This window comes from Camellia sinensis, chromosome 3 (genome assembly GCF_055761805.1).
Source record: "Camellia sinensis isolate YWXY chromosome 3, ASM5576180v1, whole genome shotgun sequence".
Classification (NCBI taxonomy): Eukaryota; Viridiplantae; Streptophyta; class Magnoliopsida; order Ericales; family Theaceae; genus Camellia; species Camellia sinensis.
Genome location: NC_138963.1, coordinates 183451570 through 183523658, shown reverse-complemented (window position 1 = coordinate 183523658; position 72089 = coordinate 183451570). Strand labels below are relative to the sequence as shown.

The window sequence follows — 72089 nt, the reverse complement described above, 5'->3', positions numbered from 1 at the left end:
AAATACCTTATATAAATGTGAATACTATTATAGAGTTAAGGAATGTTGTGTTTTTTGAACATATCTTTCCTTACAAAAAAGGACAGGAATTAAGTTCACAGAAAAGAACTTATGATTGTACACAAAGTCAACAGACTAATGACAATCAAACACAAGAGACTAGTAATGGTCTCGACCAACAAGATTTAACTGATGATGAACCAAGACGAAGTAAGAGAGCAAGAACATCAAAATCCTTTGGTCCAGATTTTCTGACATACCTGTTAGAAAATAAACCTCAAAGCTTTAAAGAAGCAATGACAGGTTATGAAGCATCTTTGTGGAAAGAGGCTGTTAATAATGAAATTAAATCCGTTATGCAAAATCATACTTAGGAATTGGTGGATCTTCCACCTGGTTCTAAACCTCTTGGATATAAGTGGATATTCAAGAGAAAAATGAAAGCAGATGATTCAATAGACAAGTATAAAGCAAGACTTGTAGTAAAAGGTTACAGACAAAAGGAAGGTCTGGACTATTTTGACACATAATAACGTTCTGTGTACAATAAATAAATTGAAACTAAATCAAACAAATAAAATAAATAATGTACCGAAATTATTTTACCAAACTGAATGAATAATAAAAGATCAAGTCAAGTGTGTGACACTCTATCCTTAAGACAGATTCGTCCCGCTACGGTACTTATGGTTAAGTGGCGTCTATCTCCCAAGATACAATGATCTTCACAAATTTGTAGTAGCACTCCAAACAAATTTGTCCGGTGAACTAGAACCTTGTGTTCTATACTCTCTATAAAAATTCCTAAAAACTAATATGAAGTATATATGCAATTGTGCAAAAAAATAGGACAGCAAAAAATGAATTTTGCAGTACCCAAAGACTACTGGAAAATGTCTGTATTTATAGGCAAAATGTGGCTAATAGATCTGTCCAGAAAAATCCGAACAGGTGTGAAGTCTGCCAATAGATACAGATTTGAAACTCAACAGATATGGTAATTGTAACAGTTAATAAACTGCCCAAAATCGCTGGAAATTTATTCTGATCTAGTAGAATATTTTGAACTTGTTGACCCTATTCAAATATACCTGGACAGATTTAAATCTGTTTGAAATAACAGATTCTGTCCGAAATTCAACAGATTTGAAGAAAACTATTTTGGACAGTTTTGAATCTATCCGACAGTGTAAAAAACCTGTTTAACAGTTGGAAATTAGTGGAATTCAAAGGCATAATTTTTGGATACAAAATTTGAATTCAAATTTAATTTGAAATACAAATAATTCCTTGTAAGAATTTTTTAGAAAAATTCAAATAAATTTTGTCCAAAAAATTAATGCTAGAACCGACCCGACCTGACCCACACCCGTGCCCAACACGGCTCGACTGGACGGACGGACGGCGGCGCACGCGCGTGTGTGGTGGTTTTAGCCAAGGTTCTATTTGTCCATAACTCTTCCCTTCTACAAACTTGGGGTGCCCCTTGGGGCCCAACCCAAGTTAGTACACCAAGTGCTTATAAACATCCATAAGCTCTCTTAAAGTTTCAATGTGGGACAGCCCATTTCAAAGAAACCCATATTTACTTCTTTAATTGTCCATCCCACGAACCCGAAAACGACGTCCACTTCCTATTCACTCATAAATGGTTTTGATGAACCGTTTTCACCGTGTGACTTACCATGTGGCAAGGAACATGTCATCTCTTTGGACCCACTCCAAAAGACGTTTGGGGCCCACTCAATTTTGGGTTCAAAGTTGACCCAAAATAAGCCTATATAAAACTAATTTGAAGAGACCATCACTCATGTATCCCTTACCAACATACATACCACTCTTTGTTAATACAAATTTTTCAGACTAAAAAACAAGCCTAAAACCATTTTTACTTAACAAATAACCAGAAACTAAATTCTTCTGGATGTCTGGTACATGCAGTACGTTGTTGAGGGTCAGTTCCTTCCCTGATGTCATCTTCAACATCACATTTCCTTGTCCAGCCACAGTAAAAGTAGAAGAATTTTTCATGAAAAGTTGTTCACCATTTGCAGCCTCATTGTAGGTAGTGAACATCTTCTTGGCCGCACAAATGTGACAAGTTGCCCCATATTAACCCACCATTCCTTATCATTGGAAGTAATCAAAATATGATCAAATCAACTAAGAAATACTGAATAGAAGATTTGATATAGAAGATATGGGGGTCGCAGATGTCATATTAGGAATAAAAATTATTAAAACATCTAATGGGTATGCATTATCTCAATCTCATTGTATTGAGAAAATTCTTGATAAATTTATCAAGGATGATATGAATGTACCTAGAACACTTGTAGACATCAATCTTTATTTATCAAAAAATAAAGGTGATGCAGTGTCTCAGTTAAAATACTCCCAAATCATTGGAAGCTTAATGTACCTAATGAATTATACTCGTCCTAACATAGCTTATGCAGTCAGTAAATTGAGTAAATACACTAGTAATCCCGGAGAAGACCATTGAAAAACGATCATTCGGGTTCTTAGATATCTAAGATTTACCCGTGATCATGGTTTAAACTTTACTCGATATCCAGCAGTACTCGAAGATTATTGTGATGCCAATTGGATATCGAATACTAAAGATTCAAAATCCACTAGTGGATATGTCTTTATTCTGGGAGGCGCTGTTGTTTCTTGGAAATCCACGAAACAACATGCATTGCACGATCCACAATGGAATCTGAGTTCATTGCTTTAGACAAAGCAGGAGAAGAAGCAGAATGGTTTCGTCACTTTTTAGAAGACATTCCAATGTGGCCAAAACCTGTGCCAGCTATTTGCATTCATTGTAATAGTCAATCTGCAATAGGCAAGGCACAAAATCATATGTATAATGGTAAGTCACAACATATTTGTCGTCGACATAATACCGTAAGGTAATTGCTTTCAAATGGAATAGTCTTAATAGGTTATATAAAATCTAAAAAGAATATTGCGGATCTGTTAACAAAAGGTTTGACAAAAGAGCAAGTGTATAGTTTATCGAAGGGAATGAGATTAAAGCCTATGACATAAGAGTCATCATAATTGTAATCCTACTTATATGACTGGAGATCCCAAGAACTAAGTTCAAAGGGACAACTAAGTTATGTGTGGCTCGACAGAAATCATCAAGGGATTAAAAATATCTACCCATTCCTATGGTGAGAGTGATATCTGCAACATATGTTGTATGCAGGGGTTTAAGGATAAGCTTTGCTAATATAAAAATATGAAATTATTATTATTTTTTTTTTTTGAAGAGTCGAAAGTGTAATTTATTGATACAAAATGTTATTGACCTCAAATAATTTTTAAAATTTATACTAAACCTTTTATATGGTGTGGAATCCACACAAATCTACATGTGTGTGATCTCACAATCATATGTAAGATTTATTAAAAATTTTGATAAATTATTTGAGTCCCTAGTCTAATTTTTTATTTTATGTGCTTTTTATAAATGATAATAGAACTGTCCCTTTCAATTGTCAAAAGTGTAAAGAGTTTATTATAATCACGTGTATATAGACTTAGCCTTCGTTTAGGAAGAATGGTTAGGTTGATTTGGAGCTATTTTAGTTATAAAAAAAAAATAGATTTTTTAATATAATAAGATAAAATATCACATCTAATTTATAATTATTACATTCTTTCTCTCATAAAAAGTTAAAAAAGTTAAAAAAAATTTCCTAAACGAGACTTTTTAACTCCAGGTTAAAATAGTCAAAAAGTTAAAAAGCCAAAAAATCAACCTATTTTCCAAACGAACCCTTATTTTGAGAAGTATTTTTTTTTTAATTATTAATCTTGTTTAAGAATAGATTATTTTAATATATATTTTTTTAATTTTTTATAAAAAGATATACAAAAAAGTAAGAGAATGATGCGATAATTTATAGGATTATTTTGAGAAGATGGTTAAAAGCCATCTTTCAACTTTTAACTCATTTTGAGTCATATTATCTCTTATATTCTTTACATGTTTTTTTAAAAAAAAACCAAAAAAAGTTATAAAAAAAAATTAACTTTTAACCATTTTTTTCAAAATAACTAATACTGACTTTTTGATTTTTTAATTAAAGAATAATATTAGAGATCTCAAAAATTCTATAAAAATTTTACTAAATATCCCACGTGATGTGGGACTTACACAATGTGAGTTCCATACTTATGTGAGATATTTGGTAGAATTTTTGTTGACTAAAATATATAGTTGATAAATGAAATTTTATTATTATTTTTTTAAAAAAAGGATATATATAAAATAAAAAAATAATATAATTTAAAGAAGTTAATAAATTAATTTTTTTCTTATTTGTCAAAATTGGCCATAATACAAAATATAAAGTTGTTTTTTATCTGACAACCTTTTTATTAAAAACACACCATTACAATTCTGAGACACAGTCACAGATCGAAATATAATTGATTGGTAGCAATGATCGAGATAAACAATGATGTTAAAGCCAATTGTTTAGAGTGGATGCATTTATAAAGATGGAATTATGTAAAATTATGTTTATTTTGATGATAATTATCAGTATAGGGATTGTTAAATTATTTTTATATAAAATAAATATAAAATAATAAAATAAATAAAAATAATAAAAAATTAAACATTAATGTTCAAAAAAAATACCCAACATGTAAAAAATAAAAAATAAAATAAAATAAAATAAAACAAATAAAACAATGATTTTTACTTAATAAAAAATAAATAAAATTAAATATTAATGTTCAAAAAAAAATTCTCAACATGTAAAAAATAAAATAAAATAAAAATAATAAAAAAAAATAGTCTGGCGAACTATTTTGTAATACCAAGTCTCAAGCCTCTATCTTAATCCCCTCCCCAAGACTTATCCTAATCTGAAGAAAATTATAAATCATCTTTTCATCTCTCAAAATAAACATAATATTAATGAATATTAACTTCATCTTAATCTCAATTCGTCCTCCATATCTCAAGACAAATAGATCTTAAGAGAGAGGATGTTGAGAGGATGGTGAGAGAGTTGCTAGGTGGAAAGAGAAGGAAAAAGATAAAGAGAAAAGTCATAGAGTGGAAGAAGTTGTGTGCAGAGGCTACACCTAGTTTTGTTGGGTCAGAGGTCATTTAGAAACATTTAAGACCATCTCCAATGGTTCACTAAAGTTGACATTAAATTTAAATTTTAATGAAAAAGTTACTGTTTACTACTCCAACGGTTGCACCAAATCGATATCAGATTGAGATTTCATCAAACAATTCATCAAACTGAGGACAAGATACTGATTTCACCAAAACACTGTTTGTGACCGTTGGAGGGAGGACCCGATCGACTAACCGGTTGCCCGGCCGGTTGACCAACCGGTCGACCGAATTCCTTTCAAGTAGGTTGGTTCAAACCGGTCAAAAAAGGTTCAAACAGGTAAAAAAAAAAAAACATTTTGCCTTACCGGTTGACCGGCCGGTCAACCAACCGGTCAACCCACCAAAACCAAAACAGAGATGAAGTTGTTCTGATTACATACCAAGTTCTTGATGAAGATGATGTAGCTGTATGTTAACAATTACATGCCAAAACCAAGCTGTATGTTAACAATTACATACCAAAACAATCAATCAAGTTCTTGTTTTGAATCAAAAACCCATTTCGATTCTGGTCTTGTTTGCGTATATGATGGGCACAATTGTATCCAGATAATTTTGGGTTTCCTTTGGGTGTTTCACAGAATTTGATGGAGAGTGGTTATGGAATCAATGAGCTTTGTTTCAATTTTTCTCAGAATTTGATGGAGAGTGGTTATGGAGAGTGGTTACGAAAATGTTTCAAGCTGCAAAAAAAAAAAATATATATATATATATATATTTACGCTTACCGGTCAACCCACCGGTTGACCTACGGGATTTGATACGGGATTTGATGCATCGTTGGAGCTACTGATATCAGATTTGGTGAAATGAGTCATTTTTCACTCAGATTTGGTGAAAAAAAAAGTTCACCGTTAGAGATGTTCTAATTCATAATTATTATATTTTTTTATATAAAAAAATTAAAAATATTTTTTAAATTAAATTTTTTAGCCTCAAGTTAAAATAGTCAAAAATAAAAAACCTAACCACTTCCTAAATGAAATCATAAAAAGTCAAAAAAGTTCTAAAAAAAAGTTAAAAAAATTAACTTTTAACCATCTTTTTAAAACACCTTTTAAAGGACACTTTGGGAAGTTGGTTAAAAGCCAAGTTTTGACTTGTCACTCATTTTAAGTCACAAAACTTTTTATATTTTTTTACTCATAAAAAAATTAAAATTAAAAAAAATTAAAAAATTAATTTTTAATCAACCTCTCAAAACACTCGTAGGTAGACTTTTGAAAAATTGGTCATGTCTGTGCTCCTATCTACTAAGTCAAATCAAACCACGTTTGTTTGTTTGTTTGTTTTTTTTTTTTTTTTTTTAGTTTTGACAGGCAACCACAATATAGTAATATAGCAAACATTTAACTTAGTAATATTAGCTGTCAGATAATAGTTGGTTGGATTATAAACCCTCTCACTAGGAATGTAAAAATGATTGGCGGTCTGGAATGAGTCCGACCTGTCACGTCATAGAATTTAAATAATTAAATATTAAATTAAAATTAAATTTCAATCAATATTTTATTATTTGAATTTAAGAGTGAAACAAAATTTAAAAATTTTCGTCTCTATAAGATTTAAGTAAATTTTTATCTCCAAAAGATTATAAGAGATAAAAAAAAAAAAAAATTAACAAAACGCCAACTAAATAATCCATTATAATTTCATAACTAACCAATACCTCCAACATTAAAGTAACAATAAATAGTCAAAATAATTTAAATAATGTAAAGTTACAAATCATGCCAAATTATCAAAATATCAAGGTCATAAAAAAAAATTAACAAATACATAAACTAATCAAAAATGATTTGGACCCCCAATTTTTCAAACCCCCATGACCCCCAGTGTTTTCTTATTGGCTGGAAATTTTTTTTTTTTTTTTTTTTTTTCCTATCTGCCAATCACAATGCCCCATGTGGACTGGGGGTGCTGGGGGTCACCCCCCACTGGGGGTCCCCAGCACGGTTGTAAACTAATATCAATACTAAACTCAAGAAAACAAAAGAAGTCCAAATGACATGTCCAACAACTATAGTTATTTCTCTTCACCACCGTAGTCCCAACTAATCCTGCAAAGAAAGCTCGGCTGCGCTAAAATAGAACGCACCCGAGTTGCCAAGAGGCAAAACGGGTCAGTATACAAGTATACTGATATGAGTACAAATATTTAACACCCACGTGTCCACCAGACACAAATAAAAGTACATTTAATTCTTGTTGTGGGACAAGGCAAGTAGTTCCATTCGCACTAAGACGAAGGGGTAATTTTCCGAAATACTGTGACATTTAATTTCTTACTTGTACACAACTAAATATGAATTGAGTATAGAATAAACAAAATAAACATAAAAAAATTATGAAGGGTCAACCTTGCATAAAAGTTAGTAAGACCCACCATTCTGTAAAAAAAATAGAGTTAGTATAATTTAATCATAAGTAAATTGCTGAAGCAGTATAAAAACGCATTGTTTCATCCTTAATTCATTCGAATCGACCAAAACTCAAAAAATAAAAGTTGTACAAAATCAAATTTTCTAAAAGGTAGCGTAGACGAATTTAGTAGAAACAGAATAGGTTGAGAGCAAAACTTAATAGAAGAACCTAAATAAAATTCGATCGAAAAAAATCTAGAACTGAAAACAAAAAGAAACTGCCTTAAATTGATTTTTTTTGAAAAAGTTCAAAACACGAAAAGTGTTCAGAATAATATTTTACTTCAGTTTACACGAAATCAATAAATGAGCTTGTTTCGTGAGTTAAAACGGCCTTTAAAATTTGCATTGCTAAATTGAATAAAAACTACTATAACTAAGATCATCCAATTACAAGTTCTAATCAATCTTTTTAGTACAAAGTTAAAATACAAAAGTTGTCTAGAATTACGAATATATGCCTCTGCCCAAATTTCATAGTTTATCAAGGTCGTTTACTATTTTTCAAGATGTACAAATCAATACAATTCACACTATACCAATAAACTCATATTTAATTATTTGTACCTTAACTCCACTACTTCGGTCCTTCACTTCCGACCTACACATATATCCCATGTGCTTCCCGTATACCTAACACCCGTAGTCCTAACTAATCCTGCAACGGAAGCTCGGCTGCGCTCAAACAGAACGCACCCGAGATGTTAAGAGATAAAACGAGTCAGTATACAAATATACTGGTATGAGTACAAGATTTAACACTCACATTTCCACCAAACACAAAGAAAAGTATATTTAATTCTTGTTACGGGACAAGACAAGTAGTTTCACACTACTGAAAAAAACACTTTTTGCGACCATCACAAACCGTCGCAAATAATAAAAATACAGTTGCAAAAGATTTTTAAGACGGCCTATGCAACTGCAAATGGGGGACGCAAATCTGGGGGTGGCAAATACTTTTTGTGACGGCAAAGCAACGGTCACAAATTATTTGCGACTGCCTAAACTACTTTTTGCGATAGCTATTTTGCCGTTGCAAAAAAATTAAAAAATAAAAAACACTTTCAGCGACCATTGTTTTACTGTCGCAAATAATTATTTATTAAAAAAAAAATCATAGATGGGTGTGCCACAACAAAATAATCAATTACAAGTACCAAACAATTTTTTATTAATGAAAAATAACGAAATTAACAAATTAATTAAATTTATAATAGACATTATCCATTAACCATCATTAAATATACTGTACAAAAAATTCAAGTCTTAAAAAAAAAAAGAGCAACATAATCTTTGGCTCCCAACATCACCCGCTCGATCGTATCAACTATTCCCTCAACAAAATTTGCAAAAACATATACCAAACCATGGACGAGTAACAATTCAAATATTATATTATACTACTATTATCAAATCTTAATATTGAACCTGAACCCAGCAAAATCTGTAGATGAATAAGTCTGAAGAAAGTAACAATAGACTTTGTATCACACCAGACTCCTGCTGCAGTATCCAGAACTACACACAGAAACATGACAAATCTGAGAAAAAGACTTAAGTGTAGATTTTGTACACCAACAATTTCAACACATTTGCTGGATTACAGGGAAAACGAAAATAAAGGAAAATACTTACAACACTTGATGAGTCCTCCACCATGCGTCCACCACTAAGTACACCACCAGACACATGGAGCCTTGCATTTACAAAAACCTACAAGAGCATAGCACATCTCAATGACTGGTTTCTAGATACCGAATGGGAGGGGGGAAATGTTAATTAACAGTGGGGTCTTTTTCTTTTCTTTTCTTTTCTTTTTTTGGTTGGGAGTTTAAAAGAAAAACTTGCCGATGCATGTTGATATCTAGGAGATAGTGAGACACCAGGAGCAATTGCCCATTCCCACCGACTATCTCTATGTTTTGCAAGTCCATATGCACTGGCCAGTGGCTGAAAAAAAAAATCATTAAGAGAGGATGTAATGAGTCAAACATGTATGACAATGAAATAGGTGTATCTTGACCTTGATAGGGAGAAGGAATCAGATAGACAAAATTCTACAATAATATTCATAGCAGATACAGTAGTATTCAAGACAAACATACTAGCATAAACCTCTACACACACACACAACTAAATATATATGCATGAATTAGACAGCGTCATAATAAAAATTTAAGTAATCATATAAGAAAGATAACAAAACTTAATGCCCCAAAAAAAAAAAGAAAAAAAAAAGAGAGATTCTTCTTTTTGATGTTTAAACCATGTATTAGACTAAATTTAATAGCAACCAAAACAAGCTCTCCATTTGCATACTCTCCATATGCTTATACACAAAGAGTGTTAAAAAAAAAAAAAAAGCACATGAGGCATGTCTTAGACTCTGATACGCAAGTCTTTGGGGAGTGTTACCCAAAAATCAAAACTTTGATGCGTTTTTCCTAAGCCTTGCTTAAGGCAACCTCAATAACACCTTTTAAACTTTTGATGAAAATCATAAAAGTAAAGAGTGCCACCCTAATGGAAGCTCTTAAACGTTTAATGACTAGACACCATCAAAGTAGATATGGAACACTGCCAAATTGACCACTCGTTGACAAACAAAAATGAAAAATAGTAAACAATAAGTTTTACTCCTTAAAAACAAACCAGAAGACAAGAAAAGACAGATTGTTCAACAAGTACAACTGCAGGCTCCCCAAGGAAGGAAACTAACAACCAACTTTAGGGGAGAAAACATATAAAACACAAAGAAAATCATCAATTGTCCTTAGAAAATTAAACTACTTACAGATAAGCTAGCTCAAGTACATGGCTTATAATATATCAACCAATTGAAACTATTGTTCATGCAAAAAAAATATCTTACTACACTGTTAGCATCCCTCCCTCCACAAAGCAGAAGAAGGCCATCAGAACGTGCACTTGTTATTGCATAGATAATCAAAGCAAGAGGAACAAATGATTGATCAACTAATTTTTTTTTTAAAATAAATGGCTACTAGTTTGAGCAAGAGAAATTTACATGCACGGAGGTGGACCTTCCCCTTTTGCTTCCAATTTCCGCCATTCATATGGCTTGGCAGCCGTGTCCAAGGCCCATACATCAGCCAAAGGACGCTTTCCTAGAATCATACATCAAATTATTGCTTAACACCAGAAAATGGAAAACACACTCGAGCACACAAAATAAAGCAGATATCAAGCGGCTTACCATCATTCCCACAAATTGCCATCAAATATCTTTGCCCCACCAGAGCCATAACATGCCCATAACGTGGCCCTGGTCCAGGACCTTGGACCACAACCCTAAAGGGATATTAATGTTGCTTTAATAGATGTATGACAAAAATACATAATTGTACATCCTTACATGTATGTGAAAGTGCTTCTATAAATAAATGGGCAAGGACAATTTTGGGGAATCTAACCTATGCCATCGTGGTCGTTGTTGTGTGAGATTAAGAACATAGAGGTCCTCAGTAGACAAACCAGTTGGACCAATTCCACCCTGTGTTGGATTGAAAGATAACAGGGAGCAGTTACTATTTACTAACTAAATGAAAGAAGAAAAAGTAGCCAAAGCACTAAAAAGGCTAAACTGTTGAATTATCAATATGTCCTCCAACCTAAATAACTACCATAGTACCCACAACAGTTGCCACATGTGCTACCCTTGAAGTGGGAGGTTTTCCAAAGGATGTAATCCTACAAAAGAAAGCTCATTAAAGCATAATAGAACTACATAACAAGCAAATAAAAAAAGCATAACCTCAAAAGTATTGTTGCTAGCTGATAAGAGGTTACTGGTCTAGGCTTACCTAGGCCATTTGTCTGTCAATAAATCATAGCAGTGCACATCAGCAGTGGCCCCCGCTAACCCTACAATTTTACACAACTAATCAGCAATGAAGTTTAAGAAGAGGACAAGCACAACAATTATGATCAGAGAAGCAAGAAAATAAGACGTGTTTAAGAGAAGAAAAATGGCAAGGATAGTAAGAAGATGAGACAGATTATGGTGATAAAGACAAGATAATGATAATCAATTGAATGATTGGTTTCACTCCTATATTGGTTTTCATTAAACATAGACGTGTTTGTGTTTGTCTTAACAAGCACAAACAAGATAACAAACAACAATACAAAAACAAACATAACACACCAGAAATTCAAATCAAACTATAAAAATAAGGATATATTTGATATAAAAACAAGCTTCAAGTCACAACAGTACAGTCAAGGTCTGGCTTGAAGTCATTCTCCTAGAAAACTTATCAAAGCACATGCCATAATTTTTAATTACTGTGACATTTTAGCATCATTATCCTGATAAGTATATCACAAGAGAACCAACAGAGGACTGCAAACATGGAGGCTATGGCATCCCTCCAAGCACAGGAGCTCATAATGAATGTCCAAGCAATCAAAAGGGGTCCATACAACTGAAAAATCCACTAGTAGATCGGATAACTTGCAATGCTAATTCAGAACCCTGTCAATTACTAGTGAATCAAACCACCATTTATTGATTTATCATATAAATTAACCAAATTTATGTAGGTTCAAAATTTATTTCACATATAACCCAAGTAACATAGCAAAAGAACATACCTCTATCATCCAACCATAATGGAAATGAGTGGGAGAAAGACAAAGATGAGAGCATAGTTGCCAATAGACTTGCAGCAATAGCAAATTTCCATTGAATGAAGATCAAACATTTGAAAAGTCACCATTCCATATTACAAAAGAAGTTCATAAACATTTATCAACCATTAAACCACTATAGATTGACATCACTCCCCTAAACCATAACCAATAGAACCCACTATTCAATAATTTTCTAAGAAAACATTTCCCTGGGAAGTACTTCACTCAAATTAAAATGTCTCCATAATCAAGCAAGTATTAGCACAACAATTAAATAGGAATGAAAGGGAACTCAGTAGAAACTAATGACATGATATAACGAAAGTGCCTGATGCCAAATGGAACTTGAGCCCAAGGTTGTTAAAATCGAGATCCTAAGTAGGATCGGTGAGAGGGTTTAGTAGATTGGATCGTAGGATCGGATCGAGGATCGTAAGATCCTACTTTCTATTAAAAAAAAGATAAAAATTAAAATGATACATATTAAAAATAAAGTGAAAAATCATAAAATCTACGATCCTACTTGCGATCCTACCTACGATCCTATACGATCCTACTTGCGATCCTACCTACGATCCTACTTGCGATCCTGTTATAACATCGATCCTACAACGATCCGGATCGATTTGGCAAAGTAGGATCGTAGGATCGTACGATCCTACGATCCGGATCGCGATTTTAACAACCATGCTTGAGCCGCCTATATTAAATTAACATTTTCAAATATAATGAGAGCATATTGTATTAATTTGATTGCCTCATTCAAAAATACCCAAAGGCTCAGTATATATTTATTTTTTAGTTAAGTACATTGAAGGCTCAATTTATTGCCAAGGGAATAATAATTTTCCCAAATATTCCAACTAAACTGGTTGATACTAAGAAAAAAACAACACACAAAAATGTTTCCTGCAAAATTCATGACATATTGACATGTTATTCATGAACACAATGGGAACCTCAATTACATCCTCTCCACTATGGAATTTCAAAATTAATTGCAATCCAAACAAACAGAGCTTCAACTTATCTCATCACCACCAAACAGAAACACAATTGAACTTTACTATTATAAACAAAAAGAACAAAAATGTAAAAGAAAAGAGAGAAATAATAAAATTGGAAGTATAACATAAAAGCAACAAACAAGTAAAAAAATTAAATTAAAATAAAATAAATCCAAATAATGTTGCTCCAAATTCCCCAAAAAAAAAAAATGTGAACCAAGCATCTACCAGAACGATCTCAAGTAGGCTAAGAATTTCTTATTTCATTAAAATTGAACAAAATTAAATTAAAGTATATGGGTAGTATTTGTAACACATTAGTGTAGAAAACACAGAATCATACTTAAATCACCAACGGATCAAACTCCATTGTGCACAGAAAATTAATAATTTCAATTTCAATAAATATATATGCATAAATTGCTGCAAAATACAAAGAATATATAGAGAGAGGAAAAAAAAACATACCAAAGATTAATCGAAAGAAATACCTAAAAATTTTGATTTTGTGTTGCCTAGAGAGATCATTTTGGACAATCCAAGGGGCAATTTGAGTGACAATGAATGAAAAATATAAATTTCAAAAGAACCATAAAGAGAAAGCAGGAGATTGAGAAACAGAGAGAGAAAGCAAGATTGAGAGAGACAAAGAGAGATAGAGAACAAGATTGAGAGGTCGAGAGAGTTCATAACGCCATTTCCTTGTTTAATCTCAAAAGTGAGCTATGGAGAAAAGGTTGAAGTTGGATTCGACGGTGAAGATGACAAAATCGAGGCTGGCATCTCGAGGTCTGAATACGGATGATCTCTACTGTTTCTGATCATCAAACCCTAGTAGCTCCGGCATTGTTGTCTGTTGCTTCTCATCACAATCTTAGAGAGAGAGAGAGAGAGAGAGAGAGAGAGAGAGCGACCATAGCGAGCGAAAGTGACAAAGATCTCTGTTTGTGAATTGTTAGGAGAGTCACAGCGAAAAAGGTTGGGGCATAGGAATAAGAAAAATGCAAAATAAATAGTAAAAGAAAAAATTATGAACTTGTGGTTGCAAATATTATTTTTTGCGACAGTAAAATAATCCGTCGCAAAAAATTAGTCGCAAAAAACCACTTTTCTAGTAGTGCCACCCACACCGAGATGCAGGGTTAGTTTCCTGAGATAAGGTGGCATTTAGTTTTTTACTCGTACACAACTAAATATAAATTGAGTATAAAATAAACAAAATAAAAATATAGTGGATCAGCCCTGCATAAAAAGTTAGTAAGACCTACCATTCTGCAAAAAAAAATAAAAATAAAGTTAGTATAATTTAATCATAAGTAACTTGCTGAAGAAGTATAAAAATGTACCGTTTTATACTTAAATAATTCGAATTAACCAAAACTCAAAGAACAAAAGTTGTACAGAATAAAATTTCTTGAAAGACTTTGCGAACGAATTAAATAAAAACTGAACAGGTTGAGAGAAAAACTTGATAGAAGAACTTAGATGGAATTCCACCGAAAAATCTGAAGCTGAAAACGAAAAGAAACTGCCCTAAGATGATTTTTTTCGGAAAAGTTCAAAACACAAAAAGTGTGCAGAACAATATTTTACTTCAGTTTACATGGAACTAATAAAAATGAGCTTGTTTCGTGGGTTAAAACAGCATCTAAAGTTTGCACTATTAAAATGAATAAAAACTATTGTAACCAAGATCATCTGATTATGAGTTCTAATCAATCTTTTTTAATTAAAAGTTAAAACACAAAAGGTGTCTAGAATCACGTATACATACCTCTGCTCAAATTTCATAATTTATCGAGGTCGTTTACTATTTTTCAAGATGTATAAATCAATAAACTACACACTATAACAATAAAGTCATATTTAATTCTTTGTACCTTAACTCCACCACTTCGGCCTCCACTTCCGACCTACACATATATCCCATGTGCCTCCCGTATACCTAACACCGCTCTGAAGCCAAACTTGCACGGGAATATCGTCTCGACTTTGACCTACACTCCCCAGACGATTAGCATATACGTACGAGCGTAAATCAAAACACTCATCTACTTCTAAGAACGATGTAACAATATATATATACACAATCTCTCATCTACTCATGAGAACAATCATAACAATGCCAAGCCTAAGGCATTCAAATAAATCTCATAATCCTTACCTTTTTTTTATACATTCTTTCTCACCAACACTCAAATAAAATAACAATCCATGGAGTTATGGTAGAGTGTAAAGAATTTATATATGGGTTCTGAGTTTATTTTAATTTCATATATCCATGAGTGTAATTACAACTATAAAATAAATACATATAAAAACTTTAAACCTGGCATACACAACTAATCAAAATAATTAAAATCAATCTATCATCTTCATGTAAATACAAAATCAAACCAATTTCAAATAAATAAATAAAAATAATGAATTAAACATAAATCAAAGCAAGTAAGTTTTGTACTCATAATATTTTTTTAAAGATCAAAGAATCACTTAAACAATTAATGAAGCCACCAAAATAACACCCTAATCTTTTTATTTTTTCTACTTTCTTCTTCTTTCCCCGTCATCTCTCTTTCTGCTTTCTCAAGATGCAGTCTTTGTTTGATTAATCTCTCTCTCTCTCTCTCTGGGGTTGGCCGTACACAGCACCGCCCTCTTTTTTGCTTCCTAATGGCACATCTAACCTAATATACTATTATATTGTATTTTATTATATAATACGGCATAATTATAACATATATAAATATAATATATATATCAATATATAAAACACCATTTTTTTATATATAAAAAATATAAATATATAAATATTCAGATTAATTATATATAATTAATTATCACATTAAATTAATTAAATACCACATTAAATTCTCATGTAACTACGCAATTAATAAAGTCAAAAATAAAATAAAGTAATAATAATAATAATAAATAAATAAATAAATAATGACTTACGAAAAATCAGGGTCGCTACACAACCTGATAAAGTCCAGGCCCGAGCTCAACCCGGAATCCTGGGCCGTTGTTTTGAAGCCCAGCCTGTGGGCCTGACCTGCCTAGGCTGGCCCGTGGCTCAGTCCATCGGCTCGCTCAAGGCCCAATCAAAACCCAACCTGAGGCCCACCCCGCCCCGGCCCGCCCGCCCTAGACCCAGTGTCAATTTTACTGAAAACAATAAAAATTTACTAAAAAAATAGAAAAAAAATGTTCAAATCCTGCCCAAGCCCACCGACCCGCCCAAGGTCCAAATACCCTCTAGGCCTATGCCTAGGTTTGGGCCTAATTTTTTGACCCAAATTTTGGTGGGAGTCCCCGAGACCTGGCATGGGTCGGGCCGGGCCAGGCCAAATTTACACCCGCGATCCCCACCTTAGTAATACAAATAAAATCAAAAGCTTACTAATTTAAAGTTCGTTTGTAATGTGAGTTGACTTTTTAATTTTTAAAATTTTTTTAACTTAGGGTTAAAAAGTCTCGTTTGAGATAGACTTTTTGACTTTTTAAATTTTCATCAGAACAAAAAATGAAATAATTATAATTTAGATATAACATTTTTTAGCTTGAGACTAAAAAGAATTATTTTATATTTTTATAACTATTTTAATCCAAACTCACCCCAACCTATCTTCTCATGACGATGACACAAATCCATTCCCAACCCCCGGTCAACGAAATACTTGTACATGTTTATTTCAAACAAAGCAGGGGTGGCCGGGGTATGCTTGGATGAAACCAATCGAAAAGTTGCTCATAAGGGGAGGCCTGGGTATGCTTAAATTCTCCCTTGTTGGTGGAAGCAAAGGCATGTCTGGAAGCTATTCGCTGGGCAGTGGATAAAGGATTAAAGTGTGTTACCATTAAAATTGATTGTCGAGTTTTGGTCAAGATGCTTCAACGAGGTGTAGTAGAAGATTGGCAATTAGCGTCCACTGTTAGTGTTATTAAAGTTTCGTTTGGAATGTGTTAGTTTTTTTGTTTTTTTTAATTTTTTTGACTATTTTAATTTGGGGCTAAAAAGTCTCCTTTAAGATGATTTAATTTTTATAATAGAAAAAATAAAATAATTATGATTTGGATGTGACATTTTATTTTATTGACTTTTTAATCTATTTTGTCTTTTTATAACTATTTTATAACCTTTAAACCCTAAAATTCTTCATACCAAACGAGGACTTAGGCCTCGTTTGGGATGCTACCTTTTTAGCCAATTAGTCAAAAAGTTACTAAATTAGCCAATTAGCCAATTAGTCATACCAAAAAGTCAACAATCACGGCTTCTCTCTACTTTTTGCACAGCTTTTCGTAATTAGTCAAAAAGTCATCCCAAACATACAAGTTTTTTTTACCTACCTTTTTAGCCAATTAGCCAAAAAGTTACTAAATTAGCATATTCCCAAACGAGGCCTTAGTAGCAAAGGCTTCTTACTGGTTCCCCAATTAGTAATCTTGCCATTTCGATCAATCACATTTAAATTGAGATTGTGATTGTGACTATGACTGTGAGGCAATGAGTAATTTCTCCTAATAATGAATTTTCATTCAAATATAATAGCAATTTTTTAAAAATTCTGAGCTTGAATTTTTTATCAACTCACTTGCACATAATTAAGTTTATAAAGTGGGTTTAAAAAATATAATTATATATCGTTTTTCTTGAAAGAATTACACATTGGTGGAAAATACAACAAATATTAATTTTTTAAGACTATATTTAGATAATAAATTTAATTTTTATCGAAATTTATTATCCACACATTTGGATTGGTAATAATGTTTACTTATCAAGAATGAATGTGATCTGAACGCAAATTGAAGGCAAACCTAGGTTTCGGTTGGGGGTTAAATATTATAGAGTAAAAGTTAAAGAATAATTATAAATTGTCATATTATTTTTTTTATTATTTTTTATATTTTTATATAAATATTTAAAAAATTATTTGAATAATTTATTCCCAAAGCCATAGTAAAGTTTGTTGAATCTGGATTCCTTTGAGAGGCGTTATTCGACTTTCAGCAATTGATTTCAACTAATAGCGTATAGTCCCCAGCAATTTCCACAATAGGATATGCCTTAGGCCTAGAGATGGTCATGAGTTTAATTTGGAACAGATTTACAAAAACTCGTTCTCACCCCGTATCATACCGAAGGCAAAGCAAATCGGGAGTCACAAGTTTGTTGAACAGATTTTACCTCCCTATCGTTTCGCATGTTTACACATTACTTTCTTGACTTTTATAAATGTACTCATAAACCCCCTGTGATTTGGAGTGATATGTAAAAGTGACATTTTCCACTAGACTTAACAGCTTGTGGGCCCAATGTGTCAAAGAAGCGTATTTGTACTGGGATTACGTGATTGGCGCCAAAATTAGGGCTTGAATTGACTAATTTACCCTTCCAATCTCTTAGCATTCTATACCTATATTTCCTACTCTAAAGATTATAACCAAACAATATAAAAACAAAACCAGTCCCCCCCCTTTCCTTCTCTCTCTCTCTCTCTCTCATGTAAAATTTGAATCAAATGTGATGGGAACTGGTTTGTCTCACCTATTTCCTTGCTTCAACCCAACTACGGCAGTGAATCGGTCGCCCCACTACCAACCGGAGCTGATCTTCTCTTGTGGTAGATTTCATATATGTGTATATACACACACACACAGAGGGTGGATAGGTGGGAGAAGGTTTTGATCAATCGATGGCGGTGATGGGGAGATGAACCACAGTCGGTGGTGTCATTGATAGTTGATGAGATGATGAGAATTAGTCTGCCATTGATAAGGGTTGAAAAATGAGAATTTAAGAGAGAGAAAGTTATGGTATTAAATTGCCCATGTCCCAAAAATTTCCCAATCGTGTACCTCTTATCGAAATCTTTGTCGTACCCAAAATTGGTTCGCTATCCAGAAGGAAAAACACCGCTCTATCGCTTCGGCTTAATCTGTTGAGAATTCTTGTGTTGTTGTTGTTGTTGTTGTTGAGAATGTCTCTCTTGCGTTTTATGCTGATTCGAGTTTGTCATGGTTGTTGTCGTTGACGACGGTTTGATGCTCTCTTTACGACTTCTGTTGACTGTTACTGTAGTAGTTGCGGCTGCGGCGATGGTGTTCCTGATTGAGCCACTCACCTTGATGGTAGACAAATAGCTTCCCATCTTCTAGTTTTTGTCAAATATGAAAAATTCAAAGCTATGAAGAGATCAAACCCACCCAATAATCAAATAGATAACACTAATCATATACACAGAGAGGTATGTCTCTATGTGTATAGAGGGAGAGAGAGAGAGAGAGAGAGTAGCAATCCTAATTTTGACCCCGTCAACTTCGGGGGTCGAGCTTGAGTTCTCTCTAAAACTCTTCAAATTTCTAGATGTAGAGCTTTTCTCTCTAGAAGTCATCTTCTCTCTTTGATTTCTCCAAATCCATTGGGATTTAAGCCTAAGTTCTTCACCAAAGTTGGTTATTACCTCGAGGGCTTCATTGTGTGCGGTGGAGATCGAGTTTCGACACTGTAGATTTTGGGGTTTCATCTCAAATTCTCTTTAAAACTTGAGGTAGGAATTTTCTACACTCTAATATGGTTTTTAGCTTAGTTATTTGCTATTGTGTATAAATGATAAGATTTGGTTAAGGTTTGGACAAATCTAAGATTTGGGTGTTATATGGAAAAGAGGAATTTTTGATGAATATGAGGTAAATTAGTGTGAGGCTTGAATATAGGATCATGTTGTACCAAAGTAGTTGTTTTTGGAATTTGGGTTGATATTTGGTAAAAGGGAGGATTTTTGTCCTAATTTGATTAAATCATTATTTTGCATAAATAATCGGGATTAACATTGAAAACGTGAAATTGGAAAGTTGTGATTATAAATGGTGATATTGGATATGTATCATCTCACCTATGGAAGTTTTGAATAAACAATTTATTTTGATGTTGAACATCTCTTTAGAAATAATTGCAGTGAGCCATCGGTGGAGGATAGCTATGATTGTTGTAGAAATTACATGAGAATTAGGCAATTTAATGCTAATCCATAGTTGGTGTCATCAAATATGACCATGTTATAAATACATTGTATATGTATGTTTATTGGGAGGAGAAAGGGGATGTACTCCATATGTGATTATGTTTATAAATACATTACATATGTATATTTGTTTGTGAGGAGAAAGGGGATGGACTCCATTTAAAGCAAGTTGGCCGAAGTGTCATGGGTAAAAGACCTGAAATTTTATATATAAATGGGTACCGATTCCTTCGGACGAAATATCCGTAAAATGGCAGGTTTGAAGTGTTTATGTGAGTTTTGCATAATTGGAAAATCATTGAGTTGTAGTCTCATTTTGGTTGTTGAAAGATAATGAATTTAACTCATGAGTTGAGTAGCATATATGAACTAGAAATGAATTGAAGAAAAATGGAATAAGGTTAGTCTTAGTGGCATATGGATATGCAGGCCTTGTGGATGTTTCAGGATCGGTATTGTTTATGTACGTGATATTTATACCTTTGCTAAACCTTATAAATTGTGTTAGATTATTTCTATTGGACTGTTGGCTCACCCTATATGGGAATACCATTTTTAGGTGCAGGTGAGATGCTTCCTTCAAGAAAATAGTGTGTATGGAGTTTTGGGAAGCAAGAGCTTCGTAATTATGTCTTGTTGTGTGTATGTTTTATTATTTGTAAAGCCAATGGCTTAAGATGTAACGAGCGAGACTCAATCTGTGTAACCAAGCAATGACTTGGAAAGATGTAAGCCTGCATGGTATTTAACTGTTTGTTAAACACTAAACCCCGCCACCAAAACTGGCGACCCAAATCCCGATACATCTTAGTGCCTCCCAGATGCACCGCAAGGCGTGAATGATGAAACTCTCGGAGTACCTCCTCTCGGAGTACCTCCTCTCGGCAAGACTCTAGCACAAACAAACGGTCTCGGTATCTCACACTCTGGTCGGGATACACCGTCAAACCCTTCTCAACCTTCCCACTGGAGATCTTCTCTCGGAGGGATTCTACCTCAAGATCACCTCCCTGTGCCTCTAACACTCGACTCACCAGTGTAGGCTGCGCAACAACAGAAAATAAGGCCGCAGCCTTAACAGATTCGCCCAGAAGCAAATCAAACTCGCCAAGTGCACCCAACATCTCCCACTCTCGGACGGCTATACAAGCTACATCACTAACGGATTTCAGCTAAGGGCGTCGGCCACAACATTGGCCTTCCCCGGATGATAATGCAACTCGAAGTCATAATCCTCAATAAACTCCATCTACCTCCTCTGCCTCAAGTTCAAGTCTTTCTGTGTAAACAGATATTTCAGACTCTTATGATCCGAGAACACCTCGAATCTCTCACCATAAAGGTAATGCCTCCAGATTTTCAAGGCAAAGATCACTGCTGTTGGCTCTAGGTCATGTGTAGGATAATTCTTCTCGTGTATTTTCAATTGACGTGAGCCATAGGCAACTACTTTCCCCTCTTGCATCAACACACAACCCAAACCCTCTCGTGAGGCATCATAATAAACTGTATAACCTAACCCTCTCTCCGAAATAATCAAGACCGGAGTGGTGGTCAATCTAACTTTCAACTCTTGGAACGACTTTTTACAAGTCTCACCCCATACAAACTTGACTCCCTTCCGAGTCAGTCTAGTCAACAGTGAAGCTAGCCTGGAGAAATCCTTCACAAACCGGAGGTAATACCCAGCTAATCCCAGAAAACTGCGGATCTCAAAAACGCTCTTAGGCTGTGCCCAATCCTGCACTGCCTCAATCTTGGATATATCAACGGACACCCCTTCCCCGGATACTACATGGCCTAAGAACTTGACTTCCCCTAGCCAGAACTCATATTTCCCAAACTTGGCATACAGCCTATGGGCTCTAAGAAATTCAAGCACCACTCTCAAGTGTTCCTCGTGCTCCTCCTCTGAAGGCGAATAAATCAGAATGCCGTCCACGAAAACGACTACAAAACGGTCTAAGAATTCTTGGAAGATCCAGTTTATCAAATCCATAAAGACTGCCGGTGCATTGGTGAGCCCAAACGGCATCACCAGAAACTCATAGTGGCCATACCGCGTACGGAATGCCGTCTTCGGAATATCCTCCTCCCTGACCCTCAACTGGTGGTAACCCGATCTCAAGTCTATCTTAGAGAAACAACGGGAACCCTTCAACTGGTCAAATAGATCATCTATACGGGGCATAGGGTACTTATTCTTGACCGTAGCCCGATTCAACTTCCGGTAGTCTATACACAGTCTTAAGGCCCCAGCTTTCTTTTTAGCAAAGAGGGCCGGTGCTCCCCACGACGAAAACACTAGGGCGAATAAAGCCCTTATCCAGCAACTCTTGGAGCTGAACCTTCAACTCAACTAACTCGGTTGGGGCAAAACGATAAGGTGCCATAGAAATCGGCACTGTGCCGGGCACTAGATCAATAGAGAACTCAATCTCTCGATGAGATGGCAAACTAACGAGATCCTCGGGAAAGATGTCCGAGTACTCACAAACCACTCTCGGCAACACAGTCTGGGTCTCACCGCACTCACTACTCAAAAAGCTAGCAAGTAGACCACTAAGCTCACTCCGCCCTCGCGGATCATACACCGGTGGCAACACACTACCAACCCGATCCCCCAAGAAATGGAAACACTCCCCGCTCAAGGTACAAACTGTGACCCTCTGGCGGTAGCAATCACTAACAGGCCGGTATGACGATAGTCAGCCCATACCCAAAATAACATCAAATCCCGACATGGGCATCACTACAAAAGGAAACGGAAGTCGGCGATCAGCAACCTCTATATCACAACCTTTAACACCTTGTTTCAAGATCAACTCACCACTAATAGGCGATACTACACATATAGGAGAGGCTAACTGTGCCAACTCCAATTCCAAAACAGATGCAAATGCAGCAGATACAAAAGAATGAGATGCACCCGTATCAATCAATACACTAGCAACCGAGTTGCAAAACAAGAAGGTACCTCTCAGAACTGACGGAGTAGGTACAAGATCCTGCGCGGTAACAGCATACACGCGCCCTGTAGGCCCCTGATCCAACTGCTCACCCCTTGGAGCAAACGACTGCTACACTGACTGGGACGATGAAGCTCCCGGATTAGCCCTCGAGGCCTGCACAGATTGAGCTGGCTGAAAACCTTGCATCTGCCTAGAACCAGACGTGCTCGAAGTGGCACTCAATTGTGGGCAAAACCTCTTCAGGTGCCCAGGCTGACCACACTGACAACAAGACAAGGGTTGGCCCCTGCCCTGACTCTGGCTCTGCGGTCTAGCTGAAGATGAAGCAACTCTCTGACCTCCTCTCCTCTGTGGGCAAACTGAAGCCTTGTGGCCCAACTGACCACACTTGTAATAGGTGAAATCTCCCTAATTACCTCTCCCCGAGCCTGCACTCGGCACCGGAAAGGTCGATCTAGCAACACCCCCTAAGATTGCTGGGGTTAGCACTCTTCTGTCTCCTGCCATCACCCTGACCATCCTGGCTCCTCTTGGAGCCTCTCTGTCCCTCCTCTTCCTGCATCATGATTTCCATATGGGCTGCAGCGTCAACCAAGCGCCCATAGTCTCAGATCATCGAACCTCTAACCTTTATCTTGAGGTCGCGCCTCAACCTCTTCTCGAACTCGATACAGCGGCGTTCCTCGGACGCCACAAGTTCAGGTGTGAACCTGGACAAGCTAGTAAAAGCAGCCTCACACTCGGCTACTGAAGAACTCAACTGCAAAAGCTGACAGAACTGGTCTCTCAGCTTCTCCCTGACTGCTGGAGATAAACACTTCTCCTAAAAAGCCTCCACAAAAGCCTCCCACGTGCCAGTAATACAGCCCCTCATGTATTTCCACCACTGACCCGCACCCCTTTAAGCTGGAAGGATGCCAAGGTCACTTTCAACACTCTATCCTCGATGCCAAGCATCTCGAACGTCTTACTCATTTGCTCTAACCACTCGTCGGCCTTCAGTGGCTCCTTCGGATCCTCGATAAACTCGTCCGGGTTAGACCGGAAGAACTCCCTTTTTAAGAAGGAAGGCCCTGCCTCAACAACCTGGGCCTGAACTGGAGCCTGAATTGGATTCTCAGCTCTGAGAATTCCCATAGACTCCCTCAAAGCATCGGCTATTCCTCGGGCTAAGGCGCCCATAGCCACCTGACCTGCTGGCTCGGCCACATTAGCCTGGCCAACCCCCTCCTGCTGTGCCGGAATATCATTCAGTAAAGGCATCTCCTATCTACCACGTTTGCCATGCCTACCACCTCTTCCTCGTCCTAACATCCTAATAAAGGTAACGAAGGACATTAGCACATTTATAAATGTGCCAAAACTAAACACTCGCGTCCTAATACATGGACAACTGTAATTCATTCCACATAAGCACATAAACACATAAGCATTTACGAATTTCATTTCCGGATAATGATAGTCCCGAAGCGTTACTAGAGTTCCTGTTGGAAACAACATTGATTAAGTGCTTTTCCAACAAGACTCACAGAAGCCCAAGGATCCAATCAACATCCTACAAACTAAATCCCATACCCAAGTAGTCACATAAACATGTTATCAAATAAACACATAATGTCACACATAACTCTCTAACAAGCGAGACAAACCCATTGTGATACTAATCACTTCCCACGTACCCAAAGTATTCGAACCCGGTATGCTCTGATACCAAGTTGTAACACCCTCAAAATAATATGTAAAACCCATCATTTTAGACATGCAATGATATAAGAAAATAACCATCTTTCTATTAATCAGAGTAGTTCTTATAAAAGTATTACATGTTAACAACAAAAGCAAATGCCCTACGGGCTTACAGCTTTCCAAGTTAACACTTGGTTACAAAAAAGAAGAGTGCTAACTCAATACATATTAAGCCCTTGGCTTGAATTTACATGCAATACATCAAAAGAAAGCAAACAACAAAAGCAGTCTGTCTGCCTCTAGCCTCCCAAGCTATGTCCTTGGAGGTGGCATGCTACCTGTACCTGAAAATGATGTCCCATATAGGGTGAGGCACAGCCCAGTAGAAATATACTAAACCAACTATGAACAATGACAAAAATAACAGCATTCGATAGATGGCCCACACTGATATTTCCACTTATAACACATCACAGTTTCATGACATTCAAGTCCGTGTTACATTTCACTTCTCACTTCCTTTCAACTTTGAGTTTGAAAACAAGGCTCAGAACCTAGCCAAATAACTTAATGGAATTATGATCCATCTTTAAAACACTTTTGGAACTCATGACGGATACACATTTTGATGCTGTATCAATATAACATAGAAATACTTCTATACTTCACAATTGATAACGATATACATTTTAGTGCTATATCAAATCAATTCAAACACTTCCATAATCCACACTTGATACACATTGCAGTGCTGTATCAATGTCACACGAAATCCGGTTTAGAGGTCCATCCCCCATCTTCCAATAAACCGTGGAGTACATCCCCATCTCCTCCCACACAATACAATGTATAGAAACAATTATCATATACAAATTCAATCAATCAATACACATTTTAGTGTTGTATTGTACCAACCACCATATTCAATGGCTTACTCAATTGATTAGTTTTAGTTTGCCTAATAATCATGCATTGTCTACAACAATCAAGACTATCCTCCATCGATAGCCCAAAACAGTTATTTCTAAACAGAAAATAAATGCACCAAATGGATACAATATCAACATTTCAACTAGGTGAGTGATAAATGATCTAACTACACCCTTTAATCCCACACATTCCCAGTCTCAACATTTTCAATTCAATTTCTCATTTCTCAAAATTAATTTCACAAATTAATTTGTGGGATTTTTATTGATAAGTCCAATTTAGAAGTGTTTTAACCCAAGAAATCCATGAAGAAATTTTTTAACTCATTTAGTCCCATGTATGTATAGTTTTATTCCATAAAATCCATTTTCTTAATTTACACTATTTTCTTGGACACTTATGCCCTTATATTTAATTTTGATATCCTTATAAATATTTTTTCAACGATTAGCAATTTAATGATGTGAACATTCATATTTTAAAATTCACATTTGTAGGAATGTAAATTGGCCCGTGGGCGGCCCAAAACCCGCCCGCGAGCCAGATCGGGCCCGGCCCGTTGACAATGTGAATATTCACATTGACATGTTAAAATTCACATTAATAGGAGTGTAAAATTGGCCCCCGTCCCGTGGCGGCGCGAAACCCGCCCGTGGCCCATGGGCGGGTCGGGGCGGGCCCAGTCCGGCCCGTTGACAATGTGAATATTCACATTGACATGTTAACATTCATATTGATAAGAGTATAAAATTGGGCCGCGGCCCATGGGCGGCCAAAAGCCCGCCCGCAGCCCGGGGCGGGCCCGGCCCGTTGACAATGTGAATATTCAAATTGACATGTTAACATTCACATTGATAGGAGTGTAAAATTAGCCCGCGCCTTGTAGTTGCTCGAAACCCGCCCACGGCCCGTGGACAGGCCCGGCCTGGCCTGTTGACAATGTGAATGTTCACATTGACATGTTAACATTCACATTGATAAGAGTATAAAACTAGACAGCAGCCCAGGGCGGGCCCGACTCGGCCCGGCCCAGCCTGTTGACAATGTGAATATTCACATTGACATGTTAACATTCACATTAATAGGAGTGTAAAATTGGCCCCCGTCCCGTGGCGGCGCGAAACCCGCCTGCGGCCCATGGACGGCCCGGGGCGGGCCCGGTCCGGTCCGTTGACAATGTGAATGTTAACATGTCAATGTTAACATTCACATTGATAAGAGTATAAAATTGGCCCGCAGCCCATGGACGGCCAAAAGCCCGCCCGCTGCCCGGGACGAGCCCGGCCCGGCCCGTTGACAATGTGAATATTCACATTGACATGTTAACATTCACATTGATAAGAGTGTAAAATTGGCCCGCAGCCCGTGGGTGGCCCGAAGCCCGACCGCAGCCCAAGGCGGGCTTGGCCCGACCCGTGACAATGTGAATATTCACATTGACATGTTAACATGCACATTGATAGGAGTGTAAAATTAGCCCGCACCCCGTGGCTGCTCGAAACCCGTCCACGGCCCGTGGGCGGCCCGGGGCAGGCCCGGCCTGGCCTGTTGACAATGTGAATATTCACATTGACATGTTAACATTCACATTGATAAGAGTGTACAATTGGCCCGTGACCCGTGGGCAGCCCGAAGCCCGACCTCGGGCCAAGGCGGGCCCAGCCCGTTGGCAATGTGAATATTCACATTGATATGTTAACATTCACATTGATAGGAGTGTAAAATTGGCCCGCAGCCCGTGGGCGGCCCGAAGCCCGATCGCAGCCCGAGACGGGCTTGGCCCGACCCGTGATAATGGAAATATTCACATTGACATGTTAACATTAACATTGATAGGAGTGTAAAACTTGTCCACTGCCCGAAGCTCGCTCGCGGCTTGGGGTAGGCCCGAACCCAAACCCAGGCCACCCCGGGGTGCCCACGGGCTTCGGGCCGCCCATGGGACGTGAGTCAATTTTACACTCTTATCAATGTGAATGTTAACATGTCAATGTGAATATTCACATTGTAAACAGGCCGGGCCGGGCCCGCCTCGGGCCGCCCACGGGCCGTGGGCGTGTTTCGGGCAGCCATGGGGCACGGGCTAATGTTACACTCTTATCAATGTGAATGTTAATATGTCAATGTGAATATTCACATTGTCAACAGGCTGGGTCGAGCCTGCCCACGGGCCGTGGGCTAGTTTCGGGCAGCCATGGGGTGCGGACTAATTTTATACTCTTATCAATGTGAATGTTAACATGTCAATGTGAATATTTGCATTATCAACGGGTCGGGCAAGGCCCGCCCAGGGCAGCCCACGAGCAGCAGGCGGGTTTCGGGCCGGCCACAGGCTGCGGGCTAATTTTACACTCCTATCAATGTGAATGTTAACATGTCAATGTGAATATTCACATTGTCCACGGGCCGGGCCGGGCCCGCCCCGACCCAGGCCTGGGCCCGGGCTTCGGGCTGCCCACGGGTCATGGGCCAATTTTACACTCTTGTCAATGTTAATGTTAATGTTAATATGTCAATGTGAATATTCATATTGTGAACGGGCCGGCCCGGGCCCGCCCCGGGAGACGGGCTGGTTTCGGGCCGTCCACGAGCCGCAGGCCAATTTTACACCCCTATCAATGTGAATGTTAACTTGTCAATGTGAATATTCATATTATCAACGGGCCGGGTCAGGCCTATTTTTTTGGCTTGTGGGCCGGCCCAGCCCAACTCGAATTTTTTCGGGCATCCACGAGGATCGATATGAGCCGGGCCCCTACACATTGACGATATAAACATTTATATTGACGGTGTGAACATTCACATTAAGGGTATTTTGGTAATTATGTCACCCATAGGACTTATTGAAACATAAGAAAATAATGTGAACTAAATGGAACATAAGTAGATGAAAAGGGTATTTTGGTCTTCTTATCTCAAATTGGACCTAATGGAATAGTCAAAAAGAATATGGGTTGGATGGAATAAAGCTCTTAGAAAATGGATTTATCAAAAAAATTCCCATAATTTATCCAACTAATTAGGGCATTTTCCCATAATTAACATAACAACCCCAAGGTTCCACTTTCATCCATAGTTCATCACCTATATCATTTCTCTATGCCAAACATGCATATAGGTTTAATTATAAATAAAACCCCATCGTTTGTAAAATTACACAAAGACCCAAACTTTCTCAAAATTACCCAACAACTCCCAACATATCAAAATGCTAAAATTCAAAGACAAAGCTCATAAAGAGGAGTAGGATATCCTTACCTCGAAGTTAGGGCTCAAACGGGAAAGTTGAAGAAAACCAAAATGCTCCAAACTCCAAGATCCACGGATCAAAACGAAACTCTCGACGATCAATACACTTTTTACAAAGGCCGGAGGATAGGGTGACACTCTAACTAGATCAAACCCTAGAGAGAAGGGAGATCCTAGAGAGAGAAGCTCTCAAAAAGTGCTTTTAGAAAGTAAGAGAGAGAGAGAGAGAGAATGTAAAAAGTGATTTTAAAACGCCCAGCTGCCAACTGATATACGACATTCCCGCTCGAGCGGATAACAGGACACTCGAGCATCAAGAATAGAAAACTGAGCCCGCTCGAGCGCAAGAATTCCCGCTCGAGCTCCAAGACACAAAGACAAAGCACACCCGCTCGAGTGCGAAAGACCAGTCCACTCGAGCGTAGATTTTCATCTCCCAGAACTTTCAGCAACGAGGTACTACCCGCTCAAGCGCCAACAAGCCTGCTCGAGCGCAAGAAACCCGCTTGAGGGTAGAAAACACACCTGCAGAAGTTTTGTAGGGATTCGAAATGCTAGAAGGATGTAAACCCCGCTCGAGCGCAAAATGACCAGCTCGAGCGGACCACTCAAAAACTGGGCAACAACAATGGGAGCCAAAGCTCTACCAACCTGTAACAACGAAGCCCAACACATCCTAAAACTCAAACAAATGGATTTAAAGGATGACAACAAGATAGATACAACTACCAACTCCACGGAACCGAGTCCGGAATACAACTGAACAGTAAAGGGACAACCGGGATCGCTATAACCTTCCCCCTTAAAGAATTTCGTCCCCGAAATTAAACACAAGTTTTCAAAAAAAAAGTTTTCCTCAATTCCCAACAATGTTATAACACAACATTAAACAACCCGACTCATTACCGGTCGATCTCATCTCTTTTCAAGAGGCAAAACGCATCATATATATATCAACTTGCATTATCAACATGCATTCCCTTGAAATTTACCAATTTCAACACATTTTCCACAATTCTACCACATCTGCAACATTAATGTCATGTTTTCATTTCCACAATATATTTAACACACACGATGTTAAAACAAACTTCCAGTTTTAAGGCAAGTTCTACAACATTTCCATAAACCAAAACATCACTATGTTTTACAACTTAAGACATATACAATCCTCTTAAGGTTCAATAATATTACAAAATCTCAATACATAATTATACATCAACAAGCAAGTCCGGATAATTCTCACAGACATCCGCCTCACGTTCCCAAGTGGCTTCCTCCACTCTGTGATGTTTCCACAAAACCTTTACCAAGGGGATGGTCTTGCCTCGCAAGACTTGATCCCTCCTATCCAAGACCTGAACCGGTCTCTCCTCATACGAGGCATCCTCATCAATCTCTAAGTCGGTCCAATCCAATACATGGGACGGATCCGGCTCGTACTTCTGAAGCATACTCACATGAAACACGTCATGAACTCCGGACAACTGCGGTGGCAAAGCTAAACGATAGGCAACCTCGCCAAGCCTCTCAAGGATCTCAAAAGGGCCAATAAACCGAGGGGACAACTTCCCACTCTTCCCAAACCTCATCAATCCCCGCCTAGGTGATATCTTCAGAAAGACATGATCACCCACGTCAAATACCAAAGGTCGCCTCCTACGGTCGGCATAAGATTTCTAACGACTCTAGGCTGTAACAAGCCTCCTACGAATAAGCTCAACTTTCTCCATCGTTTCCCTCACCAACTCCAGACCCAACAAAGGTGCATCACCCACCTCGGCCCAACAAACTGGAGACCTACACGGTCGGCCATACAAGGCCTCAAACGATGCCATATCGATATTCGACTGAAAGCTGTCGTTGTAGGCAAACTCCACCAAGGGCAAGTGCCTCTCCCACGTCCCACTAAAGTCAAGGACACAACCTCGAAGCATATCCTCAAGGATCTGAATAGCACGCTCGAACTGCCCGTCAGTCTGAGGATGATAAGCCGTACTAAAGGTCAACTTAGTACCCAAGGCACTCTGCAAACTCTGCCACAACCTAGCAGTAAAACGAGGATATCTATTTGAGACGATCGTCACTGGGACCCTGTGCAACCTCACTATGTCCCGAATATACAAGTCGGCAAGATGATCTACCGAATCTCTCGCGCGCATAGGAATGAAGTGCGCTGACTTAGTCAACCGGTCTACAACCACCCAAATGGCATCACTACCCTGCTGAGTCCTCGGAAAACCTACAACGAAGTCCATAGTGACATGCTCCCACTTCCACTCTGCAATAGGCAAGGGTTGTAACAAACCCGCTGGCTTCTGATGCTCGGCCTTCACTTGCTGACAAGTAAGGCACTTAGATACGAAAACTGTCACATCTCTCTTCATACCCCGCCACCAAAACTGGCGACCCAAATCCCGATACATCTTAGTGCCTCCCAGATGCACCGCAAGGCGTGAATGATGAAACTCTCGGAGTACCTCCTCTCGGCAAGACTCTAGCACAAACAAACGGTCTCGGTATCTCACACTCTGGTCGGGATACACCGTCAAACCCTTCTCAACCTTTCCACTAGAGATCTTCTCTCGGAGGGATTCTACCTCAAGATCACCTCCCTGTGCCTCTAACACTCGACTCACCAGTGTAGGCTGCGCAACAATAGAAAATAAGGCCGCAGCCTCAACAGATTCGCCCAGAAGCATATCAAACTCGCCAAGTGCACCCAACATCTCCCACTCCCGGATGGCTATACAAGCTACATCACTAATAGATTTTCTGCTAAGGGCGTCGGCCACAACATTGGCCTTCCCCGGATGATAATGCAACTCGAAGTCATAATCCTCAATAAACTCCATCCACCTCCTCTGCCTCAAGTTCAAGTCTTTCTGTGTAAACAGATATTTCAGACTCTTATGATCTGAGAACACCTCGAATCTCTCACCATAAAGGTAGTGCCTCCAGATTTTCAAGGCAAAGATCACTGCTGCAGGCTCTAGGTCATGTGTAGGATAATTCTTCTCGTGTATTTTCAACTGACGTGAGCCATAGGCAACTACTTTCCCCTCTTGCATCAACACATAACCCAAACCCTCTCGTGAGGCATCACAATAAACCGCATAACCCAACCCTCTCTCCGGAATAATCAAGACTGGAGCGGTGGTCAATCTAACTTTCAACTCTTGGAACGACTTTTCACAAGTCTCACCCCATACAAACTTGACTCCCTTCCGAGTCAGTCTAGTCAACGACAAAGCTAGCCTGGAGAAATCGTTCACAAACCGGCGGTAATACCCAGCTAATCCTAGAAAACTGCGGATCTCAAAAACGCTCTTAGGCTGTGCCCAATCCTGCACTGCCTCAATCTTGGATGTATCAACGGACACCTCTTTCCGGATACCACATGGCCTAAGAACTTGACTTCCCCTAGCCAGAACTCACATTTCCCAAACTTGGCATACAGTCTAAGGGCTCTAAGCAATTCAAGCACCACTCTCAAGTGTTCCTCGTGCTCCTCCTCTGAAGGCGAATAAATCAGAATGTCGCCCACGAAAACGACTACAAAACGGTCTAAGAATTCCCAGAAGATCCGGTTCATCAAATCCATAAAGACTGCCAGTGCATTGGTGAGCCCAAACGGCATCACCAGAAACTCATAGTGGCCATACCGCGTACGGAATGCCGTTTTCGGAATATCCTCCTCCCTGACCCTCAACTGGTGGTAACCCGATCTCAAGTCTATCTCAGAGAAACAACGGGAACCCTTCAACTGGTCAAACAGATCATCTATACGGGGCATAGGGTACTTATTCTTGACCGTAGCCCGATTCAACTTCCGGTAGTCTATACACAGTCTTAAGGCACCATCTTTCTTTTTAGCAAAGAGGGCCCGTGCTCCCCACGGCGAAACACTAGGGCGAATAAAGCCCTTATCCAGCAACTCTTGGAGCTGAACCTTCAACTCAACTAACTCGGTTGGGGCAAAACAATAAGGGGCCATAGAAATCGGCACCGTGTCGGGCACTAGATCAATAGAGAACTCAATCTCTCGATGAGGTGGCAAACTAACGAGATCATCGGGAAAGATGTCCGAGTACTCACAAACCACTCTCGGCAACACAGTCTGGGTCTCACCGCACTCACTACTCAAAAAGCTAGCAAGGAGACCACTAAGCTCACTTCGTCCTCGCGGATCATACACCGGTGGCAACACACTACCAACCCGATCCCCCAAGAAATGGACACACTCCCCGCTCAAGGTACAAACTGTGATCCTCTGGCGGTAGCAATCAATAACAGCCCGGTATGACGATAGCCAGTCCATACCCAAAATAACATCAAATCCCGACATGGGCATCACTACAAAAGGAAACGGAAGTCGACGATCAGCAACCTCTATATCACAACCTTTAACACCTTGTTTTAAGATCAACTCACCACCAACAGGCGATACTACACATATAGGAGAGGCTAACTGTGCCAACTCCAATTCCAAAACAGATGCAAACGCAGCAGATACAAAAGAATGAGATGCACCCATATCAATTAATACATTAGCAACCGAGTTGCAAAACAAGAAGGTACCTCTCAGAACTGACGGAGCAGGTAAAAGATCCTGCGCGGTAACAGCATACACGCGCCCTGTAGGCCCCTGATCCAACTGCTCACCCCTCAGAGCAAACGACTGCTGCATTGACTGGGGCGACGAAGCTCCCGGATTAGCCCTCGAGGCCTGCACAAATTGAGCTGGCTGAAAACCCTGCATCTGCCTAGAACCAGACGCACTCGAAGTGGCACTCAACTGTGGGCAAAACCTCTTCAGGTGCCTAGGCTGACCACACTAATAACAAGACAAGGGCCGGCCTCTGCCCTGACTCTGGCTCTACGGTCTAGCTGAAGATGAAGCAGCTCTCTGACCTCCTCCCCTCTGTGGGCAAACTGAAGCCTTGTGGCCCAACTGACCACACTTGTAACAGGTGAAATCTCCCTGATTACCTCTCCTCGAGCCTGCACTCGGCACCGGAAAGGTCGATCTAGCAACACCCCCTGAGACTGCTGGGGGTTAGCACTCCTCTGTCTCCTGCTATCACCCTGACCATCCTGGCTTCTCTTGGAGCCTCTCTGTCCCTCCTCTTCCTGCATCATGATCTCTATATGGGCTGCAGTGTCAACCAAGCGCCCATAGTCTCAGATCATCGAACCTCCAACCCTTATCTTGAGGCCGCACCTCAACCTCTTCTCGAACTAGATACAGCGGCGTTCCTCGGACGCCACAAGTTCAGGTGCGAACCTGGATAAGCTAGTAAAAACAGCCTCATAATCGGCTACTGAAGAACTCAACTGCAAAAGCTGATAGAACTGGTCTCTCAGCTTCTCCTTAATTGCTGGAGATAAATACTTCTCCTGAAAAGCCTCCACAAAAGCCTCCCACGTGCCAGTAATACGGCCCCTCATGTATTTCCACCACTGACCCGCATCCCCTTTAAGCTGAAAGGATGCCAAGGTCACTTTCAACGCTCCGTCCTCGATGCCAAGCATCTCGAACGTCTTACTCATTTGCTCTAACCACTCGTCAGCCTTTAGTGGCTCCTTCGAATCTCTAATAAACTCATCCGGGTTAGACCGAAAGAACTCCCTTTTCAAGAAGGAAGGCCCTGCCTCAACAACCTGGGCCTGAACTGGAGCCTGAATTGGATTCTCAGCTCTGAGAATTCCCATAGACTCCCTCAAAGCATCGGCTATTTCTCGGGCTAAGGCGCCCATAGCCTCCTAACCTGCTGGCTCGGCCACATTGGCCTGGCTAACCCCCTCCTGCTGTACCGGAATATCATCCGGTAAAGGCATCTCCTGTCTACCATGTTTGCCACACATACCACCTCTTCCTCGTCCTGACATCCTAATAAAGGTAACGAAGGACATTAGCACATTTATAAATGTGCCAAAACTAAACACTCACGTCCTAATACATGGACAACTATAATTCATTCCACGTAAGCACATAAACACATAAGCACTTACGAATTTCATTTCCGGATAATGATAGTCCCGATGCGTTACTAGAGTTTCGGTTATAAACAGCATTGATCAAGTGCTTTTCCAACAAGACTCACAGAAACTCAAGGATCCAATCAACATCCTAGAAACTAAATCCCATACCCAAGTAGTCACATAAACATGTTATCAAATAAACACATAATGTCACACATAAGCCTCTAACAAGCGAGACAAACCCATTGTGATACTAATCACTTCTCACGTACCCAAAGTATTCGAACCCGGTATGCTCTGATACCAAGTTGTAACGCCCTCAAAATAATACGTAAAACCCATCATTTTAGACATGCAATGATATAAGAAAATAACCATCTTTCCATTAATCAGAGTAGTTCTTACAAAAGTAGTACATGTTAACAACAAAAGCAAATGCCCTACGGGCTTACAGCTTTCCAAGTTAATACTTGGTTACAAAAAAGAAGAGTGCTTACTCAATACATATTAAGCCATTGGCTTGAATTTACATGCAACACATCAAAAGAAAGCAAACAACAAAAGCAGTCTGTCTGCCTCTGGCCTCCCAAGCTATGTCCTTGGAGGTGGCATGCTACCTGTACCTGAAAATGATGTCCCGTATAGGGTGTGTCACAGCCCAGTAGAAATATACTAAACCAACTATGAACAATGACAAAAATAATAGCATTCGATAGATGGCCCACACTGATATTTCCACTTATAACACATCACAGTTTCATGACATTCAAGTCCATGTTACATTTCACTTCTCACTTCCTTTCAACTTTGAGTTTGAAAACAAGGCTCAAAACCTAGTCAAATAACTTAATGGAATTATGATCCATCTTTAAAACACTTTTGGAACTCATGACGGATACACATTTTGATGCTGTATCAATATAACATAGAAATATTTTTATACTTCACAATTGATAACGATATACATTTTAGTGCTATATCAAATCAATTCAAACACTTCCATAATCCACACTTGATACACATTGTAGTGCTGTATCAATGTCACACAAAATCCGGTTTAGAGGTCCATCCCCCATCTTCTAATAAACCGTGGAGTACATCCCCCATCTCCTCCCACACAATACAATGTATAGAAACAATTATCATATACAAATTCAATCAATCAATACACATTTTAGTGCTGTATTGTACCAACCACCATATTCAATGGCTTACTCAATTGATTAGTTTTAGTTTGCCTAACCATCATGCATTGTCTACAACAATCAAGACTATCCTCCACCGATAATCCAAAACAGTTATTTTTAAATAGAAAATAAATGCACCAAATGGATACGATATCAACATTTCAACTAGGTGAGTGATAAATGATCCAACTACACCCTTTAATCCCACACATTCCCAGTCTCAACATTTTCAATTCAATTTCTCATTTCTCAAAATTAATTTCACAAATTAATTTATCCAGCTAATTAGGGCATTTTCCTATAATTAACATAACAACCCCAAGGTTCCACTTTCATCCATAGTTCATCACCTATATCATTTCGCTATGCCAAACATGCATATAGGTTTAATTATAAATAAAACCCCATCTTTTGTAAAATTACACAAAAACCCAAACTTTCTTAAAATTACCCAATAACCCCCAACATATCAAAATGCTAAAATTCAAAGACAAAGCTCATAAAGAGGAGTAGGATATCCCTACCTCGAAGTTAGGGCTCAAATGAGAAAGTTGAAGAAAACCAAAATGCTCCAAACTCCAAGATCGACTGATCAAAACGAAGCCCTCGACGATCAACACACTTTTTACAAAGGCCAGAGGATAGGGTGACACTCTAACTAGATGAAACCCTAGAGAGAAGGGAGATCCTAGAGAGAGAAGCTCTCAAAAAGTGTTTTTAGAAAGTAAGAGAGAGAGAGAGAGAGAGAGAGAGAGAGAGAGAATGTAAAAGTGATTTTAAAACGCCCAGCTGCCAACTGATATACGACATTCCCGCTCGAGCGGATAACAGGACGCTCGAGCGTCAAGAACAGAAAACTGAGCCCGCTCGAGCGCAAGAATTCCCGTTCGAGCGCCAAGACACAAAGACAAAGCACACCCGCTCGAGCGTGAAAGACCAGTCCACTCGAGCGTAGATTTTCATCTCCCAGAACTTTCAGCAACGAGGTACTACCCACTCGAGCGCCAACAAGCCCGCTCGAGCGCAACCCGCTCAAGTGCAAGAAACCTGCTCGAGCGTAGAAAACACACCTGCAGAAGTTTTACAGGGACTCGAAATGCTGGAAGGGTGTAAACCCCGCTCGAGCGCAAAATGACCAGCTTAAGCGGACCACTCAAAAACTAGGCAACAACAATGGGAGCCAAAGCTCTACCAACCTGTAACAACCAAGCCCAACACATCCTAAAACTCAAACAAATAGATTTAAAGGATGACAACAAGATAGATACAACTACCAACTCCACGGAACCGAGTCCGGAATACAACTGAACAGTAAAGGGGCAACCGGGATCGCTATAGGTTAGGTGGAGAAGATGGTGCCTCATAGTGGTTGTGTGGATGTAATGCCATTAGGAGTGGTTGGGTAGCCCAATTTAAAAAAGAGAAAGTTATGGTAGTAAAATGACATTCATAAGAAAATTGAAGAAAAAATAAGGGTATTCTAGTCTTTTCATTAATTCCGTCACATCCCGTCATTTTTGCACATCACTCCAAACCACAGGGGGTTTATGAGTACTTTTATAAAAGTCAGGGAGATAATGTGTAAACGCGCGAAACCACAGGAGGGTAAAATGTAATGATCCCTAAAAATTATAGATAATATAATATAATATTACAAATAATAATTTATACATAGGGTTTGTTTGACATGTGCTAAAATAGCACATTATCTTATTTGGGTTACAACACCTCTCAACCACATCACTTCAATCTCAACCCACATTTTACATTTTTTTCTTAAAAAGTTAAAAAGTATACTAATTTGACACTTCTCAAAAACCCCTTAATGAGAATTATATTATATAAGATAGAAAATAAATAAATAAAAATCAATATTAAGTATAATATTTTAGTATTTTAACTTTATTATAATGAAAAATAAATAAATAATATTATATACATATAAACATAGTTAATAAATATAATCGAGACGAGGCTCGGGTAAAACGGGACGGGGGAAGCAAAACTCTTTCCTGCTCCACTTCTTAATCAGGGCGAGGAAATCCGTGTAGGGCAGGGCGGGAGAAAATGATCATCCCCACTTAAGACCAGGCACAAAGATTCGGGGCATGTTTGGTTGAATGTTTTTTTTTAAAAAAAAATTCAAAATCAATTTTCTCTTTATTACACATCAATCAATTACTTTTTCTATCTCTTCCTTCATTCTCAATCACTTTTTCTCTCACACTATGACAACCACCTCCTTAATTAATTAAGCTAATCATGTAATTTATGTTGATTACAAGGTTATATGTTAATTATATGCCACGAGTTATATGTATTGTGTTATTGTAAACAGATATGTATAGATATGAATTGAACCTGTCTGATTCAGTAAATTATACAAAGTTAGAATTAAATAATTGGATAGGTAATTAGAGCTTAATCCACATTACTATAATTAAGTTTAGTATAGTTTAGTTAGATTATGATGGTAATCGATTTATTTGGGTGAATTTGATATAATTTAATTTAAATTACTATTTAAGTGAAGCTTGAGAATAATTAGAGCTTAATTACATTTCCTAATCTATTCATCAATATAATAAAAAAAGAGAATTTGAGAGAGAGAGAGAGAGAGAGGAGGCGGCGGTGGTTGAATTCGGTGTTGACGAAGGTGATGTGGAAGCCCTTGTGGTGGAGGAGCTTTGCTAGTTTCAGCATTGGGTTGATGTGGCCCTGTGCTAGGTATGGTATGCACACCGCATGAAGAGGACATGGGTTGTGTGTTTGTTGCTGTGCCTTAGAAGAACTCATGTCTGTTGTCGGCATGATTAATCTTTTAACACATTTAAAAGAGCTACTTTGCAGAGCTTATATAGAAGAAAATGCGAAACACAAACAAATTAGTGAAGACAATTGGCTGGTTTCACTTTTTTAAATTTACTTATTTTTTTATTTTTTATATTTATTTTTTTTGTTTTTATTGATTATTTTATATTTTCAATAATTTTTTTTTTTAAAATTTTTACTTAGACGTCATTTAGAAATAGATTTTTTTAATAATTTTTTGATTAAAATATAATATAAAAAAAATTGATATATTTGAAAAGGATTTTTAAATTTTTTACGAAAAAACATAAAAAAATAATCACTTTGCTTGGTTAAAATTTTTAAAAAATGTTTTTCAAAAAAATTTTACTTTCTTGTTTTCTATTTTATTTTTTTTTTACTGAATTTTTTTTAATATTTTAAGTATTTTTTTTTTAATTTTTAGACATACCTCACATAAATTTACCTAAAAAGTAAAAAATTTGTCAAAAAAACCTTTTAAAAATTTACTAAATACTAAAAATATATAAAAAAAAAATACGAGAATTCCGTACATTTTTTTAAATATTTTTATGTATTTATTAATTTTTTAAAATACTTTTTCACAAATTTTTTACTTTTTAGATACATCTAAATAAGTTGCATCTAAAAAAGTAAAAAAATGTTTAAAATATTAAAAATATGCACTAAAAACAAAAAAAAAAATATGAAAATTAAAAAATTTAATCTAAAAAATTCAAGAGTAATGTTAGGGATCATAAAAAAAATATCATAAAAATAATCATGAAAGATTCTCTATCTTTAAATTACCTATATAATAAAATATCACACATTAATCAAAAAATAAAATTTTTTTATAATATATTTTTCATGATCCGTAATATTATTCAAAATTCAAACGCACTGATTATAATTAAAATGAAGAATTGTATAACGACATGATTGCCCTTCCAGTATTTGCCATGCAATTCACGAGCATGTGATTTCACCTGACACGGTGTCAGGTGAAGCGATGCCGCAGCGGAAGCAGCAAGCATGCCTAGGAGAGTCTGGATCCTCTCCAGCTTCTCTCTCCGGCACATCTTCGGGGCAACGGGTCAAATCACCTACAAATAAATAGACGATTCAGATTCGTTTCATTAAAAAAAATATATATATATATATACTCACTAACACACACATACTCACTGCACACACACACTCTCAATCCTCCCCTTTCTCTCTCTCCGTCCTTTCTCACTCACACACACTCGTCACGGCACCCCCCCTCTCTCTCTCTCTCACATTTTTAACTCAAAAAAAAAATTTTAAATCACACTCTCTCTTTGCATCACATTTTTAATAAAAAATAATTATTTCAATCTTTTTGATTTTATTTTCATAATATATATATATATATAATTTTTAATATAAAATTTTAATTTTTTTAAAATTAATATCATTGAAACTATATTTTTAAAATAAAACTAATATTAAATATATTTAATAAAAATTTAAAATAAATAAAAAGTAATTACTATGTTTAGTTATGCTTTCAAAGTATTATTTTTAAAATATAAAAATTATTTTGATGAAATAAAACACACAAAAATCATATATTTTTTAAATTCTCAAAAATAATCTTCATTCCAAAAAAAATATATGAAGTCATTATTTTTAAAATTATTTTAAAAATATATGAAAATTAAACTCGTTTGGTTAATAAATTTAAATTAAAAGTCATTATTTTCATATATTTTTTTCTGAGAAATTTAATATTAGTCTTATTTTAAAAGTATATTTTCATTAAATAAGTCATTATTTTCATATATGAAAAATTTAAAAATAATAATTTGAAAGCATAACTAACCATAGTAATTACTTTTTATTCATTTTAAATTTTTATTAAATATATTTAGTGTTAGTCTTATTTTAAAAGTATATTTTCAATGATATTAATTTTATAAAAATTATATATATTTATATATTATGAAAATAAAATTAAAAAGATTAAAATAGATTTTTTATTTTTTATTAAAAATGTGATAGAGAGAGAGAGAGAGAGAGAGAGAGTGTGAGAGTGAGTGAGTGTGCTGTGATGAGTGTGTGTCCAGTGAGAAAGGACGAAGAGAGAAAGGTACGGATTGAGAGTGTGTGTGTAGTGAGTGTGCTAGTGAGTATGTATTTTTTTTTTTATTATTTAAAGAAGTGAATTTGAGCCATTTATTTATTTGTAGGTGATCTGAGCTGTTGATAGGAGGATGAGCCGGAGAGAATCCGGACTCTGCCTAGGAAACATACATATTGGGAGTATGCATATAAAGGACTTGCTGGATGTGTATATTTAAATTAATTTGTATAGAAAAAAACATAGAATTTGGACTTCTTCTAATGGCTTGCTTTGGCAAGTTAGTAAAAAGTCAGTTTTTTACTTTTTTAGTCAAAAAAATTAATTTTTTTACCTAAGTCACTACTTAAAAACTAGGTTTTTTTGTTAAAAAAATCAAAAGCCAACTTTTTACCAACTTTCCAAAACACCATCCTCTACATCCTACTTGCAACGGCTGAGATCAGCCATTGCACATCCAACGGCTGAGATTAAAAAAAAAATGAAATTTTCGTCCATTCCCACCCAAACAAAACACTTATACGTTCACTCTCACTCTCACTTTCACTCAGCCGCTCGCCCACCAAACCCACCCTCACCGGCGAACCGGCGATCAGTCCCGACAGTGACTCAGACAGCAAACCCACTTGTAACCCCGCGACGACCCCACTTACGCTTCATGAGCCATAGCTCCACCACGACGACCACCATCGGCTGAGCAAAGATCATCTTGACGAACCAGGTTGGTCTTCAAATGTCTGAAATTATTTTGTCAAGAATTGTGTGATTAACATTTGGGTTTGGAATTGAGATTGACAAGTTAGGGTTCTGTGAACGTCTGAAAAAATTAGGGCTTTTAGAATTTCAAAATTAAGGCTTTTGGAATTTCAAAATTAGGGCTTTCATTTGGGATTCCAACGGCTAAAAATTTAGGGCTTTGAAACGTCTAAAAAAATTTAGGGTTTTTAGATTTGGAATTTCAAAATTAGGGCTTCGATTTGGGATACCAACGGCTAAAAATTTTCAGCTTTGATTTGGGTTTCTTCTTCTTCTTCTTTTTTCCCATCTCTCTCCATTTGTAATTATTTCTCTAATTTTCTGTCTTAAATCCCAGAGAGACAAGTAATTCATGGAAATATGATATGAAATTGGAACAATCTGAATACCAATTCTTTAAATCAGTAGGCAATTTTTGATAAACCAATAGCAAATTCATGAAATATGCTCCCTGTTTTTGATGAAACAGTAGCCATTTTTTGATAAATTAGTATCCATTGAATAAGGTATGCTCCCTAAATGTGAGTTCATGAAAAACAAAATAAATTTATTCTTCACCAAAATATATCAAGCTTGCTGCAGATTATTTTGTATTGTTAAATATAACACAATTTGTTAATAATGATGACCTGGTTCACTTAATTAAAAACAAACTTTGAATATTTTACATACAGATCTATAATAAAACAGCATCAATTGTATTACAGTTTACAATACATAAAGAGCACATTAATCACTATGCAAACCAAACCAAAGCATGCCTTAATTAATACGCACTAATATAAAAATTAGAATTATTTAACAAATTGTTACTAAAAGCAAAATTTCAAAATACCACATTCAGTACTGACCTGAATATGTAAGATGTATACAAAGAAGTCAGCTAGAATTACTGACCTGAATATCTGAATAGCACTGATATATTTTTCAAAACTTAGTGACAGTATAATCCCATGAATTACTTAATTACTGACCTGAATATCTAAATAGCACTGATATATTTTTTAGGTCATTACTTAATTGCGTCATCTCCCTCAATATATTTCTATTGGTTGAACCGTTAGCACCAACTTCTAGCCTCAATATATTTCTCCAACTTAATATATTGCTTCATCTCCCTCAATATATTGCTTCCTCAACCTTAATTGCTCCAACTTCTAACCATTAGCACTGAATCATTAGCCTCAATATATTTTTAGCCTTCACACTCTGTCCATTGGCACCAACTTCTATTAGCCTTCACAGATTTAGAACTAACTTTCATAAGAGCAACTTCCATTAGCCTTCACACTCTGTCTCTCTCCTCTATAGAACTGCTATTTAAAAAATTTCTCATGTATGCATATTTAAAAAATGGCTTCTTCTTCTAACATTAGCAACATAAGATTACTACCGAGGCTGTGCAATTGTGGAAGAACCGCGGCCATACATATTGTAAGAACCAATGAGCATGGAAATGAAGGGTGTTTGTTCTTTGTTTGCCCATCAAAATATGTAAGTTGGTAATTCTAGCTATTTTCTTCCTTTATTAGTCACATTAATATTTGTTTTATTCAACTAATTGATTCGCATGCATTGCAGAGTAACACTCTCACTCACCATTGCAATTACTTCAAGTTTGTAGATGAAGATGATGAAGACGTTACGTCCAGAATCCGTTCCAACAGTACAGCTTCTGCTGGTATAACAGTAAAAGACTTGAACGATTATGTAAGGATGATGCTTCATTACATGGAAAATGACTATGGTCAAAGGCTTCAAAGGATGGAAAATAATATCAAAAAGATGGTGTACTTCATTGTATTTTCTATCATTTTGTACTTTATGATATAACTTTTGTACTTTATTGTATTTTGGGAAACTGAATGGAAGTTTGTACCATTTTGGGTTTTATGTACATCAACTTGTTATCTATTATCTGTTATGGAATGAATGATGGAATGAATTTTGGGAAACATTCAACTTGTTATCTGTTATGGAATGAATGATGAAATGAATTTTGGAATGAATGATGGAATGAGTATGCCAGCAGCATGACTTATTGTTAGCATTTTGGCTTAGCCAAGATCATTTTGGAATGTTGAAATCAGCTTGAATGCTTCAATTCTAATAGGTCAGTTGTGTCATCGTTTACATAGTAATTGTGGCCTCACTCATGTTGTGGAATGCTGCAGTAATGTAATTGAGGCGAATATTAGATAATATGATAGTTTCACTATAATATATGAGGTCATTTTGTATCTCATAATTTCCATTGTTTTTGCTTCAATTTTCGGTTGTGAATTTGAAGGCCTGAGGGAAAGTTTTTTTGTGTAGCTAGTACACTACCATGGTGATTCTATTGAGGGATTGAGTAACACAACTAAGAAACTGAGAATTTAATGGAGTTTTTCAAGGGTCCTGAATCTGCAATTCAAAACTGTTAACCATTTCTTGATACCCATAATAACACAAGAAAATATCAACTCATTAATTGGCACAGGGTTTGAAAATGGAGAAATTGAGGCTGTTCAGGTTCCACATCACAATTGCACAAAAAACATAAACTTTTAATCCTTGAACTGGATAATAGGGTGAGACAGTTGGAGTTTTCCACCATAAAAATAATTGCTGGAAGGAGTTTTCCATCATAGCCAAGATCATTGCTGGTGTCCATCTACAAAACCATGTGTCCATCAAAATCATTGCAGACATAATCAAGATCATTGCAGAACCATTACAGAACCATAACCATTGCAGACATAATGAAGATCATTGCAGAACCATAGCCAAAATCATTGCAGACATAATGAATTCTGCAACACCATCTACAAAACCAGTAACAACAGATCCAGCAGCCCATGTTAACAGCATACCAAATGATAAACTGTAAATGAACCAGCATACCAGAAGCAATACATTAACATCCCAACAACAACCAAGTTAAATGAACATGAACATCAACCAACATCAGAACCAGAACCAGAACCAACATGGACACCAATACAAGTTAAATGAACATTAACCAACATCAACCAAGTTAAATGAACATGAACCACAACCAGCTCACTTGGGTTTAACATCTAAATTAAAATCAACTGTAAATGAACATCAACCAATACAAGTTTAACATCTAAATTAAAACATTGGTCCATCAAAATTAACACATTGGTCCATGTAATTTAACACATTGGTCTATATAAAATAACACAGTGGTCCATTATGCACACATTGCTTCATAGTTTGCTGTGAACATACATACAAGCCATAATAACATTTGAACACACATTCCTCCACATCACTTTCCAGCAGCAGTTTGCTTCACAATTTCAGAGGCCATGACTTCACTTTCCAACCCAATTTCAGCATCAGTTTGCTTCTGTTTCTGCTTGTCCATAGCCTAAAAAAAAAAAAGACAGAATTTTTATCAAGTAAATACATGCTATCACAGAATTTTCATCAACTAAAAGCCCAGAATTTTCAGCAACTATAAATTAAAAATACATCAAGGACGGACCTGACTACAGATTGGACAGTTGATTCTTGAGAATATCAAAACCCAATGTCATATCCACATGAACCTTGTAGTAGTGACTAGAATGTTGGTTGAGCAGAATGATGTTGAGGCATTGAAGTTGGCAAATAATTTGGCACTACATACATTTCCCGCAAATTGTTCGCCTACAACAATGTCATATATTAGGCTTCGCAATTATGGTTTCATTCATGGTTTGAGTCACATATTATATCCACACAAAAAAATACAATGTTAAAGTAACACTTACATGATATGTGGGATACATCAATGGCGGAGGAATAGAATTACCACCCATGGATAAAGATGGAGGAAGAGGATGAAGGGGAGGAAGAGGTTGAAGAGGAGGAACATGTTGACGAACATACATATCTCCTCCAACAGATAATGGAGAAGGTGCAACTGTTGAACTTGCAATAGATTATGACAAAGCCATGCTGTTAGCACGGGATTTTTTTTTGGAGTTCACTACCAACACCGTTTCAAATCCACCTTTTACCCTCCTTTTACCCTTACTAGTTGCCACATTTTTCTTGAATCCTTTTGGTTGCACAACATGATTCACATCTTCGCAATACACTTCAAAGCTTTGGGTGTCATCATCATTACCTACTTCATTTCCAACACCAAAATGAGCACTTAACTTGCGTTCAACATTTGCACCTAATGTAGCAAGGTGTGCAATACAAAAATCATAAGTTTCTTCAGTTTCAGCAGCTCTACTTGCTAGTGCTCTAAATGCGGTCATCAATGTCTTATACCGCAAGACTTATTGGAATTTCACATCTACTTGAATGTCATTCCCCTTAATGTCCTTCACAGTTTCGGCTCTTGCTTGTTTGGTCCACCTCTTTAGAATGTATTGTGGAGGAACCTCTTTCATCTTCAATATGTCTCTAATAACCTTCAATGAGTGACAACACAAGATTCCTTCCCTTTCAAACTTTGTACAATTACAACCCAAAGAGCCATCCCTCTCCATCTTCACTTTCCTTGCATGTTTGCTACCAACATCAACAACTGTGTAAATGGTACTAGCCTCTCCATATTCAATAGCTTCTATGTCCAATTCAATGGATCGAAAGTACTCATTTTGAAATTCCTCAAAGATCTTTTTTGTGTAGACATTACCCATTTGAATTAGCATTCTTATTGTTGCTTTCACCTTTGGTAACCTTTGGCACAAAGCATATCATGCTTCTAACTCCTTGTATCGCTTCTCGTAAAGTACCCTTTCGAAATGCATGAAGAATTCATTTAAGTTAAAATCAGAACGAATGTAATCCTTCAAAAAAGCATTAAAAGTTCACTAAGTTGTGTGGTACTCATTCCCGCAGCCCATGTTGATCTAACGTAAGGCTAGCCCCATTTTTCTTTCACCACAAAAGTCAATTTCAACCGAATGTTTTCATGCGCATCATATTTATCAAGCATTTCCGTCCACTCTAACTTCCATTGATTTGCATCTTCAATGTCAAAGAAGAATTTATTTAGTACACCCTTCACCTCCTTATCTTGGAACAAACAGTTAACATGTTTTAATGCATTTTGCATCAAATGCCAAGTACACAATCGGTGACTTGTGTCAGGCATAATGATGGGTATGGCTTTAGCCATTGCAGCATCTTGATCGGTGAACAAAGTTTTTGGTGCCTTTCTTGACATAGCCTCTAGAAAATTTTCAAACAACCATACAAACAATTCAGCAGTCTCATCATACAACAATGCTGCACCAAATATAACTGTTTTCCTATGATGGTTGAATCCCACAAAAGATGCAAAGGGTTTATGTTCTTTGTTTAACTTGTAAATCATATCAAATGTGACAACATCACCAAATTGGGCATAATCCATGATCATTTGTTCATCGGCCCAAAACATATTGGTTATTTGCTCCTCATTATCTAATTGAAAAGCATAAAAGAAGGAAGGATTCTGCAAAGATTTTTCTTTAAAGTATTGCAACACATTGCCTACTTCCTCATATGCTAAACTTTGTTGTCTTTTGGTTCTCAAATAATTTTTTTGATCTAATTTCGTAAACCCAAGACATTGCCTTCTACCAGCTTCTGTACCCATGAGTTCAAAAGACTGGCCTAAACGAAGACCAGATTGTGCCGCCAAATCTAACTCAATTGCTTGGGTAGTTGATATCTTTCTTTGTGATGGCAACATGTGGGCACACTCGGGTGATACAAGATCATGGTTGTGTTTTTCTTTGAAATCAGTCACAACAAATTTCCCAGTACCCTCATCTAATTTAATATAAAGTCGAGCCTCACAACCGGTCCTAGTTTCAGCTCTAGGGTTTTTTGCCAATGGGTGTCGCTTGTCAACCTTTCAAAATCCCTCCTTGTTGCAAACCAAAAGTCTACAAATAAGTTAGTTAGTGAACTTGTTCTTCCTACAATAATCCCTTCTTATGCTAAACCCCATTCTTCCTCCATATGTATTATAAAAATCATACGCACATTGTTCAGAATCAAATGTCATTTTGGCTTCCAAGCACAATCATTCTCAGGTTTCATATCAATATCAAAATGCAACTGAAAACCTATATAAATAAAATCTTAGGTACATAAATTAAATCTTTATTTTAGACACATAAAAACATAATTTCAATTTGAAAAAATATTCCAGCCATAAAAACTTAGAGACTAAGTTCAGTTTTAAAAAATTATAACCACACAGTTTTGGGAAGAGGATATGTTTCAAGCTCAATCAAACATAATCAATAATCCATTACACAGATAATGTCTTTAACATAGCAATTTGTATCGATTGTTAAGCTCAAATAATGTTAAGCTGAACCCATTGTCAAGCTCAAATATTGTTTGTTAAGCTCAAACATTGTTAATCTCAAATCAATAATGTCTCTAACCCATTGTTAAGCTCAAACAAATAATCCACGGCTGAGACAGATAATGTTTCAAGCTCAAATAATAAATTATACAGTATGAGGCAGAGAAAAAGTTTTAAAAAATTCCAACCACACATTTTTGGGAAGAGGATATGTTTCAAGCTCAATTAAACATAATCAATAATCCATTACACAGATAATGTCTCTAATACAGCAATTTGTATCGATTGTTAAGCTCAAATAATGTTAAGCTGAACCCAATGTTAAGCTCAAATAATGTTTGTTAAGCTCAAATCAATAATGTCTCTAACCCATTATTAAGCTCAAACAAATAATCCACGGCTGAGACAGATAATGTTTCAAGCTCAAATAATAAATTACATAGTGCGAGGAAAAGAGGAAGACTAACCTCTGGTTTGCCAAAGACCCACCTAGACAAAATCTGTATCGATTTGAGACTGGGTTACCGTCATCGGATCTGCAACGACGTCGAGAGTGGGTCACCGCCGGTATTGGGTCGCCGGTGAGGGTAGAGGAGAAGGGCTGAGTGTAGGCTGTAGGCTGTGTGAGAGGAGTGGGCATAACCTCTGTGAGAGCCGTGTTTTGTTTGGTTGGGAATGGACGAGAATTTCATTTTTTTTTTTAATCTCAGCCGTTGGATGTGCAACGGCTAATCTCAGCGGTTGCAAGTAGGATGTGGAGGAGGGTTCTCAAGGAGAGGATCCGGACTCGCAGCAAGCATGCCTAGGAAACATACATATTGGGAGTATGCATATAAAGGACTTGCTGGATGTGTATATTTAAATTAATTTGTATAGAAAAAAACAATAGAATTTGGACTTCTTCCAATGTGTAATTCTGCTAAAAAGGCATAGGAAAAAAATTACTCACTTTACTTGGTTTAAGATTTTTTTTTAAAAAAATTCAAAAAATTTTACTTTATTATTTTTCATATTTTTTGTTTATACTAAAATTTTTAATATTTTAATCAATTTTTTAATTTTTAGACACACCTAATATAAATACACTTAAAAAATATAATTTTCTTGAAATTATGTTTTAACAAATTCACTAAATACTAAAAATATAAAAATAATATGAAAATTTACTATATTGTTTGTATTTTTGTGTATTACTTAATTTTTTGAAATAGTTTTTGACAAATATTTTACTTGTGCATCTAAAAAAATAAAAATAAAATGTTTAAAATTTAAAAAATATTTACTAAAAAGAAAAAACATGAAAAATAAAAAATCTCATTTTCCAACAAATTGAATTCAAAAAACTGAAACTAAACACACTGATTGAAATTTGATTGACAAAAATGTTTTGTTACAATTTGTGAAATATAATGAATTTATTTTTTAAAAAAATTAAAAAACTTGCAAAATTCATTATGAAACAATTTTTACAAGTTCCTGACAATTGTATATATGTTAAAACTATTTTCAAATCTTTATTAAAAACTCTTGAACAGATGAATATTAAATTCTGTGAAAAACTCAATTTTGTTCCACAACATATATATGAAGAAATCAATTGTTACTCATGAACACATGAATATTAAAGTGTGTGAAAAACTCAATTTTGTTCCACAACATATATATGAAGAAATAATTATTGGAGTCCGAGAATTTCATATTCCGAAAAAAATTCTAATTAAAAAAAATATGTTAATTTACGGAAATGTTATATTGTCATTTGTGAAATGTTTTCAATTTGTTTGGTTCAGTTTTTCATGAATCACTGAGCAAAAAGTATTTCGTATTTTTGTTTGCGCATTATTTTAATTTTGTAAGCAATTTCTTTAAGTATGCACCTCACATAAGAACTTTGAAAACATATATATGTGAAAAGAATCTTTAGAAAAATAAAATAAAATAAAATAAAAATAAACCCCCCCACCCCCCACCCCAACCCCCCAAAAAAAAACCCAAAAAAAACCAAAAAATGTTAAACTGTGCAGTATAGTTGTTGTGTTGTGCAAATTTTTGACAAAGATTGGTGTGTGTACATAGTTGTGCAAAAACAATGACATACATGCTCGTACATAACTGGTAACCAATATACACAAATTGTCTTCTCCAATTAATTTGAACACAACACAGTGTTGACATGCATCACATAACATTTCCACCTAACGAGCATTTCGCCAAATTGCAACCAACTCCACCCTGATACGCGCCCGCAACTGCACCATCTCAATGTCGTCATTCCTAGGCATCATTACGTCGTCAAGGGCAGCTAAATCGTCCTGGTCATCCATGTTCGCGTAACTGTACTCGGCCACACTGGTGACAGCAGCAACAATCTCATCATTCTGACTATTTCTGTGTATGAAATTGTGTAAAGCCATGGACGCTGCAACCAATGGTACCTGCACTTTACGAAAATCAAACCGAGGCATGTCTTTAAGAAATCTCCACTGCGCCTTCCAAGCGCCGAAGGTACGCTCAATCACACTTAGCAAAGATGAGTGCGCGCAATTGAACAACTCATCACGGTTCCGTGGATTGTGCCTTTGAAATTCCAGTTGGTGGTATTGGTTGCCTTTGTATGGTACTAGAAAGCCCTTCTTATTGTTGTATCCACTATCCACAAGATAATAGTGACCTGTCAAAGTGCACATGTTAATTACATGTATACTTCCACACGCATGGGCAATGCAATGTAGTCTATTACGGTATAGAAATTGCAATAAGTTTTCAGTTTGTATGAAAGAAATATACACTGTATTTTGAATTAGAATTCTGTTTATATGTTTTATGTTGTAAGATTTGGTCATATTTGTTATATGCTTGCAACTGAACTTGTGTTTGCAAAAGTGAATATTTGAAATGGAAAGTACAGAACTTTTTTGTTGGCTGATTTTTGCAAAAAAGTGGGTACATAATACTCATGACCTATGTTCACTTTGCATACAATACAAATTTTAAATTAAGCATAATAGCGTACATTTGTTTCACAACAATTGTATCTCCAGAATTGAATTATGTATTGACAAGAATATGGATTCGGGCGTATGTATTGTCAGCTGCAGTTGGAAAATTGTATTGTGGATTCTCGATTACATTGCTTAAAACCTGACTGTTATGCATGCTGCCCTCTCACCCGTATGAGACAAACACAAAGCACATGTTGAAATCACACACCGCCAAAATATTCTAGGTGTGGCACCCCTTTCGGCTGAAATATGAGGCTATTTCTGACTCCTTTATGCATGTTGGCACGTGTGTCTCATCCGATACAACTAAGCAATCCTATATATGAATAAAAAAAATACAATGATAAGATTACCGACCATGTTCATACCGAGCATTTTCCAAAACATTACGAAATATTTTTGCACACCTTGAACGACAAATACTGTGGTTGAGACTGCAAATGGGGATCCTTGTGTGTCTGGAAATTAGCAGGGACCCTGCAGTGAGCGACGGTGAATTTTTTCATTACTTTCAATACGTTATGAAAATGGCGTGAAATAGTTTCACTGGAGTGTTGGAATCATTCTTGTAACTCCTGGTTCGGCAAGTTTTTAAGTACATGAATGAATATTGCAACACTCTCTTCGACGTGCAAGCCTTGCGGACGCTCAGGTAAACGCAACTAGAAGACGTTTACCAATGTCGTACATAACCGAATGAACACATGTTTGAGCATGCACAATTCGTACCGGAAGCAGCCACTGTGACCATTGTACAATTCCATAATCCATGCACTCCCCGTCAAGATGGAAGTACGGCATGGGACTTTAAGGACGTGGGCCTTGTAATAGTCAGTGGCAATTCTGTAGGCTTCAACATATGCACAATTCATTTCATGCTGCCACTGTATTGCGAGCGCTGCGATATCCTCTAACATTTGATTCATCCGTGCAACGTCGACATCTTCGTTGTTCATACTTAATAATAATACGAACAACGATTAGCACAAAACATTATAAATAAAGATAGCAGTATTAAGCACATATTGGTAGGATGAAATTTTATTCATATGAAAAATGTGAATTTAAAGCAAATTTTCTAAATAATGAAATTTTATGTTGAAACCCCTAACAGAGATGTTGTACAAAAAATGTCATAAACAAAACATTACAAACTACTCAGAAAACCACATAGGAATTTCATAATTTTTAATATACAAAAAACCACATTGTATACAGAAAACCACATGGGAATTTCATAATTTTATAATTTTATATTCCCAACCTGGTCATAAAACATTGAAAAATGGGTACTGGGGATAAAAAAATGCATTACCACAATTTGTTAAACCCTGTAGCAATTACCATAACAAACATAAGAACCACAAATAGGTTTTACAACCTAAAAGTTAAGGACAATAGGTCCACAGCCATGTCCCCTGCCCAATCCATTGTCAAACCAACAATGACAATAAAATATTAAAAAAAAGGTTCACACGTAGAAAATCACAATTGAACTTAAAATAAACAAAAGCGTTAGAGTTGTTTCCCATGCGGATTTAAACCGAAGTCCTTCATTGCGTAGCAAACTCGCAAGAGTGATACCCCCGCTCATTTCTTTGTCCTGTTTCTTCGCTTGTAGCCACCCGATTATGCCTTCGTCCGTGGGAATACTCATAACCATCTCCTGATTGTTCGGAACCTCCATAAGCATGACTCCGAAATGGAGAAGTTGATCGGCGGGGTCTAGTCCCTGTATTTCATACAACCATTCAACAGCCTGGCCATAGTGTAACTGTGCCCGCCGACAATGTGGTTGATAGTTAATTCCTTGCTCTGAATCTTCACGAAATTTACCAAGTCGTCTATGCTGGTTGCCAATGCTGCAGCCTTAGTAATGCACTTGTTTTGCAATGTTTTGGCCGATGAATGCTTCCACTTGCTTCTACTACCTATGGCATTGATGTTGGCAGGGTTCATCATGCTAGCCATTTACGATGCTTCTAATTCATTGCTATTGCTGGAAAATTCTGGACTGTCAGACTCTCCTTCCAATTCCATCGGGTTACAAGTCTCACCGGGTGTCCATGCATTTTTACCCATTGCTGCAGCGCCAATAAAGACGCACTCCATCAAATTCGAATGCTCCAAGGTTTTGGTTATGAACTTGCAACATTCTTTGTCAATCTGTAAATGAACACAATGTAAATAGCATTATCATATTGACGTGGAATAAATTCAATAAAACATGGTGCAAAAATGGCAAAATTAAAACCTAAAGAGAGGTTAAAGTAATTTACCCTTTAGAAAAAGTTCAGACAAAAAAATAAATCAAATTTTGCAAATGAGGTTGTGCCTAAGACACAATTCTCACTTGCATTCCATTGAGTTGCTATTACTCTCTCCGCATTTTCCATTTATATAATATTGTTATATGTCTAGTTCTTTTTGGAATTGAAATATTTCAAGATTTTAATGGAATTTTAAGCACAAGTATTGGCCTTTTATGTTATTTTAATTTCCTTTCAATTTGTAAATCAGATTGAAACAGTTGGAGAGATATACTAAAGTTTAATTAACCTATCCAAATCCTAATTTTTGTTAAATTACAAACAAGTTTTGAACCTGCAGGTGAACAATGCAGCAATTGGTGGGATCACAGTTAATATCTTCTTTAATATCTTTAATGTCTTCTTCTTCTTAAGCTTCACCAAGGGTATGTCTTTAATGTCTTCTTCTTCTTCTTTTTTATTTTTATTTTTAATTTTTTTTAAAGATTTTTATATTAGCTGGTTGTAAATTTGGATTGAATTCTGAATTTTGACTGATGCAGAGAGAAGGAATAGAAATCGATCGGAAAATGGTTACGAGTTATTTTTATTAATTTTTGCCATTTTTGCACCAGGATTTAATTTTGCTATTTCTCCAGTTCTTTATCTTTTTCCAAGTCGAGATTAAAATTTTGTAACTGATACAATTGTGCAACACAATCCTATTAGTTCAATGTATGGTGCAATAAAATCTTAAACATCCTATTATTTGATTAATGAGCACCTATAAGTCCCAAGTTTTCATGTGAATAAAATCTGAAACGTGAATAAAACCAAGTGAATTACCTATTAGCAAAGTCAAGTAATTGGGTAAAGCCATTAAAATTTGATGAAATTTCCTCTACATAATTTCCTTTAATTTTCATTTCGGGCATCAGAATTATGTCATAATTGTCTTCTCGGAAATATTCCAAAACTTTAAAGTTATAAACATACAACGTTGTGTGTATATAGGAAAGCATGGTATACATACAGAAAATGAGATATTAGTTTTGTAATAACGGACCGAAAAAACAAAATGTAAATTTGGTGGACAGTATTACCTTGTCCATTTTAGCCCACCAATCGGCCGACGCATTGAACAACCCAATAACTTGGTCAAAGCCAATTCCAGTTGGGCCTTTCGGGCAATCCATTAGCTTAGACCATGCACGCCACTCGCTCTTCAATAAATTGTACTTGTTTTTAAGTTGTTTCGGCTCATGCAACCTCCCAGTTGCTGCCTCAAATGTCTTAGACAACGAACGGTACCTCTTCAGAGTGATTGACATATGCAGCTTGTTTCCTCCGTCAATTTCCTTAAGGACCAGTTCCAAGAATATCTATGTCGACTCCCCATCCCAAGTTGCTTTATGATAGGGTTGTTGCCATTTCCCTTTGCTGGAAGGGGTACAAGGCGCAGGTCGATGTGACGCCATGCGCCTATAATAACGTCATGGAACGAGAACCAACGTAAAAATATGTATACAATCAATACAAGCATTACAAATATTATGAACACACCTTTTATGTCAGAAATGTGGTATTTGAAACAAAACATAATTTCAGTTCGCAAAAGCTTCATTTAATGACATTAGTATTTGAAACAAAATAAACAGTTGCGGAAAGATATAATAACTACATGTTTACGAACATAACATAATTTCAGAATTTTTTTTGGGCCACAAAACATAATGACTTTAATAACAATAGGGTAAGGTTGTAGCACGGTTACATATATCACATTCGGAACCACAAAATAACGACGACGATGCACAATACACATGTCACTACTGTAAGTACACGCAGAGTTTGCTCAATGTGAATGAAACAAGCCTCAAAACGAGCGACATTGTCTCTGTCATTCTCAACAGCCCTTTGGCGCCCATATTTGTCACATCACCCAATCCAACTGACACATGGCTGAGGTTAAAAAATATATTAGTGAGGGTATGACAAGGAAATGTAAAAGTGAATGCGTTTGTGCTCACCACTCCACGAGGGCATTGGTAGTACGCATGACCTGGGTTTCTTGCAAAACGGGAAATCTTTAAAACACAGTGGTCGTAGCCACAAGCACACATACAACCTGGTTGTGTTGATGTGGTAGTTGACATAAACGAGGCCATGGTAACATTCGTGACTTGTTTCGGGACATGACAAGCAGAACAAGAATAGGTCAATAGGTGTGACACTTTTGTTATGGACATAATTTTCTTGTGGTAACTTTTTTGTGATATAACATTATCTGAACATGTGCCATGAAACAGGACAAGCATTATACGAAACTAGTTTAGAAATCGAACAAGCCCCCCCCACAGAACATTTAAATCCCACCCTATAGCCATTTTGTTAAACAGTGATTGCAAACAGAGAAGAGATGGTAACAAACAAGTGCATATCCTTTACAAAAACATTATAGCTTCATTGCATGCTAATAAACAGCACTCGCATTATTGGACAACAAAACAAGAACTATAACATTTTGGGGAAAAAAAATCCTACGAACTGTATTTTTTGAAACAGACATTTGGTATAGACTGTAGCACAGAAGAATTGCAAATCACAAACCAAAACAAATACATGCAGCGTAGAACAGAAACAGGGTAGGGACAACAAGAAAAGTTTAACAACATTTCACGGTAGTAAGGAAACAAAAAAAAAATGCCTTTGAATGTGGAAACACGTCGTGGTGATTTTTATAACAATAGTATCGAAAGAAAAGTTTAACAACATTTCTTATTTGTTATCTCATGTCCATCACCTCAGTTTACCATTACTCTTGCCTTGCAAACACGTCGTGGTGATTTTTACGTAAAATGATTCCACCGTCTACGTACTTTATCAGATCAACACACCCCCACCACAACCAACTCGATATTGCTAAAGTTTAAAGGAAACCATAAAACAACCCTCTCTTGTTTTTAGGGGACTTTCATTTTAATTACCCAAACAAAGTTTGAGAAATTCAAATTGAAAAGTGATAAGAGAGAGAGAGAGAGAGAGAGAGAGAGAGAGAGAGAGAGAGAGAGAGAGAGTGTTCATATATATATATATATACAAATTCGTAAAACATAGGTCTCGTGGTTACATATAGGAACAGAAACAAGAAAGGCTGAAGAGAGATAGAGAGACAGAAAGAGACAGAGAGAGAAGAAGAGCATACTTGCGGTTGGGGTGGTCATCGACGGCGGGACTACTTTTTCGTTGGGCTTCGCAGACTATAGTCGTCGCTTGCTTTATCTTCCTCTTCAGATCAGAGCTTCTACTACTTTGTGGCCTTGAATGAAGGGGCCTCATCTTGCGTGTTTGATATAGTTGAACTTTGGATAGTAGACCCTGTATGATGGCTCTGATAATATTTCCATCAATGTTTGACATAAAGCAAGGGTACAAACGAAATAACGACGCATCACCGAGGGGCAAAAGGAACTTTTTACATTGATTCTGGCACACATCATGTGAAGGCATTGTGTATAGGGTTGTAGGATAAAAATTGTAGGCTTTTTGGTTTTTAAAGTTACTTTTTGATTTTTTGGCTAAAATAGTCACTTAACAAATGAGGCCTTAACATCAACATACTTAAAAAGTATAATATTTATAATAAAAAAAATATTTAAAAAATTCACTAAATATCAAAATTATAAAAAAAAAATACAAAAGTTTAGTACATTTTTCATATTCTTGTATATTTATTAATTTTTTAAAATATTTTTTACAAATATTTTATCTTTTAGATATATAAGTAAGGTACATTTAAAAAAGTAAAAAAATTTAAAATTTTTAAAATATCCACTTAAAACAAAAAAAAAAAAAAACGAAAAATTAAAAAATTAATTTTCAGTAAATTGAAACACAGTGAATATAGAGGTGTCTCACACACGTGGTACACGTGGCAATAAAAACAAGGCACGTGTTAGGTACTCAAAAATATTTCCTGTCAGGATTTATATTTAAATTTACACTTACAACCCTTCTGTATCTTTTAAATAACCAGACACCCTTTTATTTTCTGAAATCAGACTGCCTTCCCTTACTTTAGAAATTTATGTAAAAAATTTTGTCCCTTTGTTTTTTTCTTTTTAAATAGTATTTCTACGAAATTCTTTACATTTTCACTTTTGACACATTCTTTATACAATTTTTCAATACTAACAAAGGTCTTTATGACGGTTTTTAGTATTTTTTTAATAAAAAATATATAGATTTTGGTTTTTGAAACAACACTACAAACATCCTTATCAATCTAGAATTTACTTAGTAAAATGAATCATTAGTTTAAATTCATTTTACTTATGAACCCCACACCAGGGGCGGAGGGAAAGAGGGCCGGGGGGGTCATGTGGCCCCTTGAGTTTTGGGGGAAAAAAAAATTTACAAGCATAAAAAAAATATTTTATATAAAAATATTGTTAAGAGTGAAATGTCAATGATATTTTTAAAATTATAAGAACAATAATGATTATTTTGATTGAAAATAAAAAGACTACAATATTATTATTTATGAAAATTTCAATATAATGGTGATCTTTATCATTATTGATATGCAAACATAATTAAGCTCAATAAAAATATAGAATTTATTGAATTGTTAGTTACATTTAATATGCAGAGTTCATCCTCCATGTGTTTTTTTATTATTGGTTGATAATATCACATGTCAATGATTGCGTGGAACGACTATTATATTGAATTTTTACGCATATTTTGTATGAAAAATTATTTTATCATTATATATTTTATTTTAAAACTTTATATCCATGACTTTTTTTAATGTTGTCCATGATACACTAATTACAAATAGCACATTCACTTTGTTTGGTTTGAATTTTCCAAAAACCCTTTTCAAAAAATTCTATGTTTTTGTTTTTTGTATTTTTTTTTTCTTTTTATTGAATTTTTTTAATATTTTAAGTAATTTTTTTAATTTTTAGACACACCTAACATAAATATACTTAAAAAGTATAATTTTTGCGAAAAAATCTTTAAAAAATTCACCAAATACCAAAAATATAAAAAAAAATACAAAAAATAAGTACATTTTTCATATTTTTATGTATTTATTAATTTTTTAAAAATATTTTTTCACAAATATTTTTTTTTTAGATACATCATTCATCTAAAAAAGTAAAAAAAAAAATGTTTAAAATTTTATAAATATTCGCTAAAAACAAAAAAATAAAATAAAATAAAAAATAAAAACTTAATTTTCAAAAAACTTAATTCAAAAAATCCAAACTAAACACATTGATTTTGTTTTTTTTATCTTTCTTGAAGTCAATCGTAAAAATTTATGTGAAATATTTTTGTAAATATTTTTAATATTGTAATTAAGAAATGCCCCCTCTAATTTATTTTTTTGGCTCCGCCACTGCCCACACCTCATCAATTTAATTTCCGCCGTACAAACACATTCGAGGGAAATTATTAAATAATAAGGGTGGGTTGATAGCATTTTTGTTTTTGAAATAGAAATGGAATTGAGTTGGCAAGTGACTATTTTATTTAAAAAGTAAAAAATAAATAAAAAATCAAAAATATTTTAGAAAGTCACAAATTCATTTCTATTCACTTTGCTTTTTGAACACTGTAAAAAGTTAAATATATATATATATATATATATATATATATTTTAGTCAAAAAAATCACTTCCCAAACAAGGCCTAATTTCATGTATATTTACCATGGGCTATTGGGTAGTGGTTAACATTAGTATATGCATAAAAATTATATTAAAATATGTAAAAGATGTATAAAATATGTGAAATATGAATTTTTAATAAATTAAATACTATTTTTTATTTCAAATAAAAAGCAAAAGAATTATATTGAGCTTAAAATTCTATTTGACATACTTTCTTATTCAACTAAATAAAATTATATAAGAAATTGAAACTTTATAGAAAGGGAATTTCACACTCTTCAAATGGTGTGTACTATAAGCATTTTATGTATTTTGTAGTAATTATACATATTTTATGGTTAAAAAATATTACTAAAAAATGTATGACATTATCACAAAATACTAATTTTATTTCTAAATTAAAAATTATCATAACTTTGCCAAAATTTTACATATTTATTAAAAAAAAATGTAACATATACAACCAAATTGTAAAGGAATTTCTTAGAAATACTATTTAAAAAGAAAAAACAAAGGGACAAATTATTATTATTTTTTTAATAATGCAGCCAAGAAGTAAATTATTATTATTTTTTTTTGCCCAAAACGGCATCGTAACGCTGCGCAGTGACATCTCCCATCCCACTAAACACAGCCTAATGAAAAACACTTTTTGACTGTTGGTTTGGAATAATTTAAGTTGGGGAAAAAAAAAAGAAACCTACATTTTAAATAGGACTCTCATGTTTTGGCAAATACTAAAAAACAATCACATTTTTTCAATAATTTTTATTTTTAGAAAGATTTGAAAAGAATAATTTGTTTGAAAAAATTCAGAACAAGTTCATTGAAGATAAACACAAAATATCGACCTCCACCTAAATTTTTTCAATAACCAAAAACTAATTTTTAGTAACTTTATTAAAAAAAAAAAAAAAACCTACTTTGCTATACTAATCATCTGTCATAAATTTGTTTTGTAAATTTAAATTTATAACATTGCCTTAAAAATAATAATGATATAATAACTATATTTTGTTTACCAACTTACATCTAGTAATACAAGTGTCACATTTATTAATAGAATGGGCCGCACATCTATTAATGTGGGGGTAGACTAGACGGTGCTATTTGGGCTTTGGGTGCATTACGGGCTCGTTTTAATAATTTAAATTATTTAATTTGTTGAACACTTTGTATATTTCATGAACAAAAATAATTAGGTCGACTTGATAATTATAACTTATTTAATTTATTATATTTTTCACAAAAAATAAAATAGACTGTAATTATGTTTTTAAAAATAAATCATTTTTTTTATATAAAAAACGCAATAAAATAAACAAGTTACAGTTACCGATTGACTTAATTTTTGTATGTGGATAAAATACATACAATTCTTGACAACATTAACAATTTGAATCATTAAAATGTCGTAGTGGGCCCACAAGCCTAAACAACATCACATAATAATAAATAAATTGTGATTAAAAATTTAATATTATTTACCAGAAATAATGTGGTGCCTTTTATACTCTCATTTTCTTACGATCACTAATTTTTTTTATTATCTCTCATGAAGTTTGGAAAAAATAAGTTAGTACTAAATTTTTGACATAATTACCTTGATGCACTTTGTGATTTTAATTCAAAGAATAATTAAGTTATTTTTCATCAATAATTTGATAGTCGTATTAATAAAAAAATAACATTATTATTTATTTTCAACTAAAATTTATTTTATCTTTATTTATTTCAATCATTTTAATTATATTAAAAAAATAGTATAATCATAACAAAAATATATAATTAATTATTTTTTTCAAATTTCAAAGTAATATATTTTTGGATAAATTAAAAATACACTCCTTGCAGTTTGCTCAATACGGATTGTCCCCTAGAGTTTAAAAAAATACAAATACCCTTTTATTAGATTTTTTTATTTAACTAAATTAATTAAAAAAATAAAATTTCTAACTACTTTCCTATATAATAATAAAATTATTTAAATTATTAATTGAAAGAAATTTATGTTATTATTAAAACTATTAATTAAATTAATGATTTATTAATAAAAAGAATTATTTGTTATGAAATTAAAAATTTCAATAAATAAAATATAATTTTTAAAACTACATAGAGTAAAATTGTATTTTAAGCCAAGCTAAGAAGATGTATTTGTAATTTATAGGGACGATAATGATATATAACTCTAATATTAGAGTTTTAAATAGAGTTTTGTTGAGATAGAAGAGAGAGAGGGTAGATACCGAGAGATAGAGAGTGGAGTATGGGCCTCACATTCACATGAGCACTCTCCACATCATCAGAATTGCATTAGAATTCTCAAACATTTTTCTTATAGGGATTGGACAATTTTTGATCTATAATTGGATTGGACAGTTCAGTTTATTTTATTGGGCTTACTTTTAGATTTTATTTTAATAATTCAAATTAATCATATTTTAACATTCATCGAGTACATTATCCTTGTAAAAAAATAAAATCAATCAGATAACTGAAATCACATGTTCAAATTAATTTTAAATGAACTGTTTATTTTCCCACTATCTATTTTTTTTTCCATAAAAAACTTATCTAAATACAAGGTTGTCGTTATTCGGTTGATTTTATTTTTTTTAAGATTGATATAATCAATGAATCTTAAAACATGAACGATTCGAATTATCAAAACGGGATTAAAAAAATAGGCTCACAAGACCCAATAACATTTCTTCAATTTGACGAAGGATTGGAGAGAAGTCACGGCCTATATTATATAATAAACAAATAGGCAAATTACACTAACGGTTACAATAGTTCGGGATTTGTATCATTTTGGTTTCTGACTTTTCAATTGTAACACATTTGACCCTGAATTTTGAATCTTATTTCAAATAAGGACAATTTGAAGATACTATTTCTTAATTTCAAGGGCAAAATCATTAATTTGATAAAATATAAACTAATTTAATAAAAATAAATATCAAAAAAATATTTTTGAATTTTTTAAAATTATTCCTACGCACTAAAGATAAAATTATGTAAAATTAATAAATCTATTAGACATTTATTTATTTATTTATTTTACTAAATTAATTTTTATTATGTGTTTTGATGATGATTATGTAATGGGTGGTTACTTTTATTTTCATTAAATTAGTTTTTATTTTTTCAAAAGTCAAATATGACAACAACTGTGATATTATTATTAAACCAATTCATTAAATCAAAAAATCAAAAACTAAAATATTTCATATATTAAATATATCGATTACATATTAAAAGTCAACAACCACCCATTACATTATTATCATCCAAACACATAATAAAAATTAATTTGATAAAAAATAAATAATTGTCTAAAAGATTTATCAATTTTATATAATTTTATCTTTGATAGATAGAAATTATTTTTAAAAATTCAAAAATATGTTTTTACTATTTCTTTTTGTCAAATTAGTTTATATTTTATCAAATTAACAACTTTGTCCTGAAATTTGGCAATGATATCTTCAATTGTTCTTATTTAAAATAAAATTTAAAATTTAAAATTAAATATATTACAATTAAAAAGTCAGAGATTAAAGTGATATAAATCTTAAATTATAGGGACTTTTAGTGTAATTTTATCCAAACAGATTGAATTTTGATGGGCCGCCTAGTGGGGGAACAAAAGAAAAGTTGGCGGAGTGTTTGGGCTGAGAGGAAAGCTTCAGAATTAGTTCTATTATTCTCCAAGGCAGCGGAGGGTAGGAAAGAAAAATTAAAAGTTTTTTTTAAGATGATTTAAATAAATATATTTTTTTATAAAAGAAGATGGGAAAAAAATGAAGAAATGACGTGATCCAGATACATATAATTACTTTTATTTTCTTTCAATGGTATTATCACTGCTAAAAAAGAGGATTTTTGAGTTGGCAGCATGTCATCGCAAATAGTATATTTATCGATTCAAAAAGTTTTTTTTACGGCATTGCGACGGCAACTCGAGAGACGAAAATGATAAGGTCACAAAAGATTTTTGAGTAGGCAAGTTGCCATCACAAAAAGTGCTTAAATGTTTTTTTGCCAACACAAAGTGCTTAAGTGCTCATTTGGGAAGAGTGGGTTTGGGGCTTTTTGGCTAAAATAGTCACAAAAAAATAAAATAGGTTTTTTAATCTAATAAGACAAAATATTATATCCAACTCATAATTATTATATTTTTTCTCTCACAAAAGTTAAAAAAAGAATCAAAAAACCCATCCTAAACGAGACTTTTTAGCCCCAGACTAAAATAGTCAAAAAGTCAACCTACTTCCCAAACGAATCCTAATGGTTTAAAAAACCTAACCCATGGTTTCCTCATTAAGGCTCCCAAGATTCAAACTCACTTCATCCAGGTAACTTGATCACAATGTACCACACTTATCTCACTTCACCACAATACCTCTTTCTAATTTTAAATCAGATATATATTATTTATAATATATACACACTCAATATTAATATAAAAGTATATGTACGAACAAATATATTTATTAAATATAATCAAGTAAATATATATCTATATATATATATATATCTTGAGTATAAAAATATTTTTGTTACCACGACATCAGCTGCCGATACAAAATGTCCATCTTTTGCATCGATAAATTCAACCGACTCAAGCAATACTATAAAATATTATTTTTTTTGTGCCGGCCAATGGTGCCGACACTAAAGTTTGGTATTTGCGTCAGTAACTCTATGCCGTCGCAAAAAGACCATCGCATCAGACTCACCAAATTTTGAGCCAAATTATAACCCAAAATTCACTTTTGTATTTTAGCTAATCTCTTTTTTATGTTCACACTCCATCAAACTCTCTATTCTAAAATTCTATTTCATTAAAATATTATTTTTTATTCTTTTATCTTTTTCAATTTAAATATATTTTTTCAAGTGCACCATAGTAGTAGCAAAGAGCAGTAGGCGAAAGAGGCAAACCTACTGAGGGACAGTCGATCGATTAGGCCAAAATTCAGTAAAACTTCCTTTTCTGTAGGGACATCCAGGAGGATGTCTGGTGGGTAAGAAAATATAATAAAAAATAGATTAACTTGTCTCAAAAAAAATAAAAATAAAATATTGAATAACTAATGAATAGTACCTCAACAAATTTGTTAAGGTACTGTAACAAATTCAACCAAAAACTAGCTTAAAAATAATTTGTTGAGACTAATAGAGTAAGAATTTTATGACATACTAACTATATTTAATCAAAATTACATTTAATGAGTGTTAGATATATATGATTATTTTGATATTTATATATCTGTATTTTGATATTTATATATCTGTATTGTAGATGTATCTCATCTCCTTTTCTATACTTATCTCTAATGTATCTCTATTTTCTTTTTTATACTTATCTAGGTTTCTTCTCAACCTATAAATACAGGCTTCTTGTATTTCATTATTCAATTCAATATACAGTTTCTCTTCTTTCTCTACTTTCATAACATAGTATCAGAGCCTATGGTTCTCTCTAAGCTTTTTTTTTTCTCTCATTTTTTTTTTCTTGCAGATTGCTTTTGTTTGTCGGTTTCTATTGGTTTCTGCGTATCTAGTCCATTCCTGTTTCAATATTTGACCTACACTAACCTCTTCGTCTCTTCACGACAGAGGCAACGCCACCAGATTCACCTCTATTGGGCTTTCCGCGCACTCTCACGCGTCTCCCAAAGAGTAGCGCGCCGATTTATGTCGCTTCCACTTTCAGCACACTTTCTCACGCGTCTCAGCTAGCTTCCCTTGCCTTTCGCCTCAGCCGATTCGACCTCGACTTGCTCGTCGGCTTCTACATCAGCCACCATCGGCTTCTGTATCAGCCGAATCCCCATCGGCTTCCGCCCGACTTCTCTTAACCTCATACCCCTGCCTCAGTTTCCTCAGCCGTTTACCTTCATCCTCAGCTGTTGACGTCAGCCCTCCTCAGCCGTTGACGTCAGCCCTCCTCAGCCGTTGACGTCAGCCCTACTCAACCACTGTCTCTTTGTTGACATCAACACAGCCACAGTGCTGACATCAACCCCTACCTGTCCCTAAGGTTTTCTAGCCTTCTGATTCTGTTGGTGACCTCCGTTTTGGTAATTATGGATTGTACAGAGAATATCCAATTTGTTTCTTTTATCCTTGATGGGTCCAATTATGTTAGTTGGGCCCAAGCTCTCTCTAGCTTCATCAAAGGCAAACGCGTTTGGCAGATCATTACTGGTGCTCTTCTCAAACCCAACCAGAAGGAAGATGAGTCTGACTCTGTATTCGATGACCGTCTTAACGAATGAAAAAGTAAGAATTATCAAATTATCACCAGGCTACCTCAGTTCCTTCCATCCACTTTCAGTTTGGACGCTTTCAAGATGATGATTCCCTTGCCTCTCCTGCCAAAGCAATTTGGGATTTCTTGAAGGAACGTTATCAAACCACTGGGCATGCTTATCAGTATCAACTGTTACAAACTCTTCATCACATGCGCCAGGCACTCGGTCAATCTCTCAATGACTTCTTATTCTAGATGTCGTCTATTTGGGACCAGCTCACTCTTTTGAACCTCCATGGGTTCATTCTGATGATGCACAGTTATTTATTACCTATCGAAATCATCAGCGACTATTATAGTTTCTTATGGCTCTTCATAGCACTTTTGAGCTCGTGCATGCTTCTTTGCTCCATTATTTGCCCTTGCCTACTTTAGAGCAAGCTATTACTGAGCTCCTATCAGAGGAGACTCGTTTTGGGATTCTCAAATCTCAAGACATGGATTATGTTCTTGCTACGCCATCTTCTCAGAGTTTATCATCTTTCACAGCCACTCATATGCAGTTATTGTCGCAACTGCGGCCTGCTAGCCAATCATTCTCTTGTTCACTGCTGGGTTCGCGAATGCTTGACTTGTTACAAGACTACACCATGCCATCTCCAAAGCAATTGTCCTCGAGCTCTCTCCACTACTTCATCCAAGAAAGGGGTTTCTTGTTTTGGGTATCAGTCCAAATCTGGCCACGATTCTCGCTCTATTGCTGTTGCCTCTGAGGGTTCTTCTGCTCCTTCTTTCTCTATGGATGATATTGAGTCCATTATCCACCAGGTGCTGGCCAAATCTGGTACTCCTCCCTCTACTGCTCTTTCAGTAACCTCAGGTAACTTTTCATAGTATTTTGATTCCGCATGTTGTAATCACATGACTTCTGACTCCACTTTATTTTCTTCTTTATCATCATCATCTTCTGGCCCCACTATACACACTGTTAATGGTTCTCATATGCCTATTAGTCATATTAGCCAAATCTTTACTTCCACCGTGTCTCTTTCTGATGCTTACCATATTTCTGCTCTTCAATTAAACCTTATCTCTGTTGGTCAGTTATGTGAACTTAGTCTAACTGTTACATTTTATGGTAATGGTTGTTTGGTGTAGGACCCTTAGACGAGACAGATCCTTGTGGATAGGCTATAAGCATGGACGTTTGTTCGAGCTTATCCATCTTTGCAGTCTACATAAATCATCTATTATTGCAACTGCATCTCCTGCTGCTGCTACATCTTCTGCTGCTGCTGCATCTATTATGTCTTCTTTTTATCTTTGGCATTGTCGATTAGGACATGTCTCTTTTTGTCGTTTGAAAACTTTAGTTTCTAGTAGTCAGTTAGGTCATGTCTGTCTTCAAGATGTCGATTGTTTATCTTGTCAAATTGCTAAACAACCTGTCTTACCTTTTAATAAAAGTAATTCTGTTTCTATTGCTCTTTTTGATCTTATGCATTCAGATATTTGGGGACTTTTCCCCACATCGACCATAGGGGGGTCCAGATATTTTGCGATTTTTGTTGATGATTTTTCTCGTTATACTTGGTCTTTTCTTCTCAAAAATCGCTTTGAACTTAAACAAATTTGCTATGATTTCTTTGTTATGGTTCGCACTCAGTTTTCTCGTACTATTAAGCTTTTTCGTTCTAATAATGCTAAGGAGTACTTGGATTATGATTTTCTTTCTTTTTTTCGGGCTCGTGGTACTCTCTCTCATCGTTCTTGTGTAGGCACCTACCAACAAAATAGACTAGTCGAAAGAAAGCACCATCATATCCTAGACACTACCTGGGCTCTTTTTATCTCTTCTTTTTGTCCTGAGAAATTTTGGGGGGAGACTACTCTCACTGCCATCCACATCATCAATCGTGTCCCTACCCCTGTCACAGCTAACACTTCTCCTTACGAGCGCTTGTATGGTCTTCCTCCTGCTTATACCACTCTTAAAGTTTTTGGTTCTGCTTATTTTGTTCTACTTCAGCCTCATGAACACACTAAACTAGAACCTCGTTCTCGTCTTTGTTGTTTTCTAGGGTATGGTATAGAACATAAAGGGTATCGTTATTGGGATCCTATCTCCAAGCGTCTTCATATTTCCCGTCATGTGGTCTTTTGGGAACACAAAATGTTCTCTACTCTTTCTAAGTTTCACCTACCACACTCCACCCACTCACCGGTTTTTACTAATATTTCTATAGATCTGTTTTCTGATGACTTTGATGCAGATTCTGGACCCATGCACCCATAGCCGCCTCCGCTTATCGTCCATCCTGAGAATCTTGTGTCTGCTGATGGCCCTACACTTTCTCCAGCTTCGGTGGAGGTTCTTCCATCTCTACCTCCCATTGAGGTTCCTCTTTTACCTGAGCGTCATTCTACACGGGTACGGCAACCTTCTATTCTTCTCCGTGATTATATTGTTGGTTCCACTGCCTTTGGCTCTCATGAACCTACTTCTTATCGACAAGCTTTTTCTAACCCTCTTTGGCAACAAGTTATGACTGATGAACTGCAGGCTTTCGATCAAACTCATACCTGGGATGTGGTTGATCTTCCTCCTGGAAAGTGTACTGTTAGTTGCAAATGGGTTTACAAGATCAAAACTCATTCTGATAGTTCCATTGAGCGTTACAAAGCTCGCCTTGTCGCCCGGGAATGTAGTCAAGAATATGGGATTGATTATGAGGAAACGTTTGCTCCTGTTGCCCGTCTTACTGCAGTTTGCAGCTTACTTGCCGTTGCTACTACTCGCTATTGGAGTCTTTATCAGATGGATGTCAAGAATGTATTTCTCAATGGTGATCTCACCGAGGAAGTTTATATGCAACCCCCTCTTGGTTCTTCTGTTCCATGAAACAAGGTTTGCAAACTCTGCTGTGTTTTGTATGGTTTGAAACAAGCTCCGCGTGCCTGGTTTGACAAGTTTAGCTCTATTATTCGTGACTTTGGTTTTTCTTCTAGTGCCCATAATTCTATTTTGTTTATCTGTAAGACGGAGTGCGGTACTATTCTCCTTCTCCTTTATGTGGATAATATGATTATTGTTAGACTTATTTATTTTAATGATTTGTTTAATTATATTTTAATTTATTTGGAAGAGAAAAATAGAATCACAATTTATTTTGATAATTTATTTGAAAGAGAAAAATAGAATCAACATTTATTTTGATGATTTATTTAATTATGTTTTAATTTATTTGAAAGAAAAAAATAGAATCAAAATTTATTTTGTCTCATTATTTCTCATCTAAACCTTTATCCTAAATATTATTAGAATGTATTTAATATTTGATTAAATTAGGAGTTCAAACAGCCCAAAACAGAGGTTCAAACAGGCCAAAAACATAGGTTTAAATAGCCCAGCATAGCAGTAGTTCAAAAGGTACAAGTAGAAGATATTCAAATTTGTAATGATGGAGTGAAAGATATTCAAATTTGTAGTGATGGAATGGAAAATATTAAAATTAATACAACGGCTATAAACGGTTATAAATTCAGATGAATACAATTGCTATAAACGGCTAGAAGTTTCATTATATATACCAAAGCCTCTAATGTAAACAAGTTACAAAAAATAAAACCAGAAAATATTCTTTGATCTATAATCACCCACGTCTATTCTTTGAAAAATTCTCTGAGAAGTGTTTTTCAATTTTTATTTACATCATCTTTTAGAAATTATACACTGAGACGTATAGCTTTAAGCCTATCTTTCCTGTGTGAGGTTTATAGAAAAATCAAAGCTTCATTTTTATATCTATCTTTGAGAGATAATTCTTGTAATTTTTTGTGAAAGCAAAAACACATTTTTTTAAACCTTGTAAGAGTGTAGTACACTCAGTGTTCTTGACTTAGAAAGTCTGTGTAAAATTCGTGGAGGATTGCTCTATTTGTAAAGAGGTTGCTAGCACCCCTGTGAAGCTAGAGTATAGTGGAAAATCTCAAGTGAAACTTGAGGAGTGGACGTAGGCCGAGTTGAAGCCAAACCACTATAAATTTGTTTGCCTCTCTCTCCCTTATCTCTTTATTTTATTTAAATTGCTGTAGCTATATTTTACATTTTTACTGTGCTAAAATTATTAACTGACATAGTTGTTAGAATATTTGTTTTTAATTATTTTTATTTCATTAACTATATTTATCTATTGTGCTAGTAATAATTTTTATTAGGGTATTATTAATTTTTAATTGTAAAAACCTAATTCACCCCACTCTTAGGTTGTCTTTTGGGTAACAATTATCACTAGAGATGACACAATAGGTATTTCTAGTCTCAAACAGTTTCTCCATCGCTAGTTTGAGATGAAAGATTTGGGTTCGCTTAGCTACTTTCTCGGCCTGGAAATTTCTCAAGATTCCTCTAGTTATTTTCTTACCTAGACCAAGTATACTTCTAATCTCTTGGCTCGTGCTAACGTTACCGATTGCAAGACTGTCACTATTCCAGTTGATCCTCAAACTCGTCTTACACCTCTTGACGGTCCTTTATTGTCTGATGCCACTTTACATCGTCAGCTAGTTGACAGTCTTGTCTATCTCACAGTTAGTCGTCTAGATATTGCTTATGTTGTTCACATTGTCAGTCAATTTAATGACTGCTCCTCGCTCTCCACACTATGCTGCTCTAGTTCACATTTTGCGCTATCTGAAAGGAACTCTGTTTCATGGTCTTCACTACTTCCCTCACTCTTCTCCATAGCTGCATATCTTTTCTGATGTCGATTGGGCAGGGAATCCTACTATCGTCGTTCCACTACTGGATTCTGCTTCTTCTTGGGTAACTCTCTCATTTCCTGGCATAGTAAGAAGCAAACCCTTGTTGCTCGTTCTAGTACCGAGGCTGAGTATCGTGCTCTTGCTGACACTATTTAGGAGCTTGTGTGGCTTCGTTGGCTTCTTTCTGACATGGGTGTTTCTCATTCTGCTGCAACAAATCTTTATTGTGATAATCAGAGTGCTATTCAGATTACACATAACGTTGTCTCCCATGATCGTACCAAGCATATTGAGATTGATTGCCGCTTCATACGACAACATGTTACTAGTGGTCATGTTCGTCTTCTCTTTGTTACCTCTACTAATCAGACTGCCGACCTCTTCACCAAAGCTTATTTTCCAGGATGCTTCTCTGATCTTCTCTTCAAGCTCAAGTTGATATCTGACTTACTACCTTAAGTTTGAGGGGGGAGGGAGTGTTAGATATATATGATTATTTTAATACTTATCTATCTATATTGTAGATGTATCTCATCTCTTTTTCTATACTTATCTCTGAAGTATCTCTATCTTCTTTTTTATACTTATTTAGGTTTCTTCTCAGCCTATAAATACAAATTTCTTATATTTCATTATTTAATTCAATATATAATCCCTCATCTCTCTATTTTCATAACTATGAGTTTAATGTAGATGCTCTAATTAGTAGTGTATAATGGGGTAAGGTTGTTATGCTCTTATCTATGGAATGGTTAGTGGGTGCTTCCCAAGATTCGAGACTTCTCAGAGAGAAGGTATAATGGTTAGCCAAGATCTTCTTGGCTTTTATTTTGTTTGTTTTTTCGGCCATGGTTTTTCATTTTCAAATATAAAAATTGTGAGGTCGATTGATTGTGTGAGTACAAATTGCAATAATAAAAAAGTTTGTCCACGTTTTGAACCTCTTTCTTGGTGCACTTCACCATCTTGTATCATTAATTTCATATTTATAATAAAATTTTTCTTTTCCAATAAAAAACAAAATATATATGGAGCTTACTAGAACCAGGCATATAAAACAAATGATTGGGCTCTCGTGGTTTCACTTGGACGGTATTGTTTGCACTATTGCAATTTATTATGAATTTTTTTTTTTGAAAATTTGAATAGTTTAATTTGTAGAGTTTTTTTTATATATATTATTTATAAAAAAAATTAGGAAGAATTTTAAAAAAGTGGAGAGGGAGAATTTTTTTTTTTTCCCAACAAAAGAAACTATAAGATTTATTTGTATATTTGAATGTATAAATTGCTTGTACATTCATCGTTTTGTCCTTATTTTTTTCGCTCTCCACTTTTTTTGATATTCTCACAAAAAAATTAAATTGATCTATTATTCGTAACTTATTTAATTTATTACATTTATTATCAAAAAAATTAATGATATATTTTAAAAAACAAACTGGTCTCTTATTTTTTTTAGATAGACACTAGGTTTTGAACATCAAATCTACATAATTTTGTATATATATAATATAATAAAATAAAATAAAATTATTAAAATAAGACTTGTGATGAGCTAGTCCAAAAAAAGATAAAAAGTTTTTTTTTTTTTTTTTTTTTTGTTTAATGAGAGAGTGCAACCACCCATTAAGAGTAATATTAGAAATTTAAATATATATATATATATATATATATCAAATATCTCACACAAATACAATCAGGATACAATCACAATGAAGGCTTATTTATGTTTACTGCTATTCTGACTTGTATTTATTTTCAAGTCTTTGAAGATACTTGGGGTCCGTTTGTTTTCAGAGGTAGATTGGGTGAGATTGCTAGTGAGGAAATTATTAGTGAG

General features: G+C 35.5%; 3 protein-coding genes across 3 annotated transcripts; all 3 read right to left on the bottom strand.

The window, feature by feature from the left end:
- Positions 1 to 46247: 46247 nt before the first annotated feature.
- LOC145822080 (uncharacterized) lies at positions 46248 to 46625 on the bottom strand. Its single transcript, XM_082918672.1, has one exon. The coding sequence runs from the start codon at positions 46623 to 46625 to the stop codon at positions 46248 to 46250; it is 378 nt and encodes a 125-aa protein (XP_082774798.1).
- Positions 46626 to 46837: 212 nt separating this feature from the next.
- LOC114322011 (protein FAR1-RELATED SEQUENCE 5-like) lies at positions 46838 to 47653 on the bottom strand. The gene has a single exon (XM_082918671.1). The coding sequence runs from the start codon at positions 47651 to 47653 to the stop codon at positions 46838 to 46840; it is 816 nt and encodes a 271-aa protein (XP_082774797.1).
- Positions 47654 to 53253: 5600 nt separating this feature from the next.
- On the bottom strand, positions 53254 to 54862 carry LOC114305877 (uncharacterized). Its single transcript, XM_028251017.2, has 2 exons — positions 54635 to 54862; positions 53254 to 53448 (listed from the first exon to the last, which is right to left on the bottom strand). The coding sequence occupies exons 1-2, from the start codon at positions 54860 to 54862 to the stop codon at positions 53254 to 53256; spliced, it is 423 nt and encodes a 140-aa protein (XP_028106818.2).
- Between the last annotated feature and the right edge of the window lie 17227 nt (positions 54863 to 72089).

Bases quoted from the DNA above. Each gene is read 5' to 3' on its own strand.
- LOC145822080 (XM_082918672.1), bottom strand. From the start codon at position 46,625: ATGCTAATTCAAATGGGTAATGTCTACACAAAAAAGATCTTTGAGGAA.
- LOC114322011 (XM_082918671.1), bottom strand. From the start codon at position 47,653: ATGTTGCCATCACAAAGAAAGATATCAACTACCCAAGCAATTGAGTTA.
- LOC114305877 (XM_028251017.2), bottom strand. From the start codon at position 54,862: ATGTCAATCACTCTGAAGAGGTACCGTTCGTTGTCTAAGACATTTGAG. The intron at 53,449-54,634 runs GTAATACTGTCC...GTTCATTTACAG, and splicing joins GGTGGGCTAAAATGGACAAG to ATTGACAAAGAATGTTGCAA.